Raw genomic sequence first — 59415 nt, forward strand, 5'->3', positions numbered from 1 at the left:
ATATATATATATATATATATATGACTTAAGAGAGATTAAAAAAATTCTCAAATCGTGTATATTATGATTATTTAGTGTAGATCACATGTATATCTTATTAAATGCAATTTTGTTTGAATCAGCCGCTTTGAGTTAAAAAAAAAATCTTTAAATATTTAACATAACTACTCTTTTTCGTATTCAAATTTGAGACTTTTGAGAATGTAATAATTTAATATGCAATAACAAACTCTTATTTCAAAACCTCATCGAAAAATTTGGAAATTTCTAATATGATAGTAGCAAATCTTGAAAATATAATAAATTTAGAAAAGTAAATGCAATGATAAACTGAAATCTTTAGGTGACATGTGAGCTATTTTAACTAATGTACTAATAATTGATGAGTAACATAAATAAATAAAAGATCACTACAAAAACATTATTACATAATAATATAATAAGTGTTATTAAAAAGTATTTTAGTCACGTACTAAATATAATATATGTTAATATATTATTAAAAGTGTTACTATAGACTATAATAATATACAAAAAAAATTATTAAATCATATTTATTAAAATCAATACTTAACTTATATATAACTATATGTTAAATAGATATATATCTACATATATTATATTTATAATGATATTTTTTATGTCATTAAATGTTATATTTTTTTAATGAAAATCCCTAAAACGGTAAATACTGTAAACTTGAACCCAAACCACAGCATATGAATAATTTACATAGCATTGAAAATGAAAGTCACCCATCTAGATGCTTGTAGGAGGAATAACTTTAGTTTGCCACAATACCCTCAAATTATTAATTAATTCATCTGGTCCAAATGTGTACACATGCCGTAGTACCTGACTTACCTAACAGTACTAATAATTATTATTACAATGTTGATATTTCAAATATTCCAGCTGGGTAGTACAATGAAACAGCATCCCCTAGCTAGCTGATGAGTAATTGTATCCAAACATGGACCACATAGATCATGGACATGGGGTCACTCTGATAATATATACTACACAACAACTATGTTCAAGTAAGAAAATAGACATTGCAAGGGGAAAGGAACAATGTTTGGTTAAATGGAGGGATATTTAATGGCCAAGTTATTTTTGTTTTGAACGAATCTTTTCAAGTGATTTCTTTTGGTAGCACTCATATTCGAAAATATCATATATATGCATACTATTTAACTTTTACCATTAGCTATGTCCATGGTTAAATATTTTGAAAGGCTAAACGACCATTTTAGAGCACTTTTACAAATTATTTATTAAAGTGGGGTTGTTTTGAAACATATTACACCTTTGGGGCTGTTTTCTACGGTGTCGCTATGGGCCATAGCGACACCAGTGACACGTGGCAATTTTGGATCTGATTATAAGCCATGAACGTCATATTAGTAGAGTCGCTGTAGCTGCTGGAGTCTCAAAAAAAGTCGCTATAGCCTATAACGACTCAATCCGGCTAAATCTGAAATCGCTATAGCCTATAACACCACATTTATATAAATAATATAAAAAATATATTAATATAAATTTAAAAATATAAAAAATTATGTGAAGAAAAAACCAATAAAAATAACGTAATATAAGAAAAATAAAAAATAAATTTTGTTAAAAAATAATAATTAAAATATAAAATAATAATTGAAAAAAATAAAAATGGGGCGCTATGACCCATAGTGTCGTTCTTCAAATAAATTATAATACTATTTTATAAATATAAAATTTAATAAATAAATTATAAAAAATTCAGGTAAAATCGAAAAAAAGAAATGACTTTAAAAAAATATTTTAGAAAAATACAAAAATATTATCTGTAAATAACGAAAAGAAAAAAAAGTGGGGCGCTATGGCCCATAGCGGCACTGTGGCGCTATGGCCCATAGCGCCGGTTTTAAAATTATATTTATTATTTTATAAATATAAAATTTCATAAATAATTTATAAAATTTTTTTGGATAAAAGCGAAAAAAGAATTGAAATAAGAAAAAATATAATTTAAAAAAATTTAGTAATATAATGTGAAAATATTTTAAAAAGGAAAAAAAAATGGGGCGCTATGCCCATGGCGCCACTGTGGCGCTATGGCCTATAGCGCTTCTTTGAATGGCCATCTGCTGCTTGCCACGTCTCATTTTAATTGCAGGCGTGGCCAATCAAATGTTGACATGTGGCACTCCGGGTTAAAAAATTGATTTTTACCATTATAAAATCACGCAGATGGTCCCCCTCCCCCACTTTTGCTTCCTCTCTGCAAGCACCGGTAAGTTTCTCTTCTTTCTTTTTTACTTTTCATAATTTTATTTTATTAAATATTTTATATTTATTTTACGTTTAGGTTAATATTAATTTTTACCTTTTAGTTAGGTATTTATTTATTTGGATTTCTGCTGCTCGTGAGTTTCTTCGTTTGAGGTAAATTTTATTTTCAGCTTATATATTTTTTTTTATAATATTTAAAAGTCGCTATAGAGTATTTAACTTTGCATATTTTATTTAGCTAATAATTGTTATTTATTTTTTAATTCTGTATTTTGTTTTTATAATTTTTTTTTTACTTTTTCATATTTTATTTATTAATTTTTAAAAACCAAAAATAATTTACTTTTTCATATTTTATTTATTACTTTTGTATTTTAACTTATATTGCTTTTTTTTTTACTGTGTCGCTACGGACACGTGTTTTTTTTAGTCCATTAAAGATGTTGAATGAGCCCATAGCGACTTTGTCGCAGGGAATCCGGCCCAACCCCCCCCCCCCCCCCCCCAAAAAAAAAAAAAAAAACCACGTGTCATTGGTGTCGCTATGGGTCATAGCAACACCATAGAAAACAGCCCCAAAAGTGTAATATGTTTCAAAACAACCCCATTTTGGTAAATAATTTGTAAAACTGCACCAAATTGGTCGTTTAGCCTATTTTGAAGTGATATCTCTTTTTAATTAGGGATACAAGGAAGTTAGGCTTTTTGACCATAGTGAGGCTGTTTTAAAAACATTTTACGCAAATGGGGCTGTTTTGTAACTATTTAATTAATTGAGTTAGACTTTTTTTTATTGTTCTTAATGATTTTTACTCACATAATAATTTGAATTCATTTTTCTAATAATAAATGAAGTTTAATAGGAATGCAATTTTTTTTTGTACTATTAACTATCTAAAACCATTCTCAGTATAACTTTTAAATTCATTAATTATTATAAAAATTAATAAACTTATTAATTATATAACATATTGTATAATTGAATAAGCTTTGTATGTATTGTATCTTCTGATTCATCTATGCATATATTTTATATATATATAAATAAAATGGTAAAGATGGAACAACATTCTAGAATTTTATATTATATATAAAAACTTTTATTTTTTACTCCAAGACATCTCTATAAAGAAGAACTAGGTTTAATTTTTATTATGCCTATCTTTATATAAAAATAAGAAAAAAAAAGTGTTATGAAAAACACAAATTCGAATCTCTTAACTTGTCAGTAACATGTACGTATATCTAAATATAATGATTATATTAGTATTTCATGCATCAATGTGCTTGTCATTTAATCGTTTTATTTATTGTTTCTTAACTTTCCCTCTATACACTATTATTATTGCAAGAGCCATTAAAATTTAAAAATAACATATATGTGTATAATTAATTTAAATAAAAAAAAAAAAACAGAAAAGACATTTGAAAGAAAACAAGGTACATGAATGTCGGGATTTTGATTTTGACCGATAGTTTTTGTTATTTGACCCAATGAAAATGGGCACTGTCTCGTTTGCTTGTGAATAAGTCGTTTTCAACACATTTTTTTAATGCCTGTCAAAGCTCAAAGGGTATACAATTTAATTTTTGCTCTTTCTTTTTATTATTATTATTATTATTATTATTATTATTATTATTATTATTATTATTATTATTATTATACGTGTCTAACGACAAGAAAAACAAAAATCTATCTTAGGAATCAACAGCTTATGGCATCAAGGGATGAAACAATCCTTCATTTGGATAACTTTGACCATGTGAGCATATCCAGATTTTTGTTTAAACTGCACTTTCATAATTCCTTTTAATTGCACGGTCAAAATATGTTCATCTCACATTTGTTCATTATCTTATATGTCCCATGTATGGACAATGGATGATGCATTCTTCTTATAAAACACTTATATATGGAACTAGACATATCTCACACCGATATAACATTACTTTGAATATATATATCACTATTCAATGATGTTTGATATATATAGAAAGAGATAAAATAAATTTTTAATTATTTTAAGAATAAGTTTACTTAAATTTATTATATTTAATAATTTATGTTATATATTAAATTTTAACGATTTAATTATTAAATTAAAAAATTTTAATATATAAATTAATTTTAAAATTTTTTAAAAATTTAAAAATTATTTGATACTCTATTTTATTAATTCATAGTATTAAATAATCATAAAAATATTTTATATATAAATAAATTAATTTGATTCAACTATTAAGGGGAGTTTTTTTCTTAAATTATTCGCCAAACTATTTCAAGCATTTGATCTTCTTCCATCATGGGAAACAGTAATAGGCATGGAATACTTTTAGGGCTTTGATATATCTAAGTTAGAAATACATTATTTTGATAAAAGTAAGGTTGTAGAGATGATGTATTTAAATGTTATTTATTTTTCTCATTGTAAATAAGTATTTAATTTCTTTTTTATGATTATTATTATAAAATAATGATATTTTTCCAATTCAACTCAACTTGCTTACATCCTTATTTTATATAAATTAAGAATGAATATTATGAAAATGAAGTTTAAGATTTTGGATATATATTATAACTAACTTGAGAATTGAAAGTTTTGGTAATAGATCAATCTATAAATGAGAGGGGGGATTTAAGTTATAGGACACATTAAACGAAAACCTCTCTTTCTAACATTTGTATTTTAGTAACAATATATTACCAATTTTTTTTATAACTAATTTCTGCCTATCAAGTTGGCTAACAACTAATTCTAACTACATTCTTTTATCTACAATAGTCGAGTTTGAGACTTTTATAAAAATAAAAAAAAAATATGAGTCAAGTGATATTTAGACCAATGACTTATTTGGTCTCTTCATATCATACAATTTTTTTTTCATCATTTTGATGATACTTTCTAAAATATCTTTATCTCTCTTTTAATGGATGATCTTTCAATTATATTATATATTTTAATATTATAATAAAGACAATTTAAAAAGAATTTTATGAGAATAATAAAATTTAATGTAAATAACTAATTTTCTGTATAAAATCATTTTTTATTTATAGTAGAAAATAGAGAAAATATTATGCTAAATTAAAAAACAACGTTAGCAGTAACACAATCTATTTCAATATAGTTATTTTAAGAAAATAATTAATAAAAAAATTACTAAATTTTTATGGTTGATGTATGTACTTTTTTTATTATTATAAATTGATACAAGAATGAGATATTGACACATGTAATCTTAAAACTTTTGAAAATAATAAATTGTTCAATTTTTGTGCTAATTGTTTTTTATTATATGGTTTTCCGGTACAATGATATTAATGATATTGGGAAATGTACAGGTTTACAATCAATGTGCATGCATTTGTGTATACTTAAGAGTACTTACCATGGTAGATTCGATTGAAAAATTACGCGTCATTCAAATTAAAAAAAATAAATCATTATTATTAATAAAGGATATAAGAGAATCTTGAATGAACATACCAAACAATGTTTATAATCAATTAAAGCAAATCAAACACAATTGCTTACAAATGAAAAATAAGATGAAAAGTCACAAAATAGAGTTGTTATTGTTAGACGTTTTTCTCCCGCTTCAAACTTCCTTTCGAAGATTTAACCGTTCAAAATAAAAAATCACTTCCTAAAAACATGTTACTCAAATATAAGTGTGATATAATGATAAACGAATCTCCGGTTGTAAATCAAAAATTGCTCCTCGATAGATATGCAAATTCAACAATGGGATTTTCTATTTTTTCTTCTCTTTATATTTTATTGTTGCTTTTTCTTTCAAAATGAGTCTCTCTCCACCCTAATATGATGTCTTTCTACTTTATTAAATAAAACATATATAATGAACTTACATAGTTTTGAACATATTTTCCAAATAAAAAAGAACTCCAAAACTTAATGTACCGGAAGGATCCCGTCGGCCACGTGGGTTGGCCACGTGGACCGGCACGTCATGTCCTATCATATATTGATGCAAGCCAGATGTCATTACGGCTCGGCACAGGATCGAGATCCACATCTGCCTCATATTGGCTCGGCAAGATGCCGAACGCAACGTCTCGGCCATCCCGTATCGGCCCGGCTGAAAGTCATTAGAGTAACTAGAACAACAATTCCGATTAATAAGAGACGAAACATGATTAAGGCGTAACCCGCTGATTAACATCGTATTACCTAATTTGGTAAGTGTCAGAAAAAGTCCAATATACTCAGACCTATGTCAGGTATTATAAATAAGTCACACGTAACGAGGTATGTCACTGTTCAATTATTACCCTAGAGATTCGTGTTTGTCCTGACTTGAGCGTCGGAGTGCCTTTTGCAGGTACCTCCCCCCTCTGAAGAATCCACCTGAAGCTCCCGTTCGGCCCTCCTACATCCCAGAAGACTACGAGTGTACCTTCAGACAGGTACACTTAACAAATCTCCTTCTCACAATTATGTAGAAATAATCTCTCACAATTATGTAAAAATAATCCTCAAATCAATGATTTTATAACAAATTTCAAACTTCCCTCTTGATAATACGTTACTCATCTGATTAGTACCATTAAAACCAGTCTTTGTTGCGCCTCCTAACACTGGTCCAAGTATACGAAGCAACAGTACTGTTAGGAGGTCGGTTTTTGAAAAATCCCAATCTAATAGAAAAGTTGTTTCTCAAGAAGATAAGGAGAACAACGATCCAACACTTGTATTGGATGCTTTAAATAAAAAAATAAAAAAATAAAAAAAACTAACTCGTCCAACTCAAGCTTCCAAGTATCTAGCAAAGAGGGCAAAAATTTGTTGATATAATATGTTGATTCATAAGAAATAAGATATCCTAATTCCTAAGTAGAAAAAGTAGATTTAACATCACAGATATAAAATCAGTTCACTGGTATGTAACCATTTTTTATCTCACAACACGTTGACAAGTTGAGAAAATTAGAATCACGGAAATGGATCTGTAGAACCAGTTAAACACGTGTCGTTGGGGTCGATTCCACTTTTGGTAGCGACGTGCGTGAACGACCTCAGCTCCATGTTGAAACGCTGAGTTTCATTTTTCAATGGATGATTTTTGTAAGAACTCGCGCAAGTGTTAGCAATTGAATACACACTTTCATGCACCCACACAAATCAATCATCATTCATCAATCTCTTCCCATACCAATGAATTAAAAAAAAAAAAATTCTTCATTCATATATAGAGTTTTGGATTCCATTATCAGCTAAAAGCATTGAATTATTAACTAGTTAATTTTCTTTTATGCAAGTAGAAGTGATCAAATATTGGAGCATTTTTCAATATATATGGCGTATCTTGTCTTTTATGTTGGTCTATTTATAGTTTGGTTTCATACATGTGAGAAATCTCATGAGTTCAATTAAAATGATTCAATATTGTGGTAACGGTAACTAAATTTATAAGATGAAATAGTGGCTAAATTTTTTTTTTAAAAAAATATTTTTCTCTTTAAGTTTTAGAGATCAAGCAGCATATTTAACAAAAAAAAAAACCCCTTTGTAAAATTTTAAACTTAAATTAAATTCTTGTTTACCCCTTTTCTAGTAGCATGTGATTTTATATTGAGTAATAATGTTTTAAAGATGATTTAAAATTTGATGAGTGATTACTCAAACATTGTAAACTTAATATGCATTTTTCTTCTCTTTATAGGTGCATGGCCTGGAAGGTGAACTTGAACGTTGACCTATACCCTCTGGAGCTAGATTGCAGCAAAAATGGAGAATAAGGTTGGAATCATTGAATGATTCAATCTCAAGAATTGATAAATTTAGGAGAAAAGATTGTGAATTAACACTTTATTTTTCTTCTTCAATATCGTTTATTGAAGACAATAAACTATGTATCATCTCTTAGAGTAATAAGAAAAATTTTGATGTCTCTTATAGCTTAAATTATGTTTTATGGGCACTTTTTCTCTATCCGATAACTTGTAAACAGATATCACTTAGTGTTACCACTCAAATGTATCATCTTTTAAAAATAACTGATTTTAAAATTCTGTTAAAATTGATTATCACTTTATTTTAAAATTTCATATATACTAAATCGGACAAATAATCAATTTTAAAAATCTATTTAATTATTTTTTAAATCATTTTTTTATATGTGATTTAATAGCTACTTGAATATAATAACGATCGAGTAGTTAATCAATTTGATTGCAATTAAAAATATTTAAAAGTTTTATTTTATTTTAAATAAATAATTATATATTTTAATTTTTTTATGTATGATGGGGTAGACATGGATCGGTTTGAATTGGATTTGTATTATTTTTTTTATTAAATTTGATTAAATTTAATTAGATTGATTTGAATTAGGTTTCTCTTTTATTTTTCTCTTTGCAAACTAAACTAATATGATCTTGGTTGTTTAGACTGAATCATCGGATTTATTACTTAAAAATAAAAAATTTTAAAAATTAAAAATTAAAAAATTCAATGTTATAATCATTCTCATGCAACATGAGTACTTGTAGCAAATCTACTTAAACCATAATTAACCCTAACAAAGTGAAGGGTATAAAAGTCTTGAACCATAGAAGTATTTGTGAATTGTGAAGTATTGATTGAAATGTTATAATATTAAGAATTAGTGAAAATTTTAACTAGGTTTTAAGTCTAAAAAACTTTAAACCATCTTTTTTTGATAAATTCTAAATATTCTAAAAATATAAAGAAAATCAATAATATATAATAATTGATTGGTTAGATTGGATTGAATGGATTTTCATTTTTTCAATCCAAAAATCAATATAAATTTTTTATTAGAATCAGTTTGAACTCGTTGATTTTTTGAATTGATTTGGATTTGTGACTATATATGTGATATTTTTTTACTCTGTTGAGTGTGAATTTCAATTAAATCAAAAGTTAGAAGGTTATTATTTTTATATGTTGATTTAGAAAATTAAGGTTAATTCAATTTAACTTTGTCCTAATTACATTTTTAATTTCTTAAGTATTATAATTGTGCGATTTCGATCTCTAAGGTTCTAATTGAACAATTTTAGTCTCTCAAATATCACAATTATAAGATTTTGATCCTTAGATTTTAATTTATCAATTTTAGTTAAACAAATGTTATAATTATATAACTTTTGATCCATGTAAGTTACATATATCATAATTTCCATTCATGTGTTAGATAATATATATTTATTATTTTTAAAACTAATGATATATGTAACTTAAACTTTGTAAAAAAATCATATTATTACAATATTTGAACAATTAAAATTATATAATTATAATACTTAAATAAATAAAATTATTCAAGTAAAATTTAAGAAATTAAAAATATACGATTAAATATTAAAATACAAAAATTTATATAAACTTTTTAAATTCTTACTACAATCTAAATACAGCATATATAATAAAGTGTCACATGCAAAAGCAAATGTGTGTTTTGAAGTTGGAACTGCCAAAAACATAAGGCCGTTGTGTATATCATCATCACTGTCAGTCATTTTATTCTCACCTGCTTTCTGCATTCTATCCCTCACCTCATTTATATATCTCTTCTCACTTTCTCTCTCGTCCTAGGAGAATGTTAATTACACTATCTGTTAAATAATTCAAATATATTATTTATTGTTATTAATATTTATTTTTTTTGGTAATGTCTAATAGTAGTACAGTACTATTTTTATTGATAAGTATATATATTCTTTTAAAATATATGGTGGAGAATATAATTGGTGGAATTTAATAACTGAGTGTTGTTCTTCGTGCTTGATTTGAAAGGTAATAAAGCTGCTGCAGTTAAAGAAGAGCTATGATTAAACTACTTTACATTATGACTGATGGATTATTATTGTTGATGTCATGAAATCAGCTTTGATTCTTATTGTGATTGAAGTTACTCCCACAAGCGGCTTTCAGGTTAGATATACTTTAAAATCTTTAAATGTAAAAAAAAAAAAAAAAAAAAAAAATTTAATGAAGAAGAAGAAGAAGTAAACATATGTGAGTGAGTATATTCTTTTTTTAACTTATTGAAATAAATTTAATTGATTTTCAAATACATTCTGAGTTGTCCAAACGCTGCATTTGTTAACTGAGAAAGAAAATTACTGATAAAAATAAAGGTTAAATTTTTTAGTTTATATAATTTAAAATAACTCTTTTATTTTTATATTTATTATTTTTAATTTTTTTTTATTTTTATAGTTTAAGATAATTTTTTTTAATTTTTATGTTTACAATTTTTTAATCTTTTAAATTTATATTATTAATTTTTTTAATTTTATTTATTTTGTATTGATGTAGTAGATATTTTTAATTTTGTGAAGGTAAAAAAAATATTTCAACAATAAGTGTTACATGAGGATGCAAAACTATATGTAACATCAAGATATCGTATTTAGAATAATTTCACTAAAATAAATTTAACATCAAATACATAAAGTTGAATTAATATTTTTGTTACGTCGACATAAAAAGATAACATTACAAACAAAAATTAATTATAAAGACTAAAAATATTTATAAAAAAAACTAAAAATATAGAGACTAAAAAATTTGTGTTAAATTATAATGACTAAAAATGTGAATAAGATAATTATAGGGGCTAAAAAAATTATTTTAAACTATAGGAACTAAGAGATAAAATAAGTAAAACTATAATTTTACTAGTATCTTGTGTCATAACATTTTTAAAGATTTTTTTGTAACTCTCCATTTTTTTATATAATATAAGATAAATATTTTATTAATAATTTTGATATTTTTATTTTTATTAATAAGGATTGTTTAATATTTATTTAATTATTTGGTATGTTTTGATATATAATATAATGTATTTTATTAAAAGGTATGTTAAAAGGGAATGAATTTGTAACTATAGTTAATTATTTTAACTATGAGTTTAAAGGGAGGTTAAGGTTTTAAAGTGAAGGATTTCTGATCAATTTTTACTTTCCCTTATTTTTTTTCACGCACAGGTTCACATTTCAGAGTTTGGAGAACATGAGCAAAAAGGAAATCACCTAGAGTCGTGTATCCGTCATCTAGATAATGGAGAGAGTGAGAAACTTCGCTCTAGATATGGAAATGTATGCTAGGTAATATGATTGACCCCAAATCTTATCTCTATGGTATGTCTATGTATTACGAGGTTTTTTCTAAATGTGTCTTTATTTTCTCTATTTTTCCTTGTATATTTTGATTGATGTAATTAGTATAAAGGTGTTGGTAATTTTTGAGTTTAGTTTGTAATTGTTTATTTTAGTGCTCCTATAGGAAACCCTAAGGGAAATATTAGTTGTTGTATGCGGAGATGACATGAATATGTATCTATGTGTAAATTGTGTCTTTTAGAAGTGTAACGTAACCTATAGAGAGTTCTTACCGAGTGAATTTGGGTTGGAGATGGTAAGGAATGGTGTAGGGAAGGTTAGAAACCCATAAACAATTTAATTTCGCATTTGGGACAGTTGTATCCGGCTTCAAGCAACCATAGTCCCCCTATAAGCGAATTTATCTCACTTCAAGCAACCATAATCCCCCATATAATAAGCTCTTATATAATGAGAACTTATGTTATAAGTGTAAAATTCAATAAGTTGTTGCATTTGAATATACATATTAACAAGTATTTCTACAAATTTAAAGTGTTTGAATGTATCATTATTTAAGTACTTATAAGATGCTATCTCATTTTAAAAGTTAAAAAAATTACAAATTAAACATTGACTGCAAATAAAATAAAAATATAAAAATAACTAAATAATTTTTAAAAATGACATTATACATCATAATAATATTAAAAATGATTAAAAAAAATTATTAATCATCATACACCTAATTTTAGTTTATAAAAAATAAAACTAATAATAAAATATGATAAATCAATAATATATATAACCATGATTAAAAATTAAAAATCTTAAAATTTAAAAATTAAAAATTAATTATATATATTATAAAATAATATTAAAAGATTATTGTATAAATATAAACAACAAAACTACACGCTTATAATTTACTTTTAATATTGGCTTAAATATCTTTTTATCCTAAAATATACTTATTTTTCACTTTTGATCATAAAAAAAATTTTGCTCAACTTTTGGTCTCTACATAAATTTTTCTTTTTAGTTCTTATCATGACTTTTTTCAATATTTTGAATAAAGTGTCAAACATCTTTTGCGTGGATTTAAGGGGGTGTATTGATTTTGGATTTCATAGGATTTTAAAAGATTTTTTTGGAGTAAAAAATCTGTTGGTATTCGATCAAGATTTTATGTCACTTAAAATTAATCTAGTGGTATTCAATTTGGATTTTCTAGATTTCTTAAAGAGTCTATTAAAATTCATTGATATTCATTTGAAACTTTTTATAAGTTAAAAAAAATCCATTGATATTAAAAAATATAGGGATTTTAAAGGGTTGTTGTATTAAATGGATTTTGAAGGACTTTTTAGTTGTATCTATAAATACCAAATTCATAAAATAATCTCATCCAAACCCATCAGATTTTGGAGGATTGTTTGAAGTGAATTTTCATCTCTCTTTTTTCTATGCTCATGTATTTTCCATTTTTTTCTCTTGCTAATAATACTGCACTATTGCTCATATATAATATTGTACTACTCTTCCCATTCAATTCTCCTATTTGGTGAAACTTCTATACGTAAATGATAGTTTCATTGACTTGCTCTATTTTTCTCTCCGTTCTCTTTAATTGACTTGCTCTATTTAGTTGAGATTGTTGCTTAGTTATATAACACAGAAAATGATTGAAATTTTAACTTTTAGTAGTAATTTTTTATAACATATGTCAAGAAAAGGAAAAGGTGAAAGCTAAAATTGATATCATGATCTCTATAATCAACTATAGATCTTCAAGACCTCGTAATCAATTTATATTTATTAGAACAAATATATATATATATATATATATATATATATATATATATATAAAAGATGAATTTGAGTTAGAGTTGTTGTGAATAGAATGAGATAAAAATGAATCTTAGTTGGAGGAAGAACCCTCTCAGCACAAAAATTGTGATCTCTCTCCCTCTCTTGAATTTGTTATTGTTATCCTTCCCCTTTTATGACTCAACAATTATTTTATTTCTTTTTTTTACTATGAATTTTTTTTTATATTATGAAATTAGGATTTTTATATTTGAAAAAAGAAAACTAACATAAGACATTGCAGTATCTTAGAATTCAATACTAAAAATATTTCTTCACGAGTGAATAATTGAAAGCAATTAAAAAATTGTTTTGTACCTGTAACAAATTTCAGATTTTTTTCTCCTAGTTGATGTTTGTAAATTTCTAAGATATTTTAAATGAATAAAAGTGTATGAAAGATAAACTTTCACTTAAATACCAATATAAAATGAAGGGACATATTTAGTTATAAGAGAGTAGGGTAGTTGTCCCACTATTTTTTCAATCATTTATAAATTTATAAACAATATTTTAAATCACAAATTATAAAAAATTTCAAATGTTATTAATAATTTTTAGCATGTGCAGTACTACATAACTTTCTTCGTAAAGAATGTCATTCTGATAAATTTTCAATTGGAGTGTTGGACGAACCTTCATCTTCAACATTATCGGTTAATGAAAATTATAATTTTGAGTCTATTATTAAAACTAAGAAGCAAGAGCGAAAAAATGTTAATGCTTGGAGGACTAGTATAGCTATAGATATGTTGGTGAATGCTATTTAGAATGACATGATATTATGAAAAGTTATTATTATTATTTATCCAGACATTGTTATTTTTTTAAATTATTTTTGTCTTCGACTCTTTTTAAATTTAAATGTATGAAAAAAAATCTTGAATTCTTATCGTATGTAAAAAATTTATGAAATTTTGCAAAGTTTATAAAGTCCTACAGAATCCATTAAAATCATAACTTAAAAGTCTTGCAGAATCCATTAAAATCCTGATTGAAAGTCTTGTAGAATCCTACAAAATCTTATTGTCTTTAAAATTCTGCAAAGTCTTTTAAAATCCATAGGACTTTTTTTAACTAAAAATTTCATTTAAAATCTTAATCCAATACACCCCCTAAGTCACTTTTTGTTTAATATGTCATCCAAAATAGTGAAAAAGTTAGGGTAGAAATTAAAAATTAAAAGAAATATATTTTATACGAATCAAAAGTTAAACAACAAAAATTTTACAAACCAAAAATGAAAAATAGGTATATTTCAAAATCAAAAAAAAAAATTTAAGCCATTAATATTTTACTATTAATGTTATTTTTATATATAAATTCATTGATTTTAACTTATTGAAATGTAATTTATTTATTTTTAATATAACACAAGCAATGATTTTATCTCCAAAATTATAATTTTAAGAAAATATAGAACAATATTGAAAGAAATAGAAATTATTGATGATAATATATTAAATTAAAAATAAATTATAGAGTAAAATTATATGTAACTATCTAATTTATATGAAATAATAAATACGTTACTCAATTTAATATACACCTAAATATAATCTAATTATTTTTTATTATCATAATTATCTTAATTAATATTGTTTATTTTGTTAATCATATTATCACTAGATTAATTAAACAACTAAAAAAACACTAGGATAATGTCATGGATCGATCTAGAAGAAACAATAAATTTTGTAATGACAATCATGCAAAAGGTTATATTTAAGTACACAAAGCATATTTAAACCTAGAACATAATACGTCTACATTAATATATTAAAGACTCATTTGATGAATAGGATTTGATGATACGAAAGTATAACAAGAAAATAATAGGATAATATGATAAGAATATGATGTACATTAGAACAGCTAACAAATAATATTATTATATTACATGTTTTGTAATTGAAAAAGATTAATAAAATATGATATAAATTATGTTCAAATAAAAGAAATATTGTTTCATTAAAATTTTATATAATTTTAAAAAATAGTTAATTTTCTGAAACCATAAAAAAATATACAATATTTTTAAAATTATAAATATTAATCAAAAATTCTTATTTTTTATGTAACGTAGTGAGTAGATTTCAGAGTTTAGTTAATTTTAGAGAGAAGAATATATAAGGGTTTCTCTGAGAAGGCAAAGAAACTTAGAGAGAAGTTTTAGAGCAAAGACTCTGAGTCTGTGAGCTCCTTTTTCTCCTAAATTTTTCTGTTTGATTCTTCTTCTCTAGATCAGTAATCCCTTCTGTCTTCTCTTGGAATTTAGGCTAGGAAGCTTGCTTTTGGAGGATTGAAGTCCACGAGTTGAGCTTTGGAGGAAATTCTTGTTCTTCTCAGTTCTTAACTATCTTGAGCCAATTTTCAGGTAAGGGAAGCTAGAATGTAGGAATTTGGTTGCATGTGAGTTTAGAAACTCAATTGATGCATGAATTTTGAGAATCAATGGTTCGATCGAAGGCATTGCTCATTTTTTGGGGTTTTGGGAAAAATGGGGTTTTGGTCGATCTTGATGAATCAGATGAGTACATCTTGTTTCTAGGACTTGGATTGAACTATTGTTGGTGCATGGATGCTATTTCTTCCATTGCATGTGGGTTTTCTCTAAGTTTCAGGTGCGGAGGTCCCAAAAATGGCAAAGAACATGGTGCCTCTGTCATGAAACGGCTGAGTCATTTTAAAGGGATAAGCCCTTTAGGGGTTGCGTGACAGAAGAGGGTTTCTGGAACCAAAGGGCTGAGCATTTTTGAATCGACTGAGCCATTTTAAAGGACTGAGCCCATTGGGGACCACGAGCCAGGGGAGAATTCCTGAAAGCAAAATGTTGAGCACTTTGGAGGCGTTAAGCGTTTTTGTGCTTTCAGAATTTGAATTTATGATCTTCATGAAATTTGTAGGGATGTTAGCTTTCCAATGGCGTTGGAATCACCTAAAAAAGAGGTCTAGAACTCTAGATATGGCTGATTTAGTAAATAGGAGTCAAGTTGTCAACATTAGTTATAACTGTTACGATTTTTGTAAGTTTTGACAAAGTCGATGATGTAATTAGGACTTGATGTATTAATAAGAGTTGTAGGAAATCTTCTTATCTTTCTTTTGAGATAGGTTTGGGTTTATTTGGATGAGTATAACTCTTTGGGTGTTGTTTTCTTTGACAGTTGTCGAAGGGAGATGCATTTTATTTTGGTGTGTTAAGTTGTTATCATGTGGATTAAAAAGTTGTTTGATGCTATGTTGTATATTGGTTCATATATGCATTATATATGATGTAAATTGGTGCTTGATTCATATGTATGCTTGTTAATGATATATATATGAATGATTAAACAAGATATGACATGTGTGTATGTTCATATGAGGATGATATTGATCATGATGGTGGATTGGCCATGTATGATGTATGATGCATTATTGCATCTAATGCCTTATGGCATGTGTCTAGCCTAGGACTTGAGGAGAGGGAAATATTTTTGAACTAGAAGAGCTCACATAGAGTTTCTTGAGAGTGGTGCTTGGATAGACCATTGATATAACTAAGAGTGGTGCTTAGATATGCCACTGGTTTTGGGTGAGAGTGGTGCTTAGATAGGCCACTGGTTTGGGTGAGTCTCCTCTAAGTCTTTAGCTAGTGTCGGAGCGGGGTATGAGGTCGAGGGTTATTCATTTAACCAAGTACTAGGGAAGGTGCATGGTTCCTTGCGGATAGTCGATGGGTGAACTCCACAAGTGACTTGGTAATGCATGCCAAGGTCGTGGTAAGCCTATACCCAGTTGTGCTATACCTGACAGTGGAATCAGACTTCCAAGTGTGTAAGTGACATCATTCGAGTAAACCCGAGTGAGGATTTTTATCTTGATTAGCTGTGATCGAGCGAGCGCATTGGGTGTGAAAATGATTGGGGTAGTTTCGGTAGGATTGCGATGTCACTTATACTGCTCTGCTGTTAAGGAGATTTCCTAGGTGAATGCGTGACAATGCATTAGATAATTGATATACATTGATATTTGTCATGATGTTGCTATTATTGCATGATTTCTATTATGATAAAGTGTATGGTGTTTGACTTCATGAATGTTGAGTTGCATTTTATGCATGAGTAGTATTGGATAGAGTGTATGGTGTGGCTCTATGAGTATGATTGGTAACTTGATAATGGTGTAGCATAGATCTTTATCTGTATGCTTATATGGATGATTTTTGAACTCTAGCTTACCCTTCTGTTTCCATATGGATGGACTGCGATGATCATACTTTGTATAGGAGCAGATCAGGGCTAGCTTGGAGTTGTGGTGACCGTTGTTGCGAGATGAGGAGTTTTGTCCTAGTGTCAGAGTTACTATCTTGGGTAACTATTTGTTTGTGCTTGATTGGCACTAGGGTGATATTATTTTGGATGACTGTACATATATAGTGTTATATTTCGTACATAGAAACATAGTTATTATTACTTTTATATATACTGATATGTATGGGTTTATCCAGTTTAATATCTTCTTTTAGCTCACTAACGTATTAGTGTGATTCCACTAAGTGTAGGACCATGACAGGTCTTTACACTTTTATGGTATCAAAGCCGATCGAGTCTTTTGGATACTCTATGGGGAGTGATCATTCTAGGTTTCTGTTGTGTCATATCTATGATATGTATTAGTTTTGGTGATTTGTGGTGGTACAATGTTACTAAAAGAATGTTTGAATTCTTGTAGTATGGTGAGGCCTTAGTATGACCAAATCATTAGGGCCATGGAGATGATGGCCATGGCAATGCAACAGCAGAGTGCTCACTTTGCTCAGATGGAAGCGAGTAGAGTTAGGACTGAAGCAGCTAGACCGGTGGTCTCTTAGGATGGGAGATATTTGGCAGAGTTCAGAAGATGTCTGACTCCTCAGTTCAAGGGGGATTCAGATCCTAATGTTGTTGATCATTGATTATGCGAGATGGAGAAGATCTTTAGTGTTTTAGGATCTTCTGAGGAGAGGAAGTTGGCCTATTCAGTGTACATGTTGGCGGGCGAGGCTGAGTACTAGTGGAGAGGCACCAGGCAGATGTTAGAGAGTAGAGGTGTAGTGGTTGATTGTGATTGCTTCAGGAGAGTCTTTTTGGAAAAGTATTTCCAGATAGCATTAGTTCCTCAACCCTTCTAATTCAATTTTAATAGTTTGAATATCAAATTAATCAATAGAACACTTTCAATCTTGTTACACAACATCAATATAACATTAATTTACATTATATCAATCAATTCTACCAAAATCCTCCAATTAATAATTCAACCTTATCCCCTAAATATTCAAACACGTAACACCATATAATCTAACATCATTAGCCACAAAATTCATCATCATTTAAACACATAAAATAATAAATTCTAAGGAGGCTTAAGGATTGCCTCACTACTCATACCTTTCATATGTGCTCGCAAGGTGATACAATCTCACTTTCACCTCACCTCAAATGGGATATCTAAGGCACCTGCTACTCCACATACTCCTCGGGGTTTTCCTCTACAAGCACACTTTAGATTTCAAAAACTGACGCATTACAACCCAACCTTTCCTCTATCTATTACTAATAAAACGCTAGATTTTGTTTAAGAGTCCTAACCCAAAGACTTCTCACAAACCACAACTTATCTCTATTTTATTTTATTTATTAAAAACACCCTTTGTTTATGTTCTGGTATGCCTAAAAGCCCTACATCACTTAAGAATTGAGGATAAGGATAGTTTATAAACACCTTTTCTCCTTAACCCACTTATGTGTCTTTTCAAGGACAAAATCGTAATGACTCAAAAAGTGTCAAATTGGAAAATACCTTGAATATGGTGATCCTAATGATACCAACAAACCTATGGTTAAAACATTTACGCTAGAAGGAAAGCCTAGGTCACTCTTGCCCCTTAGCCTCAACTAGGAGGCTTGTTCTGGTATTCTTAAAAGTTTCACATCGCTTAGAAATTGAGGTTAAGGGTAGTTTATAAATATTTCTCCCCTTAACCCACGGAGACATCTTTTTAAGGACAAAACTATGATGGTTCAATGAGTGTCAAAACAGACAATACCTCGAACATGGTGACCGTAACAACACCAACGAATTTATGATCAGAACAATTATATTATAGGCTCAATTAAATAATTAATTAAGCCTATATTATAAATATTATTTAAAAAAATTTATTATATTTTTATTTTTAAAATCAATATATAATAGTGGAAGTCTTAAAATTTTAGTATCATGTTTCATTCTTAGTAGAACTTAGCTTTGTTCACATAAGAGAGAACCAAATAAAAGCATAATTTTAATAGATAAATAATTGGTTATGATGATTAGATGGAGAAGGTTGAGAATGAAAATATTGTATTAATTAGCTATATATTGTCATGTATATTTGTTGTTATGTGTTAGAGTGAGAAAACGTCTCAACTCGTTCTATAAAAACAAGGTCAAAAGTACAAACACATCATTCCATATTTGTTAAGTTAAAAGATGATCTTAGATCCCTCAAACTTTATAGTTTTAATGTTAACAAATCAAATATTTTCATAAGAGAAAATGTCTTCAAAAATATCTTCAAAAATATCTTTGAAAATACTTATCATACGAAGTGTAAGATGTAGATCATCCATAAGATGATGTAAATTAGACGAAGCTTACAACTTCTCTCATATACATTAAATGCTTGTTACTTATTGAGACTAATGATAAAGTGTGTATTGAAAGCTTTATTCCTTAACAAATCAAACTAGAATTCCACATTGGAATTCATAATTCTATTAAAGAGAAGAATTATGTTTTCCATAAGAACTAAGATCCCTAAAATCACAAAAAACCAAATAAAGTCAATGTTACAGTTGTTCTATGTTGACATTGCTTCTACAGGCTCCAATTGGTATGGAAAGTTGATAAGTAATCTCTTTGATCAAATAAGAAGTACCATTTGTGAAATGCATTTAATGCTCGCATTAAATGAGTCAAACAATTACCTACCATCACAAGAAAAAATGATGAAGGCAAATGAAACAAACTTGTGAATTGGACTCAAAGTGTTGTAAGATCATCTTCTCCAAGCTATATTAGAATAAGATTCAAAGCTCAAGAAAGAATATACATAGATATACACAAAAGGAAACATATATAAAGAAAAAAAACTAGCAAATATACAAACACGAAGAAACACACTTTGAAAATCATACTTCTATAAAAGCTTCATTCTCTCTCGTAAAAAACTTACAGTTCTATATTAGTTGTATAACGTGAAGTTAGCGGAAACACACAGAAGGGGGGTTGAATGTGTGTGTGAGAATAAAGGAATTTTTTTAAAACATTTTTGCAAAAAGACTCTTTTTCATCTAATATGAATACTATTTTGAATACAAAAAAAACGTGCAAGGTTGGCTCAACAGAGGATTTTGCATCTGAGAGTTTATCGTCTGCTCAAGGAAAATGTATCTTAAAAGGAAAATGTTTCTTAAGATAATAAGTTAAAAAAATATATTTTTCGTCTGAAGATAGTTAAAATATAAGCAATGGACAAAATTTTCAGTATGATATAATAGCTAAACAAAATTGCGTCTGAAAATAGATAAAGAGTGCAAAGAGTTTTATACTGGTTCGCTCGACCTGAGCTACATCCAGTCTCCTTCAACTAAAGGATTCCACTAATCACAACGGATTACAAGTATTACCAACCACTTTTGGTTCGTCAACTTCACTCGTCGACGCTAGTATTCTTAAACCACTTTTGATTCCCCAAGTATTATCAACCACTCCTGGTTCGTAAACTTCACTCGTCGACACTAGTATTCTTAAACCACTTCTCGTTCCCTGAGTATTTTCAACCACTCCTGGTTCTCCAAGTATTCTTTAAAGTAGCCTCTTCAGGCTTTACAATAGATGGATGGTTTGAGTGTGTGTATAACTCTCACAGAGAGGATAGGATAGTTTCTACACTCACTAAGGTAGACAACCTTAGTTTTACAAAGATGTGTTTTTGAGTGTGTATATTACTCTCACAGAGAAGATAGGATAGTTTCAACACTCACTAAGATACGCTATCTTAGATCTACACAGATATACAAGATTGTATAGGCAGAGATATAAGTTTGCTTTAACATTCGCTTTTACTCGTTTGAATTTGAAAGTGTTCGTTGGAGCAGAGCTTCCCGTTGGTGCAGATAGTAGTTCGTTCATGGCTATATAGTTCTTTCATTTAATGCATTAAATATGTTTGCTTGCCAAATCTGTGTTACGTGAACTCTTTTGCGTAGTTTGTTCACTTTTATGTCTGACTTTAATGATAACCTAGGTATATCTATTCTCTGTTCGTCATTATAGCTACAAAGGCGTTGTCTTTTTCTGAAAAGTAGGTGTACTGTCTCTAACACTCGCAGCTTTGACTTATGGATATACGCTTGTTTATCTTTCTTTTTTCTTCTCATAATTTTGATGACTTCATGTGCTCTTCTATGAGTGTAGATGATATATGATATCTCTCGTTATGAATAATGGATTTCAGACGCTTTTCAATATTTTTTGTCTGCATCTGGTAATGCATTTGAATTTGAGTTGACTTTGACTTTCCTTTCGTCTGGTTTGACTTTTCCTTTCGTCTGGTCAGTTGTGAAGATGGAATACTTTAATTCCGTCTGGAATGTTCCTTCATCTTATGTTATCTATCGTCTGATGCTTTTGTTGACCTTTGACTGGTAGTGCGCCTTGTCTTGCTTTTGTTGTATTTTTGTCTGGCTTTTGTCAGGCATAGTCTTGATGCTTAATCAATTAGTCTGATGTTTTGTACAACCAAACCAGGCTTCGTTTGGTTTGACCATAGTATATGTAATGACACATACTTCATTTTTCAGTTCTGCCTGTTCTTATATTTATCTAAAACACTATCACACATGTTAGAAATAACAATATGTATTATATTTGTCATGTTCAAAACCTTGTTGGGAATTTCTTCGTCTGACTTAACATAACGTCTAAGTGAGATGAACACAACAATTGTGTAACCTTCATGACCATTGTTATAAGGTTGAGCCTAGAGAGGATTGTCTGTAAAAGAATACTTGTTTTGAGCATAGAGAGACTTAACTGTAAAAGAATACTTGCTTGTAAGAATACTTGGGTAGTTACTTGAAGAGACAAGTCAAATAATACTTAAGGTAGAGTTAGTAGTGACTTGTTGAAAGAATATTTGTATCTTTGTTTAAAGATAATGAAACTCAATCTGGTTGGATTGAGATCTGGACACAGTCTCGATGGTTGAGATGAACCAGTATAAAAATACCTAATATTCCATCTAACTACTTTTCACACTTCATCTGATTAGTGTTACTACTTCACAATGAAAAATGTGCAAGTTTTTTATACACACTATTCAACCCCTCCTTCTAGTATTTATCATTTCTCCACAATATTTCTTGTTTACTTTTGTATGCTTGTATTTATTCGATGACTCGGTTGATGATGTTGACAACTACTTTGGAGGCGAATAGGGTGAGTACTAGATAAAGGTTTAAAAAACTCATTTTTAGGGTTTAGTGTCAAGGTTTCATGGGGTATGATTTTCAAAAACACTTTTATAAGATCTTATTATTGGAGTATATCTTTACTCCTTAAAATTGTATCAGATATGCTATTTATAGGGTTATTATTCCAGCCTGTTATGTTATGTATTTTTCTGTTTTAGCTTAATTACATGTTCAACAGGTCAATGTTTCAATAGCTTTCCTTGAAGCTATTGAAACATATAAATAGGACAATTGTATTCTGATTAACTACCGAATATACAATTTACTTCTTTCTAATTAATTCTGCTCTCCCTCTATTTTCTTTCTCTCTGTTTTCCAAGACTGACATAATTCTAATATGGTATCAAAGAGCTGAAGATCCCCACCTCCCTCTCAAAGATCCCTATCTCCTTCTCACTTTCTGCCTGACTATACTATCTGTCTCTACTCATGGCTGAAGAACAACCATTGTCTTCCGCAACATCACCGCCCCACTTTCATGCTGCACAGGACAAACCCTCCTCATCCCCTTCCCTCACCTTCTCGCACACTATTTCTGAAAAGTTAGACACCAAGAACTACCTTCTTTGGTGTCAACAAGTTGAACCAGTTATCAAAGGCCACCGTCTCCACCACTTCTTGGTCAATCCCCAAATCCCTCCAAAATTTCTTTCAATTTCTGACAGAGATGTCAATCGTATCTCTGAAGCATATCTTGCGTGGGAACAGCAAGATCAGTTACTTCTCTCTTGGTTACAGTCATCCATGTCCAAAGACATGCTCACACGAGTCATAGGATGCAAATCTTCCTTCCAAATCTGGGACAAGATTCATGCGTACTTTCATGCGCACACCAACGCCAAAGCCCGTCAATTGCGTGGTGACCTTCGCAGCACAACTCTTGACAACCGTTCCATCTCCGATTATCTCCTTTGCATCCAAACCCTGGTTGATGCCCTCACAGCTATTGGCAACCCTGTTTCTCCCAAAGAACATCTTGATATTGTCCTTGAAGGGCTTCTGGAGGAATATGAATCCACTGTTTCTCTCATCAACAACCGTTTTGATGAATTGACCATAGAAGAAGTTGAAACCCTTCTTCTTGCCCATGAATCACGCCTTGAGAAATTCAAGAAAAAGAATCCCTCACTGTCAATATTCTTGAAACCTCCTCGAGCTCTAATTCCTCCCCCTTGCCACCGCAAGCCGACCTCACCCATCAAGACTCTCAATTTCCCTCCTCTCGTGGTGGCAGACCTGGTGCGCGGTATGGTTGTGGTGGATGATCCAACAATCGCTACGGACATGGGCGTGGCAGGTTTGCTGGCGCTCAATGCCAAGTCTGCCATCGATACGGCCACATTGCATCTTCTTGCTATTACAGGTTTGATAGCAATTTGTCCCAACCCTACCCTTTGACAATTCCTTTTCCGCTGCCGACCCTACTACCAACCCAGCCCTTGGGTACAATCCCTCTCCCTTTCACTCACAACCTGCTACGCGCCCCACTAGGTCTTCCAATGGTATTTTAGGTCCCCGACCACTCAACCCCACCTCATCTCAGGCATACCTTGTCTCCACTGGCGACCATCAAGCTCAGGCTTCGCCCATGGCAATGACTGCTTTTTCTCCTGGTTCCAATCTGTGGTACCCAGACTCTGGGGCATCTAATCATGTCACCAACATGTCCCACAACATCCAACAATTCACTCCCTTTGAAGGACCCGATCAGATCATCATTCGCAATGGCCAGGGCCTTCCCATAAATTCTTCAGGTGTAGTTGTGTTCCCTTCTCCTTTAAAACCTCACATCTCCCTTACTCTCAATAATCTTATTTATGTTCCAAATATCACCAAAAATCTCATCAGTGTGAGCCAATTCTGCAAAGATAATTCTGTTTTCTTTGAATTTCACTCAACCTGCTGTTTGGTTAAATCACAGGACACTAAAGACACTCTCCTCATGGGAGTTGTTGGCCCTGATGGCTTGTACCAGTTTCCATCACTGCTTCGGCCAAGACAACAATCAGTCATCACACCCTCTACTAACACAACTTCTTGTAATTCTGTTCCCTATGCCACTTGGCATTCTAGACTGGGACATCCTCACAATGATGTAATGAAATCTGTGTTCAGACTTTGTAATTTTCCTATCATGAATAAAACTGTTTCTGATTTTTGTACTCCTTGTTGTCTTGGCAAATCTCACAAATTACCTTCAACTTTATCTAAAACAGTATACCATACACCGTTTGAATTAATATACAGTGACTTATGGGGCCCTGCACCTATCACATCTGATAATGGTTACCAATACTATGTTACCTTTGTTGATGCGCACACTCGGTTTACTTGGATCTTTCTTCTTAAAAGCAAAGCTCACACGCTTGATGTCTTTAAGCAATTTCATGCTATGATTCAAAATCAATTTCAGTTACCTATTAAAGCCATTCAAACTGATTGGGGAGGAGAATTTCGTTCATTCACCTCCTACCTGGCTCAAAATGGCATTCAACACCGACTCATTTGTCCACACACCCATCATCAAAATGGCGTTGTGGAACGCAAACACCGTCATATTGTTGAATTAGGTCTCACAATGCTGGCCCAAGCTCACCTCCCTATGCAGTTTTGGGACCATGCATTCCTAACCAGCGTCTATCTCATTAACAGACTACCCTCATCATCCATTCAGCATGATGTTCCATTCAGAAAATTATTTCATCAATTACCCGACTATAATTTTCTTCGAATTTTTGGATGTTCTGGTTTTCCTCACCTTTGACCCTACAACAAGAACAAACTTCAACTTCGTTCCCAAGAGTATGTGTTCTTGGGTTACTCGACCTCTCATAAAGGTTACAAATGTCTTGTCCCAATTGGCAGAATTTTTATCTCCAAAGATGTCATTTTCTGTGAAACTCGTTTTCCTTATCCTAGTTTATTCCCTGCCTCTGCCACCAACCCACCTACTTCTTCAATTCATGTTCCCCTTGTAATAACCAGTCCACAGCCTCCTATGCCCACTGACTCTCCTCCCCTCATCTCTCCAAACACATCACCTACAACTTCCAACTCTACTCTCCCATCCAGCCCTGCCACCACTTCATCTGTTTCGGCCTCTACCCTTCTCCCAACTTCATCAACCTCGTTATCCACTCATGACACAGCTCCAATTACTAATATTCACCCCATGACTACCAGGGCCAAAGCTGGCATTGTAAAACCCCGCCTTCAACCCACTCTTTTACTCACCCACACTGAACCCAAAAGTACCAAACAAGCCTTGGCCAATGATACATGGCTTGCTGCCATGAAGCAGGAATATAATGCCCTACTAAACAATGGTACTTGGACCCTTGTGTCTCTTCCTCCAAACAAAACAGCCATTGGTTGTAAGTGGGTTTTTCGTATTAAAGAAAATTTGGATGGTACTGTCAATAAATATAAGGCACGCCTGGTTGCAAAAGGCTTTCATCAGCAATTTGGGTCCGATTATAATGAAACCTTTTCCCCAGTTGTTAAACCTGTCACCATCCATCTCATTCTCACCTTGGCCCTAACCCATCACTGGTCAATTCAGCAATTGGATGTCAACAACACATTCCTGAATGGAAATCTTGAGGAAGAGGTCTATATGTCTCAACCTCCAGGCTTTGAATCCTCGGATAAAGCTCTGGTCTGCAAACTCCATAAGGAAATTTATGGTCTTAAACAAGCACCCCGTGCTTGGTTTGATAAACTTAAAGCTACATTGTTTCAACTCAATTTTCAGATCAGCAAGTGTAATCCTTCCCTATTTGTCTACTCCCATGGCAATCATGTAATCTACATCCTTGTCTATGTAGATGACATTATTATCACTGGAAATAACTCCTCCATACTTCGGAGCATTATTGCTCAACTCAACTCTACCTTCTCCCTCAAGGATCTTGGTCGCCTAGATTTTTTTCTTGGCATTGAGGTCAAATCTAACCCTGATGGCTCACTCACCTTAACCCAAAGCAAATATATTCGTGACCTCCTCAATCGCACCAACATGGAGAACTCCAATCCTATTTCTTCACCCATGGTTAGTGGGTGTAAACTCTCCAAAACAGGTTCGAAGAAATTCCTTGATGTGACCTTATACAGATCTGTCGTTGGTGCTTTACAATATGCCACTATCACTCGTCCTGAAATCAGCTTCTCTGTCAATAAAGTTTGTCAATTCATGTCTAACCCCCTTGAACAACACTGGTCCGCTGTCAAACGCATCCTTAGATACTTAAAAGGCACTATGTTCCCGGGGTTACATCTGCAACCAGCTCCATCTAACTCTCCTTTGTCTATTTGTGCATACTATGATGCTGATTGGGCCTCTGATCCTGATGACCGAAGATCTACCTCTGGTGCCTCTATATTTGTTGGGCCCAATCTCATTTCTTGGTGGTCTAAAAAGCAAACGGTTGTTGCTCGCTCAAGCGCTGAAGCTGAATATAGAAGTCTTGCTCTTGCCACTGCTGAAGTCTTGTGGATTCAAACCTTACTCTCTGAATTACATGTCTCTCATCACACTCCTGTTGTTTATTGTGATAATATGAGCACAGTTGCCCTAGCCCATAATCATGTTCTTCATGCTCGGACCAAGCATATGGAGATGGATCTCTTCTTTGTTCGTGAAAAAGTTTCTGTTAATTCCCTTCATGTGGTTCATGTCCCAGCCATTGATCAATATGCTGACATTCTTACTAAAACTTTATCTCCCTCTCGGTTTTGTGAACTTCGAACCAAGCTCAAGTTGGTTGACTCTTCGCCTCATCCCACTTGATCTTGCGGGGGGATAGTGGAGTATATCTTTACTCCTTAAAATTGTATCAGATATGCTATTGTATAGGGTTATTATTCCAGCCTGTTATGTTATGTATTTTTCTGTTTTAGCTTAATTACCTGTTCAACAGGTCAATGTTTCAATAGCTTTCCTTGAAGCTATTGAAACATATAAATAGGACAATTGTATTCTGATTAACTACCGAATATACAATTTACTTCTTTCTGATTAATTCTGCTCTCCCTCTATTTTCTTTCTCTCTGTTTTCCAAGACTAACATAATTCTAATACTTATGAACGGAAAAACTCATTTTCGCTAGACCAGACATTAGCCAAGAACCTCGAAGGTTACCTTTGGAGCATGTTTTAATTATTCTAATTGAATAACCTTGGTTTGGATGAAGGAACAACACCTTAATCACCAAGTACCACAGCGATAGTGCCTCTATACATACTCAATCCATGCGAGTAATACATGTATCAACCTAATAGGTCATCACATTGGTCCAACATAAAAGGTGACAGAAAACATAAAGACAACTAATCATAGAATCTCATCTAATAGTTCTTGGGGATCATGCAACAATGTATATATAAAGGGTGTAGGGAAATCCTTAAAAAAAATCCCTTGTCATATGACATAAAACAAAAATCCCCTTATGGGAGCATCTTTGAATATATACAAATATGTACAAACTTAAAAGAACTGAAAACATAAAATCATATTGTCAATCAAACACTATATATAGGTTGTATCATAACAACTCCAACAAAACCACCATCAACATGGCCTCCAAAACTCCAAGCTTACCATTCCAACCTAATCCTAACATGCTCTCATACCTTGTATGGTCATTGTAGTCCAACACATGGAAATATAAGGGTAAGCTTGTGTAAAAGAAATCAACATATAAGGAAAGCTTAAAAGCAATCAAGCAATCTTAAAACATTTCAAAACAAACAACTTTTTGAGCATCTTGCAACAATATTCAACACACTGCAACTTTCAACAATTTAAAACATCATCTTTCAACTTAAAAGATCAACTCAACCTTAACAACTTAAATAAAACTTATCAACTTATATGTCATCACACATTTTTAACTTTGGAGGACTCTTACAACTTGGTGAACAATCTAAGTTGCTTGATTCTACCGAACCTACAACTAAAGGCATAATAGTCCCAGTAACAACTTAAATGGTTTCTCAGATGTCGGCATTTAAACTAGGAGGGTCTAATACAACCATTAGGTATAATACAATTTGGGTGTGAGTATTGCAACATCGGTATACATCAACCAAACCTTAAATGGAATTAGCTTGCCACCTATCCTTTCAATACCACACACATTTCTAGCACTTGGTTAGGGATTTTTGGCCCTCAACTTCATGTTTTACTCTTTGAATCTTATACAAGTATGGGTTGACCTAATCCCAAACAATTTTCTACTAAAAAACCTAGAGGAGAAACTTAAAAAGATACCAAAATAAAAAAGAAATAAAAAAAAACAACAATAAAAGGGTATTTATTTCAAGTTATCTGCCTCTAATCCCAAAAATATGAAGATATGAATGTTTATTCCCACGTTTCTAGAAGGTCATTCAATAACATTCCCAAGTATCTTTTATTCTTGGGAAAGTGATATTCCCATGTGTAGGGAGGTTTTATTCCCATGGTGAAGGGGTGCGTAAGTGATATTCCCATGGGAGTCTTGGAAGTTATTTTTTATAACCCTTATAACTTCCATTTTTATTTAAATTATTTTAAATTTAAAAAAATATTTCTAGGAATATTAAAATGAACCAAACATTTTTTCCTATATTCCTAAGAATAAAATTCTAGGTTACATTATTCCTAGGAATATGATTCCTATGAATACAATATCATCCATGAAACAAACACCCCCCAACAACAACTTCCTAATTAGGGGAAACATACTCACTAAAAGGTTTCAATACCATGCTTGTAGAGCACCATAACTTAGAACCACACAATGAGATCTTTTAATTTCTAAAACAAATTCCTCTCTTCTAGTTTTGGTTTAACTTTCAACTGAGGAAAAACATACATGATGCACATTAACCATAAGTTAGCAACTTCTTCAACTTCTAATTATTATAAAACTTAAAATCAACTTACAACTTACAACATTTTAACATTTCATTATAACAAGATACTACTTCAAACGTGAATCATCTCAACTTATCATTATTCATCATTGTAAAACTTATGTAAACAACTTGCATAAATAAAGAATTGTCATACAACAACATATATCATTTAACTTAGGGTTCTTCAAAACATAGATTTCACTAAGCAAGTCATCGCTCGTTGGATGACCACGATTTTCAAAATGGTTTTTTGCTCAATGAGACAAGTCTCCTTAGGTGACCAAGTATCTAGGGAGGGAGTATCTTTCAACGAGCTTATCTTTCCAAACGAGCCCCTAATATAGGATCTTAGTAAAGATTAGACATTTCTCAACCCCAACACTATAGCATGAGCCAAAACTCACGTCATCTAGAATCAAACTCTCACTCAACAACATTCCACCGCTCAATGAGTAAATACATTCCACCGCTCAAGCCATGTATATTCAAGTAAGGTCAACCTATTTCAACCCCTAGCAGCAAAGTCTTAAAGTCAAGAACTTTTGATGCCATGTACTACAATAGTGACAACATCAACCCAATGGTAATGATTCTTGCATTTTGCAATGTCATTCTATTTAGGAGTATGAGGACATGAAGTTTCATACTTAAGTCTTGTTGAAAATAATTATGAAACTACTGATTTACATATTCACCACCATTATTAGAACGGAGGATATAAATCTTTGTTGATTATTAAGTTTGAACCATTTTATAGAATGCTTGAAATGTATGAAACATCTTTTTTTTTTTTCATTTCAATAGGTAAATCCAAGTCATTCAAGTACAATCATCATCGAGTATATAGAATAGCCTAAAAGTAATGGAATGGAATCACCCCATCAAATAGTGTAGGGACCATCCATTAATAGTGATCCCCTAAACCACCTCAATTAGAGGATTTTTTTCAGGGTGTTGTTGAAGTGTTACAATTGGTCATGGTAGCCTCTCATTTCCGTTAGAGGTTTCCCCACCATAACACTCCTGAAACACAAGTAGATGACCTATAATACTCCACTTGTATAGACTCACACTATCCCATAAAAAAAAACATGAATGCATGGACTCAATACACACATCACAACCATACAATATGTATAAATCATCTCCTCAAGTGTCGGTCCACATTATTGGACTTATTCATCTCATCTCATCAAAGTACTCATCGTAAGATGTATCATCAAATCTTAATAATTCATCCTCGTCATATCCATCACAACACACGTCTTACATCTCAACCATTCAACACATCAATTTAATAATGTTCCAAAATAAATCCACATGCAACATCATCATATTATCTTATCAAACTTCATCATAGAATCCATCATAATCATATAATGGTATTTCAATATAACTCTTCATGCATCATCATAGACATTAGTACAACAAATTTTATAATCTTACATATCATTATCAATAATATATACACAATTTCCACAACATTATTCAACAATTATTTCTCTTAATTTTTAGTCTTAGTATCTCCTATTAGCTCCTCCATTATCCTTTAAAATGTACAAAATATTTATTTAATGAAAAGGCATGGCACCCTGCAAGGTCTGACTTGCACCCCACGTGAAGAGGTCAAAGACCTCTCTACCAAACCCATGCCTAATGTGGGATCACTCGTACCTGGCATGGCGAGGTCTAGGATCTTTTTGTCTCTGTCTCACCCAATGTGGACTCAACCACGCTTGGCGTCACTTCCTCAAAAAATTGACGTCAAATGCCATCGAGTGCAACACCTCACACCCAACACTAAGAGGTTTGGAACGTCTCTGGCAACCTTGCGCTTGGTATGATCCTCTTCTCACCTAACGCGATTGTAGAATCTGCTTCTTGTAGTCTCGTAATTTGCACAATTCTTTTCCTCAAACTTTCATGCAAACACATCAATTATTTTAATTCATCATTCAATCGGTCAATTAGATTATCCACAGTCAAATAATAATAATAATAATAATAATAATAATAATAATAATAATAATAATAATAATAATAATAATAATAATAATAATAATAATGACATACCATCAAATTAGGTAACTCAATCAATCCAATGTCAATCAACACTCAAATTCGTATAATATAAGAAATTAAAGCATCAATTCATTCATAAGCAATCACACAGATCAAATTCAACAACCTATGAGTTTACTATTACGCTTTATATATGGCCAACAAATTCGACAATCTCACTCTCCTCTATCTAGAGTAACGATCTTGTAGAACAATGTGTTTTCTGTAGTTCTAGTTGCTAATTTAAGCCTTCTTCGATGGTCTCCTCTGGGTTTCCTTCTGCAAGTGCTTTAGGTTTCAGAAAATGTGTGCAATAACTAATTCATTCCAAGTTGGGCCCAGAGTTTAGCCCAAAATCTTTTATTTTATCTCTCCCTTTTTATTTTACTAACAAAATATTTTCTTTGTAATATTCTAATTATTCTAATGTATTTATTATTTATTTATTTTTAAATGAGATGTTAGACAAGGTGGGGACTAAAGCTTGGTTTTAACATCACAAACATTTTTGTATCCAACCCAACCATGATAGGAGTAGGAGATTATGCATTAGCCTTAGAAAAGGAAGGGTTGATCTAAGAAACAAGGTATGGATCGTATACTTTGATACATGACAAACTAACACGGTAAAAATCATTTATTTCTGAATGAATATTTTCACATGAGCTACAAGATGATATATAAAGACAGAAAAATATAATTAGTTCTGGCTATACAAAAAATTAAGGTAATTAGCATAATTAAATAATTATTACTATCTTTTGTTCTTATTATAAGACTCAAATAATTAATTCACCAAAGTTAAGAAAAGTTAATTTTTTTATTGAAATCATTAAATATGTCTTAAACTTTTTATATATTTCCAAAATTACTCATAAATTGATGAGACACTTAATATATGTTTCAATAAATTTTGCATTTCAAAAACAATCAAAAAGATGAGACTATTTGTATTTTAAAAGATATAAATTAAATGAATTTTACTTACTTGTTGAACTCAAAAAATGCATTTGATAAGGATATATATTTTTATAAATAAAAAAATTAATGTTTGAGAAATAATAGATTGAGTCTTATAAAGATGACTCAATCAATTTAAAAATTTGAGTCTCATAATAAAGATCACACTACAAAAAATTGTCATATAGTGACACACATTTTATAATAATACAATACATATAATCAAAAACTTTTTTCTTACACTATAAGTATAATATATATTGGTATATTGTTAAAAAAATGTAAGTATAAGTTATAGTGACATAATATATATTATTAGATCTTATTAAATGTGTGTAGTTATATATCAAATAGATTTATACTTAGATATATTATATCTATAGTAACATTTTTTATATATGAATGTGTATAACATCTCTTGCATTGTTAAGATATATTAAAAAAGATGTTTCATGAGGCGGGGACTAAAGCTTGATTTTAAAATCGGTAACATTTTTGTAGCCAACTTGGCCATGATAGGAGTAGGAGATTATGTATTAGCCTTAGAAAAGGAAGGTTTGATTCAAGAAACATGGTATGGATTGTATGGTTTGATATCATGTCAAACTAACACGGTAAGAATCATTTATTTATATAAATGAATATTTTTACATGAGCTACAAGATGATATATAGACAAAAAAAATATAATTAGTTATAGCTATACAAGAAAATTAAAATAATTAGCATAATTAGATAATTACTATTATGTTTTATTTTTAGAGTTTATCACCTATACACTGTCGGTGTAAAGTTTTTTTACACTGACAACCAATTATATCCTTTAATTGTGTCATGTCACTACAAACATAATACATACTATTAAAAATTAATTTACTTATATTATAAATACAATATATTGATATATTGTTAAAAAGAATATAAGTATGATGTTACAATGACACACAATATATATTATTAAATCTCATTCAAAATTAATACTAAAATTATGTGTAACAATATGTCAAATAAATTTATACATACATATATTATACCTATATTGATACTTTTTGTATAGCAATACCATTAATATTTGTTATAGTGATAACATATGTTTTGTGTGTTTGAAATTATTAATAAAGTTTTTTTTTTTAAATTTTGTTAGGGTTTGTTTTGATTTTTTAGCGCAAAATTACCCACATTTCACGTTAAAAACGTTAAAAAGAGAAAAAGCTATTCCCTATTACCCCCTGGAAGTCATTAGAATTTTTTACCAATATAATATTTTTTTTAAAAAAAAATTACAAGATTAACAACTGTGCAGGTTTATTTACCACACTAGAACCATTTACTGTGCATGCTCAGAATTCGGTTCCCCGGGAACCGAGTTCTGAGCTTGCACAGTAAATGGTTCTAGTGTGGTAAATAAACCTGCACAGTTGTTAATCTTGTAATTTTTTTAAAAAAAAATATTATATTGGTAAAAAATTCGAAGTCATTATTTTGTTTTTTTTAAGATTATCAAATTGAAGTCATTATTTTGTTTTTTTTAAGATTATCAAATTGGTGCATGGAAAAATATGTAGATAATCAATTCAAGTAATGAAGAACAATTACCATGACAAGTTAATTTCTAAGATTATTTTTTAGGGTTTAGGGTTTAATCTCTGTCCAAATTTTCCCACATACACGAAAAACAAAAATAATATAAAACCAACTCAGAATTCGGTTCTCCGGGAATCGAATTCTGAGTTGAAAAAACAAAAAAAATAACACTTTAAAGCTCAGAATTCGGTTCTCCGGGAACCGAGTTCTGAACTTGCACAATAAATGGTTCTAGTGTGGTAAATAAACCTGCACAGTTGTTAATCTTGTAATTTTTTTTAAAAAAAATATTATATTGGTAAAAAATTCGAAGTCATTATTTTGTTTTTTTTAAGATTATCAAATTGAAGTCATTATTTTGTTTTTTTTAAGATTATCAAATTGGTGCATGGAAAAATATGTAGATAATCAATTCAAGTAATGAAGAACAATTACCATGACAAGTTAATTTCTAAGATTATTTTTTAATTGGACACTTATCCTTCTTGCTTTACCCTGTTCTTTCATATTGTATGCCACTTTTTTGTGAACATGCTATGCACATAGTTGATTGACAATTGACAAACAACAGAAAAGAAAAGGTGAGAATACTTGCAAAGAAGTCAAACAGATGAACACAAAAAAAAAAAAAAATCATGAATGATGAAAGTAATATTTAAGAATATGCATAAGATTGTGAATATATTATTCAACTTTATTATATAATGGAGTGGTGATGGGAGTTAATTTTTAGAAGAACGAAATCGAGATGCATTTTCTTTTAAATGTGTATTTATCTTTTATAATTTCTAAACTTCAACTTTAGTTATTTAATTTTTTTTTTCATATTTTATTTTTTCTAATTTAAAAATATATTACTTTTAATCTCCAAAACAGTTTAAATAATATTTTTATAATTATTTTTAAACGTTATTTAAACTAGTATTTTAACCTTGTATTTTATGAGCTAAATGCTTATTCTACATATATATATATATATATATATATATATATATATAACTAAATTTAATAATAAATTATATGTATAAATAAATATTATATTTTAATATAAGTTATATAAATAGATTTTTAAAATATATAAATCATATTTTTTTATTTATGATAAACAATTTATATTTTATGACACATGATTATTTTAGTTAATGATAATTTATTTTAAAAGTATTATTGTAACGTCCGATTCTAACGCCCAATTTATATAATAATAATTATATATTTCTTATATAATATTTTTGCAAATATATCATTAACAATATTTTCTTTATGGATAAAGATAAAGAAACAGAATATTTTGTGAATTTAATACATAGCATAAGTATTTATAATAATGTATTATTATACACAATATTTCTTTCTTTCACTTCTATTACAAAATTTACATTGATAATAGAAATAAATTTACAATAACAATTATAATAGATTCATCAAATAGCCTCCACATTCCAATTTCTTCCAAGAAAGACAACAGCTATAATCACTGTAAAATGCTCTGGAATCCCAAGTAGATCCATCTATTTTATAATATATTTAATTTTAAAAAACAAAGAAAAGAGAGGAGTAAGAACAATATCCAATAAATACAATAATTCAAAAGAATAATAAGAATTATTTATAATCAATATTAAACATATATATATATATATATATAATATATATACAGATCATATATTAGATTTTCATGATACAATAAAATTTGAATTATACTTGTAGTGACTAGTCAGGATAAATGAGCATCATCAAAATATCAACCAATAAAAGGATATTTCACCTTAACCAACAATAGGATATTTCACCTTCATTCTTTACTCATTTAAATCCCCAAGGTCAAACCTCTAGCTACAAATAATTCAAACTTTATCTTCTATGGCCATAGAACAATATTTATCTTCATAAATACGTGAAGAAATAATAACAATATGAGTCAAAGAGACTTTAACAAAACTATATCATATTTAATTATAAATATATTTACAATAAATATATTTACGTAAAAAGAATATATTAATAGTACCAATAATATAAATAAAAATGACAATCATTATAAAATAATGAAACAATATAAAATATGAACACCTTAATAATTATTATAGAAAAAATAATCAAAGGTTAAGCAAATAAATGAGGTTAGGGACACCCCACTAAATAAATATACATAAAAAATAACATAAGTAAATAAAAATAGTAGTAGATAAAATTTTAAAGAGATAAGGTTCTCCCCCCCCTTACCTGAATAAGCAGGAACTAAAACTTGAGCAGAACCTCCTCTTCTAGATTCTCTCTTTCTTTCCCTCTCTTTCTTTTTCTCTCTCTCTCTCTCTAAAATTTTCACCTTCTCCCTCAGTTATAATTTTTTCTTCACCCCCTGCCTCCTATTTATAGGCATTCTGGAGTACCCGGAACGGCCCGTACTGATTTCGGAACGGCCTGTTCCGGAACCTTCAAATATACGTAAATTTCTCAACTGGAACGACCCATTCTGAAATCAGAACGGCCCGTTTCCAAAAAGCAGAACGACCCGTTCTAAAATTAGAACGGCCCGTTCTGGAGTTCACTTTTACACAGGTTGACCATAAGGAGAATGGCCCGTTTTCAGCTTTGGATTTTAGGCCATTTTTTTTATCTGGAACGGCCCGTTCCACTTTTTGGAACGCCCGTTCCGCTTTCTGGGAACAACCCGTTCCGCTTTTCGGAACAGGCCGTTCTGGGCCTAAAAAAAATCAGAATTAATTTTTTATAAATAATTTAAATTATTACAAACCTTTAAAATATTCTATAAAGCCCCTTTTAATTAACTAAAATAATAATCTTCATAAATATAAAAATAAATAATAATTAGTAGCCTATTAGTAGAAAATTCGGGGTGTTACAATTATATTTTAATTCATAAAATATGATAAATAAAAGAAATTAAATTAGACAAGAAATTAAAAAAAAATTATTGAAAATGCTCCCATCAAAGTAAACTCCTAAAAACGGTATCATTTCAGATAACAAATCATATTTAATATATAAGAATTGATTATTTTGAAGACTAAAAGTAATGCATTTAAAAAAAAGGATTAAAATAGGAGAAAATCATTAGAGAGATTAAAATTAAATTTCAATGATTTTAAGGAGACAAAATATATTTTATTTTCTTTTTAATGTAATAGACAATATTTCTTAATCAAAATTAATATTTTTACATCAATAATATATGTAATAAAGATTTAATTTAACTACATATTAGTTTGTCCTTTATATAATGGAAAAATTCAAATCTAAACATAAATTCAATTAAAATGAGTTTTTTTTTCCCAACCAAATCATGTCAAGTTGAACATATATTCATAATTCAGATTAATTATCATACACACTCCACAAAAATCAACTAGTACTAATAGATTAAAATTGTCATTAAAAATTGAATTTTTTTATATAAATGTCTATTTTAACAACAAATAATTTATCGGTCTATTATGTGAATCATATATCAACAATTTTTTAAGTTTTAGCTACATTTTTGTAGGTTTATGTGAATAATTTTTTTTATCTATAATAAATAGTTATAAATATAAATATTTAAATGCTATCTACATTAAATAATTTTAAATAAAAGTAATTTTTAATTTTATTCACGATAAAAGTAATTTGTACATGAGACTAAAATATTTGTATGTTAGATGATGTTTGTTATAGTGATACTAAACATCCCTTAATAATCAATTTTCGTTTGACATAAAATTAAATAAAAAGAAATAAAAGAAAAGAGGTGTGTACTTGCAATGCAAATTTCTAGTGAGAAAAGTGTAAGAAAAGGATGCGTGCTTACCCATGTCCCAAAATAGTGAAAAGCTATGAAGCTATGTAACACAACATTGGCCCTACACCAAGACCACTGTTTCTTCTTTTCTTATTCTCTTCGCTGTCTTTATCTGTCTCCACCACATGCATGGGTCACCCCTTTCTCTTCTCTTGGTAGACCTACACATAGACACAACCACAAAAAGTACCCCATGAAAAGGTGCAAACAAATCAAAACAACAACTGAACTTGCAAGTTACCAAAACGAAGAGATCGAACAAAAGCAACATCGTGCTTTGTTGGCTTCGATATCTGAACCCTCCATTTATTTTGTTCTCGTCGTTGTTGTTTGTCTCACAACTTTTTTCTTGTGCGGTACATGTTAATGAAATCTTACAAGATATCATCATATATTGCTCTTCACTCAACTTTTCTTTTGTTAAAGATTCTGCCCCCATATTCCCTATCTACCAACAATGCAATGGACTATGAAAATTATTAGATGGGAATTAATTGTTCTCACGAAAAATATAATTTTTTTAAGAAAAAAATAAAATTTAGGTTTAATTACATTTATTCTCACTCATATTTTTATGTCACATTATTATCTATCTACCACATAAATAATTTACATCATTGATCAATATTTAAATAATTAATATGTTATATTAATAATTAATTAATCATTTTAGACGATCAATTAATATAAGAGAATAAGTATTAAAGTTTGAAAATTAAGTAACAACAAAATTTGTAAAATATAAAATATGAACGGCAAAGTACAATTTAACCAAATTTTTATTAAAAAAAACTATTAGAAACACTTTAACCCTACCCCATGACATCTAGTGCATGACATGAATATTACACATAATTTCAATGTTGACTTTTAATATGTGCTTGCCATATCAGGACAAGTACACTAATTTAAGAAAGAAAGAAAGAAAGAAATGGTTATTTTTATCATCCCAAATTAATTTTAACTATACAATTATATATAAAAAGTTAATATTGAAATTAAACAAAATAATCAGTTTTGAGTATTTATATATAATTATATTTCTCATGATCAGAACAATTAACATAATTTTATATATTCAAAATTATTCTTACAAGAAGTTTGAACTCCTTTTTATATTAGATTCAATTTTCTTTGTAAGAAAGAAGTATAAAAGGTTAAATTTGATTTCTCGGTTTGTTCGTGGAAAACAATAATTTTTTTTAATGAAATCCACTTTGGAGGAAATCGAAAAGAATCTTATGATACATCTTATCCAAAATAGTGGTGGGATTGTAGTTTGTCCTTACACTGGCCTGCAGTTCTAACTAAAATTCACGACTCAGTTACTTCTCTTTTCATTTGTGTTTGGTCGGTTTTCAGTGTCACTGTTTGTATGTATATATGGAAAACATATGGTTTTCTCTTTTTTTACTTCTTTTGTGCTTATGCGTATATGCTGATTCATCTATTCCATATATATCTTACCAATTATCCAGTATTGTCAACCCTTCTAAAGAGAGATAATAATAAATAAAAAAATCCAACAAAGTATTAAGTTACTTTTTAACTTAAGAATTACAGAGGTTTTTCACCTTATATAGAATAGAATTATCATTTTATTTTTATACAAACTGACCTAATGTAAAGAGATTATATAAAAAAAATTATATTTCTTTGCATCTTTTTGAACAATATGTAATATGTTTCTGGAATTTAATTGAAATATAATTTTTTTATATATTTCAAACTTTCTGACTTTTGTAATAACTCTTTTATTATACATTTTTGGAGTGATTTTTAATTGACTGAATGTATAGTAATTTTTACGAAGTGTATAAATAAAATGTGATTAAACAATATATCCTAGGTTATTGGTGAAATTAATCATATACATTTTTTTTAGAACATTAATCATATACATCAAGATATATAGTTGGCAAAATTTTCTGAATTATTATTACAGCAATACCATCTTCTATTGGTTGTTTGACCTGAATTTTTACTTGAAGTAAGCTAGATAACTCTATGTAAAATAAACTAACCTTATATATTTGTGTTTCGGTATCCGTGAGTAGTTATAACAGGAATAATATGATCATGTGACTTTGCAGGTTTTAATCAAAGCATTTAATTATGGTTTTGATTCTTGAAGTTGGCCGTGAAGAAAAAAATCATTTCAGGCAATTAATTAGGCCTTTGCCACGATTAGATTAATTAATATTATAGAATGGATTTTTACCATATTTGCATATCTTATTAGCTGCTGGTTAGAAAATAAGAATTCACCTTGTATTTTGGACTATGTATTTTTGATGATTTTCACCTGGGATTTTGCTTCATTTTATAATTTGATGACCACTTTAAATTAATATTATGGAACTAAATCTTCGACCTTCTAGCTATCAGAATATTGTACCAGTTTAATAAAGAGTGCAATAACAGTGTTTTTAGACTATTTTGTGTGTATGTGCCTTTATTTTTATGTAAATTTTGATATAATTATTTCAATAAAAAATTTGATTTAATTATTAAATTAAAAATTTATAATGAATAAATTAAGTCTATAAATTTTTATAAATTTTAAAAATAATATGATATTTTGTTATGTAAATTCAAATTATTCTATAATAAGTATTTATAGATAAATATGCGTTAATTTAAATTAATTTTACAAAATATCAATCAAGAAAATTTTGATTAATTTAATAAAATATCAATCAAGAAAATCTATCTTATATTGAAAAGGGTTTGCTTGTTTGGCTACAAGAAAATTTAAAGTGAAATTAACTTGATTAGAAACAATAAAAATATAGGAAATTGAGAAAACTAAAAACCAATTGATGAATAAAAACTAAAAGGCCTTTTCATCTCACTCCATTTTTTGCTCCTAATTAACTCAAAAAGTTGTCTACCTTTCAACCAAGCCCTAGTTTTCTCATGGCTGAAGTTGATGTGAGATTTATTGGCTCCATATGCAACATGGTTCAATTTACTTCACTCCAAGTTTTCGCTCACAATTACAATTTAGAAGCTTCAATTTGTGTCAAAATGTGTATAGCATATGCATCATTCAGCTTACGTATTTATTCATACTATGCAATAGTTTTGAAGGATAACTTCTGTACAAGTTAATCTCCATATATATATATATATACCATATCTGTTAATGTGTGAGATTTTGATCTATGAACACAAGAGATTGGTTGATCGCCTTAAGCAATTCAATATATCTATTAATTTATTTACTCTTCATACTATTAGGAGAATATATGTTTAGTTTCGATTTTCATTTCTTATTTTCTTTCCATCATTTTTTCATTGCTTTATTCATCTTCTACCAAACCTGACAATGAATTATTTTGCATAAATTAATATATTTTCATCAATTTGGTTTTAGTTATTATAATTTAAAATTAAGTGTACTTCACCATATGAATCTAATGACCTCAAAATACGAACAACACAGTGCATCTCAAGTTTTCATTTTTAGGGGATTGACCATGAGGCACATTGCAGGTAGGTCAAAACTAAAAAGTCCTAAAATAAAGACAAGAAATAATCTGTTTAACAGACATAAAAGATCAACTTTTGAGATGGACCTAAATTAAACGTTTCATTGGACCCATTGGGCCAAACTAAAAGACACAGATGTGGATAGAAAACAAGATACTCCTCTGGAATAAAATTATTTTTTCTCTCCTTCCTTTTTCATTTTCATTTTTTGATGGTTTTTTCCTCCACCCCAAAACTTCAAAAACTTTTCATTTTCTTAATTTTCATCTCTGCAAAATTGGAGTTACCATGCAAGAAGATGAGATAAATTTATCTTTATTAATTTCCAATTCAAAATTTTGATAAGATCATTTTTTTTAAGAAACCAAATCTAGTTGAGACTATATGAAATAAAATTGCATCAGCATGGTTTTTTTGTATGTTGACACAATATACCAAATCTTAATATATAATTAAATTAAAAAATATAATTAAAACATATTTGATTATATACATATATAATAAGATAAATAATATCAATATAATGCTGAGCTGTTTATGCTTTAAAAATTAATTTAATGTACGGATTTGGGCTATAAACAGTTATTTTAACTTGATCTGATTGTTAATATTGTGTCCAAAAGTATAATATAAATAATTATACACTAATAACAAAACTTTAATTTTCCCTGTATAAAATATGGTATTTCTCTCCCCATTTTTGTAACGTATACACTTGATGGTTAACACTAGGCCCAGGCCAAGGGGTGTGTACCCACAGAACACCCACCAGTTACACTGTTTGCAAGCTTTGGTGTTGACTGTTGAGTCTTCCACCTTTTGGATGTATTTGGTATTTTCAAAATATAGAGAAGAAAAAGCCATGAAAGTCTTAAACTTTCAAAATGCACAACCCATGTGGGGTTTATGTCACAGCATCAACTGGGGTTGCAGCTTGTGCTCTAAAGGGACAAACTTTGCATTCATTTGCTGGCATTGGCATTCTCACTGATGATGATCCTCACCTTTTTTCCAACAAGGGTTCCTGCAGGAGGTGGAGAAAGGTTCAGGCTTTGGTCATAGATGAGATCAGCATGGTGAGTGCAATCAATTCAGAAGGGATGATGTGTGCATTTGAAGCTGAGAATGTCTGTGAAAATCAGTTAAAGTTGTACTCATCTAAGGTTGAAAAGAAAAAACTACATTCACAAAATTTTGCTTCTTTTTTTCTTTTTTTCATTTCATTGGAAAGCATGTTTTTCTATTGAACATGGTTCTAAATCGTATCCAAACATATCTTGAGTGTTGGAATAGGAGCTTTGATTTGAAGGTGGAACTCACAAGAGTGTTTAGACAATCAAATTATGGAAATATTAGTTTGCTTGAGGGAATCACGAGAAGATAGAGTCTTAAAGAAAGTGAATTAACACTGGATTGTAAAGTGACAATTGCTCTCAAACTTCATTTGTATATAAAGTATTATGATTATCTCTCTGGACGATATAAGATCTTCAACACACTTTTTTCACACGGAATTAAGATAGACATTGATATTATCTTAAGAAAATTGATCTATTCTAATTCAATCTTACAAAACTAATTTATAAAGTTTTAATCGTTTTTCCAATTATATACACTAATTTAGTCATATCATTAAGCAACGTGGAATCTTTAACAGAGACTAGTTCTCAAGATTTGGACTTTCAAGAGCACTAGTACTTGGGGAGTAGTGAGTGTCTCTTTCTAATTCAATCTTACAAAACTAACTCGTAAAGTCTTAATTATATGCACTAATTTGATCATATCATTAGATGATGTGAAATCTTTAACATAGACTAATTCCTATGATTTGGACTTTCTAGAGCACTAGTGCTTGGGGAGTGGTGAGTGTTTCCTTGTATTATTGTGAAGCTTTTTCCTTTGAATAAAGATGTGGAAAGAGTGAATGAGGAGAGCGTGAGAAGTTTGCAAAAGGATGTTGTTGTTTATAGAGTTGTTGGTAATGGTTAGGGGCATTGAAAGCTAGGGGGATCTTAGGCATGGGATGGCACCTGATGAAATTTCTCTTTGTGAAGGTGCAAGAGTTATACTGGTTAAGAATTTGGACACTGAGCATGGATTGGTAAATTGAGCTACTGGTGAGATGGTGGGATTTTCATGGTCAATTGTTGTGGGGGAAATCTTGGTGGAATATGAATCTGTTCAGAGATTTTTAGAGCTTTTTCATCAACAAAAAAAAAAGTTCATTATTTTTGGTAGATAAGTTCCAAAAAAAATAATTCGATTCTAAACTTGTACTCAAATCACAGTCTATATGATAAGAAAGTGCTTCTTGTGGTCAAATTTGATGGGCAAAATTCTTAACAATTAAGCCAGTAACGTGGTATGTAATGGATGGACCTAAGTTGTTGCTTGTAGGAAGCAGATTCCTCTTATATTGGCATAAGCTATTGACTCTTGAGAGAATCAACACTGATATGTCTCAGGCATTTGGTTGTGGCATGATGTATGTGGCACTTTTCTGGGTTAGAAGCTTGGGGGGACTTCATATATCTGCTTTCAATCGATCAAAGATTAAATTTCAAGGTTGTGTAGGAGTTTGGCTTGTGAAAAGAATAAGAAGGTTATGGTAGTTGATAGGAGGAAGAGAAAAAAAAGGTTGCCAAAGAAGTATCACTGGTGTAAGAAAAGTGAGTAATGATAAACAATACTTTGTCGTAATTCTTCTTATAGTAATGCCAAAGAAGTATCATGGCCTTGTATAAACTGATCTTGAAGTTTGAAAGTTAAATTTTCCTCAAGAGGGTGTCATAATATACTTATGCAAGACTTGGAAGACCAATGTAATCACTGTTATTATTATTCTCATTCTGATCCTTGAAGCTGTTCATCTATATTAATTAGTATCAAGTGTATGAAATATTAGTTCACTACTTTATACACTTGTTATATTTCTTAGAAGGGCATGAGTACTGTAAAGTGTAAATATTAATAAAAATATCTTTTTTTTTTCAAACATGCTTCAGCCTGCTTAGAGCATATTAAGCATATATTAACATCTTTGTGTTTTCTAAGCCATATTATACTGTGATGGGGAGTAGGGAGGTTACAGCATTTGGACATGAATGAACATTTAAGATCTTTTATAATAAAAAAATGTAATAAAAATTTATGTCATAAGTATTTAAAATTCAATAAGTTATTGCACTTTTATATATATATATATATATATATAGATAGATAGATAAATAGATAGATAGATAGATAGATAGAGAGAAGTACTTATACAATTTTAAAGTGTTTAGATATATCATTTTTTAAAGTATTTATAAAATGTTATCTTATTTTATAAATTAAAAAATTACAAATTAAATTTTAACTAAAAATAAAATAAAAATATAAAAAATAACTAAATAATTTTTAAAAATGATATTATATGTCACAATAATATTAAAAATGATAAAAAAAAATACTAATTATCATTCACCTAATTTTACGTTATAAATAAATTAAATTAATAATAAAATATGAGAAATCAATTTCATATATAATCATAATTAAAATTTATGAGTCATAATTTTTAAAAATTAAAAATTAATTCTATGTATTTTATAAATTAATGATTAAAAAATTATTGTGTAAATATCAAGAACAAAATTATTTTATCTATGCTATTTTAGAGAGAAAAATTAAAAAAGTTATAAATTTTTTTTATAATAGAAGAATGCGGATTTTAGTGGGAAGAGATAGAAAAAAATCTAGAAAAGGGAAAAAATAAAGAGAAACAAAAACTTTTAGAGATAGAAACGAAAATTTTTAAAGCGAATAATGAAAATCAAAATATATATAACTGATTTTTAATTAGTGAAAGAATGAAAACATAATATATAAAAATATATTTATGAATGGATTCGAATTTGACATTTTCTAATAAATTTTTACATAAGTTAAGTAATAAGTGGTACTCCACAGTTTATTTAAATAAATTATAATGTCTTATATATTACTCATAAAAAAATTTATATGTTTGTTTAAACACTCTTATAAGCATCAATAGAATAAAATAAATTGTTCATAATTTTTTCCAAACTTACATCAAAATCAATGAATAAGTACTTATGAATAAATTGTTTTTTATAATTTAAAACAAATAGTATTAATTTTTATATAAAAATTATGATTATGATATGTGATAAATATTTTTTATTATATAAAACATATCTTAGGTTTATAATAAATAAGGTATACTGCAATGAAAAATTACTTAAGTATCAATCATGTCTTCTAAAAATGTTAAAAATTAGTTTATAAAATAATAAGTTAAAATAAATAGAATATTAAGAAGAATTTATGAAAACACTCTTGTCAAAAGAAAAAAAAATATTATAAGCTTGAGTGTTGTCTCTAAAATTACTTTTGTTTAAAATAATTATTATATTATAATTTATAATATATTATTGAAATATTATTGTAATTATATTATTATCTTCAAATTTAAATTGAAATAAATATTAATTTTATTTATATAAACTAAATAGTATAATTTTCTCCGACCGTTATTGACCCTGTTGTATAATTTAATTCATTAAAAGAATTTTTCTTTCATGAAGATGATTTATTGTTCTAAAATAAAATTAAAGAAAGATTAAATGCAGGTGGTAAAACTTTAATTTATATATATATATATAGAGGAGGGTTCAAACGACACCGGTGTAACTTTTACTAAGTGTTACACCGCTCAATAAATTTATATTAAATGTAAATTTTGAAAATCCAACCGTTAGATTGAAAGTTCATATCTCTTAGATCATATATGTCAAATTTTGTTAAAATTGAACAACAACTTGAAAGTAATCAAAGTGTTCATATTTTAGTATATTTTGAAATGTATATATTACGTTAATTTTGTTTTATAAGAATGAAGTACCAAATCATCTTAGATTAATGTAAAATTTGATATATATGATCTAAGAGATATGAACTTTCAATCTAACGGTTGGATTTTCAAAATTCACGTTTAATATAAAGTTATTGAGCGGTGTAACACTTAGTAAAAGTTACACCGGTGTCGTTTGAACCTTCCTCATATATATATATATATATAAAAGGATGGATTTGATTATTTCAAAAAATTTATATAAACTTAATAATTCATATTTTACAATAAATTTTAACGACTCAATTTTTTAATTTAAAATTCTTAATGTATATATTAAATTTGTAAGTTAAAAAAAATTAATATTTTATTTTATTAATTTAAATTAATATATAAAAAATTTTAACTTTCGTTAATTATTAAAAAAAATTAATGTATAAAATAATTTTATAATTATTTATTAATTTGAATTAATGAAATAAAATTTTAAAATTTATAAATTTAAATATCCATTAACAATTTTAAATTCATTATATATATATAAAAAGACGGATTAAATAAAACACACCCGTTTGTGCATCCATCGGTATCCTAGTTGATCTTCGTCTCATACCATTGTTTCGGCTGTTTCGCTCTTAGCCATCACGAGATGGCAAATATATCCGTACCCGCGGGTAATACCCGAACCCGTCCCGACTTTGACGGGGAATACTCGATTTGACCGGGTACGGGTACGGGTAAAACTCGATATATTAAATCGAGTACGGGTACGGGTATGTACTTACCCGCCCCGTACCCGTACCCATACCCGTCCCCGTTCCCATTTTTAATTATATACTCACTTTTAATTTAATTATATTAAAGAATTTTAGTATTTTTTATGTGTAATTATTTATTATAACATGAGATAGAGAAATAATCTAATTATAATTATAATATAATTAAAAAAATAATTTAAAAATATTATATTTTAAAAAAATAATAATAAAATAAAAAATTTGACGGGTACGGGTACGGGTACGGATATACCCGATACCCGACGGGGACGGGGATGGGGATGAAAATCACATACCCGGCGGGTACGGGTACGAGGACGGGTATGGGTTTGGCTCGCGGGGACGGGGACGGGTATCATGAAACCCGTACCCGCCCCGCCCCGTTGCCATCCCTACATCACTCTACCGATCCATGAAGCAAGTGCAACAATCCAAATGCTGTTCACAGAAGACTCTGTCAAGTTGGTAATCAATTTTTTTTCTTTATTTTACAATTTTATTGATTTAAATTCCCTCTACTTTCAGTGAGTGTAAAGCCTTAAATGTGAAAGAAACTCACTTCTGTTTCACACCCATCTTTTTTCTGCATCAAATTTGTGCAATTACCCAGATGGGTATGTGAGGAATTAAAAAAAGATGAGATTTTTCACCCTAGGAATGGCTGTTGCTGCATATAGGAACTTGGGTTCAAAGGGTTATTCTTCAAAACCCTCGTATGGGTCTTACACTAAGTACAAGAACAAAGACAAGACAACCACCGAGAGAAAACAACGTAAGAATAAGATTCAATGGACAGAGGAGCAGAAGAGTGTGTTGTCTGCTGTGACACAGGGGAGTAGTGTGTTCATCACAGGTTCAGCTGGGACTGGAAAAACCAAATTGCTCATGGAGGTTGTGAAGTTGCTTAAGAAATTGCACACCCGATCTAAGGTTTTTGTCACATCGTCAACTGGGGTTTCAGCATTTGCCATAAAGGGCCAAACTTTACACTCATTTATTGGGATCCATGACACCACCAACTGTGGCCCTGCAAAGTTGTTGGATATGATTATGGGCAAAGGGAGGGCAATCAGAAGGTGGGAAAAGGCTGAGGCTTTGGTCATAGATGAAATTAGCATGGTGGATCCAAAGCTGTTTGATGGCCTAGAGTTTGTTGCCAGAAAGTTTAAGGGTGTGGATGAGACATGGGGAGGAATTCAGCTGGTTGTGGTTGGGGATTTCTGCCAGTTGCCCCCTGTAGATAAGAATTCGAAGCATGTGAGTTATGCTTTCGAAGCTGCTTGTTGGAACAATAGTTTTGATTTGCAGATAGAGCTTACTAAAATCTTCAGGCAATCAGATTCACGGTTTATAGAGTTGCTTCAGGCCATAAGGAGAGGGGAGAGTAATCACCCCGACTTGGCCTACCTGGAGGAGTATTGCTCCAAGACCGAGTGTGATCCCTCAGCGGTGCAGCTTTTCTCACTGAATAAAGCTGTGAAGAGGGTGAATGAGAAGAAGCTTAAAGCCTTGAAAAAGGATGTTGTTGTTTATAGAGCTATTGATAGTGGTGACGATCGTAGGAAGGATCATTGGAAGAAGCAGTTTCAGCATGGGATAGCACCTGATACAGTCACCATTTGCGAAGGTGCAAGAGTTATGTTGGTCAAGAATTTGCATACCTGGAAAGGGTTGGTGAATGGAGCAACAGGTACGGTTGTAGGGTTTGTTGAGGCAGTGGATGTTGCTGACATGTGCTCTGATAAACGGCTTCCAATAGTTGAATTTGATTCAGGAAAAGTTTCGATCATTAAACCAGTAGTGTGGCATGTAAAGGATGGAGATGAAATTGTTGCTAGCAGGATGCAGATACCACTTATTCCAGCATGGGCTCTGAGCATCCACAAGTGCCAGGGAATGACCCTAGACAAAGCTACGATTAACTTGTCACAAGCATTTGGCTGTGGAATAGTTTATACTGCACTTTCTCGTGTTAAGTGCTTGGATAATCTTCATCTATCTGGTTTTAAGCGCTCGTTGATTCTAGCAGACTGTAGGGTTTTACAGTTCTATAGAAAGTTGGCTTTGCCGCATAATAGCCAAGATCTAGACAATAGTTGCGTTGAGAATAAAGATAGCTCAACTAGCATAACTAGTCATTCAGAGAAGCCAGGCATTGCAGAAAATATTTGCAATTTTTCACTTGCTGTTTGGGTAGCACAGCGTCTGAAAAGATCATGAGGATGGATTTTACTTTCTGTTCCTTATCTATCCTTTGGTGCTTTAGTGAATTGTCATGATAGTATATCATACAAATTTGAGTCATAAGTGAACTATTGCTTTGCTTCGGTAGGTGCCGAGATTGTCTTTGCCAGGATTTGTAGGAGAAAGAACTTTGTTGTTTTATTTTTTCACTTAAAGTGAGAAGAAAGCTTGGCAAATGGCAATGCTAGACCTTTCATTCTTCCTGGTCAAGTGAAGATTATCATTATCAGGTATTTTAGTGCACAGGTATCATTGATATCTTCTTTTGTAAGTAAATGAAAGTTTTCCAATTCATTAGCATTCATTTTTAATATGATTTCTATATGTTTTATGCTTAACTTTCTGATAAAGAAAAGGAAAAACCAAAGAATGAAAGTGAACTTGTGTTGGTTATAAGTAGACAAAGATACAATTCAATGATAACTCAATCGCCAGTTCTAAATATAACTGGTGGATGCAAACATATAATGCCTTGTGCTTTGTCAGAAGTCTCAATCCAGTTTCTACTTAATTTAGTCTTTCAATTGATATTTTGTGCAAATGTGGTGTCATCATTTGGTCCTAATCCTTCAAAATGACCTTGAAATAATGTGGTTTTCTTTAGTTCACCTAATAGAGAATTCTCTTAACATTGATTTATTATCAATGAGTTGTGATTAAGGTTATGCTGAGATTTTCCACTTAGCCTGAAAATTGTGTTTCACTTGAAATTTGGAGACTATATATCGTAATGACCAAACTTGGCTATCATATAAGTCAAGGAGATTATATTGAGCTAATATGTGACTCTCAACATGGAAGCAAGAAGAGAATTAAGATACTGTTATATTTTAGTCAGCATTACACAACAAAATAAAATTTGTGCAAATCACCAAAGTGGATTTTACAACCACAGGTATTGTGTTAGTTTAACTATCATATCCAAACATTCAAACTTAACCATGGTGCGCCAAGTTTCTTACTTTCTTATATGGAAATCTTGTAACATGACATAAAACATGATAATATTATATCCTCTTCTATAGATAAAAATATCTATTGCCACTTTATCTTATCCAACTATTACTACTTAATATAGTTGAATTATATCAAAATTGAGCATTTTTTTTTATCATATAGCATTGATATCTTCCACAAAAAAAATGCTATAATTTAATTCGGTCTATTATGATTTTTGGTTTATTTATTTTGTATAGATCACAATTATCTTTCATATGAGATAATCTCGCACAGCCAAATAGAATTATTATAAGTGACACAATTCTCTTTCTAAGTATTTAATGTAATTACATACTCAAAAATTAAGTTAAAAAATTATTGACTAAAAATTAGAATAATGTCCTGTCAATTGATCATATACTTATGGGAATATTTTTATTTTTTTTTAGGAAAGTGAGATAAAAATAATTTTTTTAAAATTACATTTCTTAGAATCTCTTTTTTTAAAATAATAGTCATCAAACATAGGAAGTTAAAATTTCCACTTCAAGATTTTCAGGAATGTAATAACATTCCAGATGTCAAACATCCCCTATGATTGATGACTCATTTAAATTAAGAGAATAATAATAAAGGAAATAAAAACCTCATAACATGATATTTTAACATATCTTTATACCTTTGAGGTGGGGTGTCTTTTATTTATTTTTCTTCTTACAAATTCACATAATTTTATTTTACCACATTTCTTATGAGCTTCTATGCCAAATGGAATTGATATTTTTTGATTGATTATTCAATCAAATACGAGCTTTACATTTTTCATAATTTTTAAAACAACACTCAGATTTCTTCTATAAACATTGGGCATAATTTGCAAATTACTGTAAAAGAATTTTTTTACTTTTTAGTCTTGTTTGCAAATTTGATAAATTATGACCTTTTTGACTAAAATTTATTAATAATATTGTAAAATAAATTGTATTGTTAAAAATATTAATTGTGGTATTAATTAAGGGTTGAAAAAGTGTATTCTGAAATTTCCGGCCAAGAAAAGTCAGTTACAGCTATCAATTAATTTCTGCTTATTTTAATTAGTTATATAATTAATGTTAGGATAATTATACCATTTTTTTTTAACTTTCTTCATTGTATTTTATTGAGCATGGGACAGCCAACAAGGCTTAATTATCGGGCACAACTTTTGTGTCATATTGAATAAACATTAAGCTTTTCACATTTTTACAAATTACTAAATATAACTTTTATTCACCACACAATTACACTTGGATGTGATTGTTTATTGACCACATAAAAATTTAAAGAGTGATCAGCCCTCCTAATAAAAGTCATGAAACAACCACTAGGATTAATATGGCTTTTTGGCCAGAATAAAAAAAAATAACTAGTTTTAAAAATAAAAATTTTAAAAATTATTTTGACTATCGTGGTGTGATTGAGAGAGGTGTTGTAACTACCTCAAACATATTCATTAGGATATAAAATTAATGAAGAATTTGTCACAAGGTGAAACGTTTTCAAGTATTATCACAGGTACAAATATCATACGTATCAATGTCTTCAGGTGGTATTACAGGTATTGATGTTTTTTGAAAATGTCGTGGGTACTGATGGTTATTGATGTCGTCACAGGTAATGACGACTTTTGAACGCATCATGTTTAGTGACGACTTCTATTTGGTGGTGCTTAAGACTAGCTATTCATAAGAGGTCACAATGTTTCTTCTCGAGACCAACCACAACTTCTCAAGATTAGCTACCGAGTTTTTCTCATTACTTCATCATCTCTTTTTATAAGAGTTTTGCATTTTCTTCATCTTTTCCATCTCCAGTTTGTATCTTAAATTTCTTCTTTTTTCTTAATATATTTTTAAACTTGTTTAATTAATTATTTGTTATTTTGGTTATGGTTATTGAGTATGAAATTATTTTTAAAAAAAATTGTAGAAATTTTTTTGAAGTATTTAGAGTCTTTGTGTAAGCTTTTAGGTGAAATGATTTTAAGTTTTATGTAGATTTATTATTTGTGTTTTTTTTTTTTTGTACAAATGTTCCTTTATATTTATAGTTTACATGATATTTTTTTATATGATTATAAGTATTAGTATATTAATTTGCAAGAATGTCACACATAGGAGTTGATTATGTACACGATAGTGATGATGAACAAGAAAATGTTCGAAGATCGCATGTGTGTCATATACCGAAGGGTATTAGTGACATCTAAAAATAAAGAAAAATAATTTGTACAATCTCCTTGTCACTCCCAACTCTAAAGCTTGGGGATGACAATAACCAACATCAACATTTGTGTAATGAACCATAATCATTTGACCAACAACAACCATTTCTTCAAGAGTATATCTTTGGTTCTAACTCTAGCCCCTCTAATTCTTGGACCAATTGGTACAGTCCAAGCTGCAATGAAAAATCAACACTGAATAACCTTTGCCAACCTAACAATTTTTTGTAGATATTGACCAAGCAACAAACATGATATTCAATACGAACCTATTATGTTATGTTATTCATTAAATAGAAAATCCTAACCAGTAAAACCAAAATATAAAATACTCACTCTTCCCTGAAAATCTCTTCACTCTTTGTAGATCTCTCTTTCATTCCTTCACTCTTCTAGAAAAAATTACTCACTCTCCCTTCACTCTACTTATTTATAAGTGAACCTCCCTTCCAACATTCAAAAATCAATCACCCACTCTCCCTTCCCACAAGCAAAGCCTCATTTCATTCAAACTTTTTTAATGTCCATGCTTGCTTGGAGAAGACTACTCAAACATGTATCAAACATGCACAAAAATCATCAATGATAGTAACGGTTTCTACTTGTCACTTCGGTCAAAAAGCAATTGACACACCTTTGTCTAGTCTGCAAGGATGTCGTTAGAACCTACGGTTGCACTTGAAAGCATTAGTACATCTGATGACACTTAAAAATATTTCACCTTATGATAACTTCTTCATTATTTTTGTCACCTAGTAAAAATGTCTCAAGGGGTTATTGACACCTCTCTCAACCTTGCCACAGTGGTCAAAATAATTTATTTTGATAAATAATTTTAAAAATAATTTAGTTTTTGAAAATCTTTATCTTTTTTTTTGTTTATTCTAGCCAAAAAGCCAATTAATATAATGGTTGAGAGAAGATATTGAAATAAAAATGTGAAGACTTGAGTTTAATTTCTATTACCGTATTTGTAATCCTTCTTATGAATAAAAAATAACTTATGACACACTAAACACCATAGTTTCTCTCTTTCACTATTCTATTTTTACTTCTTAAAAAAACTAAGTTACACTACACACTACACATTACTAATGTAAAATTTTAGCACCATCTAATCATGCCTAGATTTTTACTATTATATGAGGCAAGTTAATAATGTGTTTGGTTGAGATGTATGATTCAAAATGTTGAGAAATTTATGCTTTTATTCTTGAGAAAAAATATCATCCATGATTATATGTGAAAATAATGGTGCTTGAATTGTCCAATTGAAAACATACATATTAAATAAATATTTAAATATGTTTTATTTTTTTAAATTGGAGTAAATTTATTTTTAATCTCTTAAATTTAAAATTAATATTTTTAATTCTTGTAATTTTAAAAAAGCAAGGGCTCACAGGTCAGTTGGTTTGAGTTTGGGGGAAAATTCAATCCAAATCAATTAAATTTAATTGGTTTGGATTGATTTGGATTTTATAATTTTTTTTCTTAACCTAAACCAAACTAATCCAATATTAGATCGATTTGTTTCGATATTCAATGAATTTTTTTAAAAAATAAATTAAAAAAACATTTTTCCTCAAAGTAAATATATTTTTCAACATTAACTAAATTGATATATTATCAAAATTTAACTAAATTAATAGATTTGTAATATAGTTTCTCTTGATTTTTTTTCTTAATCTACTTGAGGATTTTCAAAAAGTGAAAGATTTGTCCAAGAGGTTTGAAGAAAAAGTTACATCAATCTAGTCTCTTCTAAAGTTTTTATCAAATGCACTATAGTGTGTGAAAATAATACTCAATATATTGCAATATAACCCTTCTTGATTTTTTTAAGTATTTGAAAAAATGAATCTGATGGAGGAGGCCCATGGGCTAAGGGCCCAACTACTAGGACTATGGCCAAGAAGATACATGAAGAATGGGCCCATGCTCAAGAGAAGCTCATCATACTTTTCAGTTGGGCTTTGACTCAAGCCCAAGTAGAATAGGAGTAGTGTAGGTTTGGGCCTTTGGGCTTATATTGCATTTTGGGCCTTGTATTTCGGCCACCTAGATTAGGATTTTAATTTCATGGCAATGTGAATTTAGGGTTAATTTAGGTTAGCATGTGCATGTTCATTTGCATGTAATTAGTATGGCATTTAGTAGGCATTTCGGCCATGTGCACACATGCACATGGTGTGACCGAAATGTTACTCAAATGGATACCAAATTACATCCAAATGAGTGCACATGCACATGGGGGAGGTGACCGGTTGGCACCAAAATTTGAATATTTGAATTCAAATTTTGGCGCCTAAGGTTAAGTAAACCATACCATGGTTTAACTTAACCTTAGGTTAAACCAAACGTACACCTTAACCTAAGTTTCCCTATAAATTCACCATTTGGCCGAGAGTTGTGCACTTTGGATCATTATATGAGAATTATTCATTTTGCTAATTCTCCCTCCGAAGTCTCCATAAACCTTTTCTCTACTCTACTTGATATCTTCTCCTTGTAGAGTTAGGTTCCTCATCTTCTATCCGAGATAGATAGGTGAACTTAGGCTACCTTGCTCCTTCTTTCAAGCTTCATTTCCTTGCTTCATTCCAAGGAACCAAGAAGGAGTTGTGTGGAAGCATCTATGAAGTTTTTCCTCCAAGAAGAACTTCATCAGAATCTATTATAATACAAAAACATCTTGAAAATAATACATACATATTAGTTTTTAACGAAATAAAAAATAATAATATATAAATTAATTGATTTGATTCGAACTGGTTCATATTTTAAATGTGTAAATTTGATATCCGAATCAATTAATGCCTAGTTTAATTGATTTTGTTCGAGTTAAACCTAAACAAAATAAAACCAAATTAATTGGTTAAATACAGTTATACAGATTGTCAAGTTTGTGGGACTGATCCAATCCGATGAACACTCCTACAAAAAAGTTTGTTTTAGTCCATTAGGATCATCGATAGCGCCCATCACGAAACATCAATTTAATTTAATATCCTACTGATTAAAAGAAAATGTTGCATTTAATGTCATGTTTTCATTGACAAAAATACTAGTAGATAAATTTTGTGCGAAACATTTAAGTGTAATACATCATTTGATCATTGAACTTTTTGAGAATTTTTAATTAAGTTCTTAAACTAAAATATTTGCAATTGGGTCCTTCATCATTTGACATTTTTGTAATTTAGTCTTAATTTAGTTATCAGAGTTAGTGGACTATTTTTACAATCCATGAAATTTGATAGAATATTTTGTATATATTCGTGTAGCTAGACAATCAATTTTAGAGTTTGGAAACAATTTTTTGGATTACATTCACGAGTAGGGAGATTGGACAAATGTTAGTAATTAGAGATTAAGAATTTGCAAAATTAGTGATTAAAGAGACTACAATGATTTTAATGGATAGTGTTTGAAACCAGAATAATATGGATGATGACATGAAGTATAATTTAATGTAATTGTCCATATGTAGGAGGATATAAAATATTTTATAAAATTTTATGAATTATATATAACATTTAATTACTAAATTACAAAATATAAAATAAAAAAATGAAAAGGTTGATTAGAATTTTTTTTAGATTAGAGACCTAATAACTAAAAATTTTCTAAAAATTTAGGGACGAAATGATGTATTAAACCATAGATTTTACAATAGGTGAGTTTTGTTTGATAGATTTACTAATGATATTTGAGTAAAGAAACAACTGCAATAATCTTTTATAAAATTACAAAGACTATAATGATTAATTTTAATTTTGAGAGAACAAAAAATAAATTTACCTCAAATTTAAAGAATTAAAAACATATTTAAATCTTAAATGAGATAAAATAAAATATATTTTATTAAAATTCTTCTTCGCTCATGATTTTTAAATGAATGGTGATATAAACATTTAACGAGTTCTTTCATTTGAATTTGGGAGATATTTTTTACAAAATCATTATTAAGTAAAACTTTTGAGTAACTAGTACATAAGATTGGCTTCTGTCGTCTTAACTATGAATATTTACATAAATAAGAGATATAAATATGCTTTATACTTTTTCTTCCCTTTTCCATGATTTTATCTTGTTGGGTTTTCATAACAAGGTTACAAGTCAATAAATGATAATGTATTAAGGATTTTTTTTTCATTAGGTTTTTGTTTCACCTGATTTTTCCTCACGATATTTTACCAATACACATTCTCAAATAATGGATATTCATTGAAGAGTATAATAAATATTTATTAGTGTTTGCCACTACAAGGAACATGAGTATTAGAGTCACAAGTTAGCACCAATCATGACACTCATACTATTAACATTAGCCAGGTCAAAACACTACATGGATGCAACCTTTTAAATTTATTTTTGTTTAAAATTTTAATTTTAAATATTAAATTAAATAACATTGACAATAATGATGATTGGACTTACACTAAGTAATATGATTTTGAAAGAAAAAATATTATTAACATTGGCTTAGTCGTTTCTAGTTGAAAAAAATCCAACTTTTTCTTTCTCTCCCAAATCTCTCATGTCATTATTTTCCTCTATCTTATATTCTTTATTTTTTTTTTCTAATGATTTTCTCTCATATTTCAATTTATTGCAAGTTTTAGACAAGAATGATTGTAAAGGTAAAGACAATAGTGATTGTAATGATGATTTTAGAATTTTCCTCTTAAACTTCTACTCCAATCTCTAACACAGCATGTTATTCAATACAACTAACACCTCAAACCAATGAAGAAAGAAGAAGAAAGTGACAATGATAGCTAAACATGATGATAAAGCTAAAAAGAAAAGTAAAACAACAAAAAAAATAAAGGTTGCTAAAATAGATGACATATTTTAAAAGGGGGTGAATTAAATATTACTTGAAAACTTTTTCACTATTTGAATCTTTTAAAATGTTTTTCTAGTAACCACAATCTTAAAAACCTTGAGTAATAAATCAACACATGAAAAACTACTCTTAAATATCTATTCATTTTCATGCATATGCAATGACAAAAACAAAGTGCAAAAATCTTAAAGAATTCAAGGAAGAGAGAATGAAGATCAAGATTTTATAATGGTTCACTCTTAACCTTAAAAGAGCTATATCAAATTCTCAACAACCTACAAAGATTTTTTTCACAATAATCACAATAATTCTTTATAATCAATTTCACACAAGAAATTTGATCAAGATCTCTTTCAAAACCTATGAGAAAGTCTTTTTCCCTTACTTGGTTGAAAATCCTATTCAATATATGCAAGACCCTCAAAAATCCTTTCCCTAAAAATTAATCTCACTACCCTTACCCCCAAAGATATAAGAAAAGAAAACACCTGTAGACTCTCCATAATAATAATTCTTCTACCTTTACTTTTAGAAACCATTAAAAAGATCTAATTAAGGTAGATAATTAATTATGATGTCATGAATTTGCCATTTTTTTTAATCTTGGATGTTATTAGAAAATGGTTATTGACTTGTTTTCAAAGAGAAAGTGAAAAATTATTTATAAAAAAAATTATATAAATCAATTAATTCACAGTGTAATCGATTAAAATAACCATCTTAAAAATTTTAAACTTATTATTCAACTACTTTAATCTTTTAAACAACTTTGTAAATGATTAAAGAAAAGATGTACATTTACATATAGTTAACTTAATCAACTAGAATAAAATTACAATTGAGTAGTGTGTTCTTCCAAAACCTACTTAATAACTCTCAAGACTAATCTTAATCAATTAAATTCGAACACCTTAATTTTTATAAAACAAAACAAGTCTACATTTAATCAATTAAACATTTTGTAATTGATTAAAATAGGAAGGAATATATAGTTTTGACAAAACAATCAATTAAAAACCCTCGTAAAAGATTAAAACAGAAAAACCTTATTTCTTTGAAAATATATTTTACTCATTGTAATCAATCACTTTGTTTTTGAAAACATATATTTCTTAATTATTAAAACATTCTTTAATTAACTTCCAAATCTTCATGCTCAATTTCTTTTAACTTTATAAAAGGTCCTATCACTTTACTTTAATTAAGTTTTTAAAGATAATTTAGCTTTCTTGTTCCAAGCACCCACACACTCTCTTGCTCTAATAATAAGAAGTAACATAATTATATTTTGACACATAAAGAAAAAAGATGCACGATCACAAGGTAAAACTAAATCTTCATGTTCTTCTCTTTGACCTTTCTTCAATCACCAATGCTAACAGAGGTGAGATAATAGAATATAAAAATAGATTTAATACAATAATAACCTTCAACTTTTGAGATACAAGAGAATAAAAAAAACTGGTAAAATAGGTTTACAACTAAATCTTCATGTTGTTATCTTTAACCTTTATCTTAATTAATTAGGTTTAATACGTGTTAGCCCTTAATTTTTTTTTGGATTTTTTAAATAGGTCTTAAAATTTAAAAGTTTGTAATTAAGTTCTTAATCATTTAAAAAATTTAATTAAATCCTTGGGGTTAATGGTCCATTGACAGTTTGTTAAGGTATGTCTAGGGACGTAATTACAAAATTTTAAAAAAGATTAGGGACCTAGTTAATAAATTTAAAATTTGTTTAATATGAAAATTTTAATTTAAAATTTTTTATTTTGAAAAGAATAATAATTTTTTTTAAAGTAATTACATAAAAAATTATAACTCCTTCTAAAACTATAACTATCAAAATTAGTCTGATTTGCAGGGTTATGTCATATTAGGTTGAACCTTTTATTTTGA

At 29.4% G+C, this 59415-nt stretch overlaps 1 protein-coding gene and 1 long non-coding RNA gene across 2 annotated transcripts; one reads left to right on the forward strand and one right to left on the reverse strand.

Annotated features, from left to right (window-relative positions):
• Positions 1 to 19689: 19689 nt before the first annotated feature.
• On the reverse strand, positions 19690 to 32059 carry LOC145955307 (uncharacterized). The gene is made up of 3 exons (XR_014431934.1): positions 31872 to 32059; positions 31358 to 31601; positions 19690 to 20232 (listed from the first exon to the last, which is right to left on the reverse strand). It is a non-coding gene; the product is annotated as an uncharacterized LOC145955307 (long non-coding RNA).
• Positions 32060 to 47579: 15520 nt separating this feature from the next.
• Positions 47580 to 49770, forward strand: LOC109814670 (uncharacterized). The gene is made up of 2 exons (XM_020379153.3): positions 47580 to 47680; positions 47826 to 49770. Exon 2 carries the CDS (start codon positions 47852 to 47854, stop codon positions 49433 to 49435), a length of 1584 nt encoding a protein of 527 aa, XP_020234742.2. The 5' UTR covers positions 47580 to 47680; positions 47826 to 47851; the 3' UTR covers positions 49436 to 49770.
• Positions 49771 to 59415: the final 9645 nt, after the last annotated feature.

This window comes from Cajanus cajan, chromosome 2 (assembly GCF_000230855.2).
Source record: "Cajanus cajan strain Asha chromosome 2, NIPB_CcT2T_4, whole genome shotgun sequence".
In the NCBI taxonomy this organism is placed as follows: domain Eukaryota; kingdom Viridiplantae; phylum Streptophyta; class Magnoliopsida; order Fabales; family Fabaceae; genus Cajanus; species Cajanus cajan.

What these genes read in the sequence shown, in the direction of transcription:
- LOC109814670 (XM_020379153.3), top strand. Translation starts at nt 47,852, where the DNA reads ATGAGATTTTTCACCCTAGGAATGGCTGTTGCTGCATATAGGAACTTG.